The sequence below is a fragment of the Benincasa hispida genome, chromosome 12 (assembly GCF_027475165.1).
Source record: "Benincasa hispida cultivar pf3 chromosome 12, pf3_genome.v1.1, whole genome shotgun sequence".
Lineage (NCBI taxonomy): Eukaryota > Viridiplantae > Streptophyta > Magnoliopsida > Cucurbitales > Cucurbitaceae > Benincasa > Benincasa hispida.
Window position 1 is genome coordinate 69883348 of NC_143489.1, and position 72089 is coordinate 69955436.

General features: G+C 33.7%; 3 protein-coding genes and 1 long non-coding RNA gene across 6 annotated transcripts; 2 read left to right on the top strand and 2 right to left on the bottom strand.

Moving 5' to 3' along the window:
- The first annotated feature begins 16741 nt into the window (after positions 1-16741).
- On the top strand, positions 16742-22998 carry LOC120067302 (cullin-1). Its single transcript, XM_039018844.2, has 20 exons — positions 16742-17023; positions 17444-17632; positions 17737-17836; positions 18450-18635; positions 18761-18808; positions 18902-19105; positions 19205-19282; positions 19391-19480; positions 19636-19716; positions 19856-19918; positions 20238-20273; positions 20360-20446; positions 20533-20682; positions 20774-20829; positions 20982-21102; positions 21290-21451; positions 21556-21699; positions 21801-22019; positions 22148-22315; positions 22405-22998. Exons 2-20 carry the CDS (start codon positions 17493-17495, stop codon positions 22504-22506), a joined length of 2235 nt encoding a protein of 744 aa, XP_038874772.1. The 5' UTR covers positions 16742-17023; positions 17444-17492; the 3' UTR covers positions 22507-22998.
- Positions 22999-33520: 10522 nt separating this feature from the next.
- LOC120067800 (Tetratricopeptide repeat (TPR)-like superfamily protein) lies at positions 33521-35520 on the top strand. The gene has a single exon (XM_039019391.2). The coding sequence runs from the start codon at positions 33571-33573 to the stop codon at positions 35380-35382; it is 1812 nt and encodes a 603-aa protein (XP_038875319.1). The 5' UTR covers positions 33521-33570; the 3' UTR covers positions 35383-35520.
- A 1948-nt stretch (positions 35521-37468) lies between these two features.
- Positions 37469-45387, bottom strand: LOC120067193 (cysteine-tryptophan domain-containing zinc finger protein 3-like). 2 transcript variants are annotated; one of them, XM_039018681.2, is made up of 12 exons: positions 45028-45349; positions 44717-44880; positions 43543-43615; positions 43314-43441; positions 42817-43203; positions 41784-42724; positions 41075-41454; positions 39629-40974; positions 39380-39537; positions 38540-38700; positions 38249-38403; positions 37469-38117 (listed from the first exon to the last, which is right to left on the bottom strand). In XM_039018681.2, exons 2-12 carry the CDS (start codon positions 44873-44875, stop codon positions 37899-37901), a joined length of 4107 nt encoding a protein of 1368 aa, XP_038874609.1. In that variant the 5' UTR covers positions 44876-44880; positions 45028-45349; the 3' UTR covers positions 37469-37898. The 2 variants fall into 2 exon arrangements, with proteins under 2 accessions (XP_038874609.1, XP_038874610.1); XM_039018682.2 differs by having other exon boundaries at positions 41105-41454; positions 44717-45387.
- A 21147-nt stretch (positions 45388-66534) lies between these two features.
- On the bottom strand, positions 66535-68395 carry LOC120092469 (uncharacterized). Of its 2 annotated transcripts, none has more exons than XR_016525038.1 (5): positions 67935-68395; positions 67734-67844; positions 67596-67650; positions 67441-67499; positions 66535-67176 (listed from the first exon to the last, which is right to left on the bottom strand). It is a non-coding gene; the product is annotated as an uncharacterized LOC120092469 (long non-coding RNA). The 2 variants fall into 2 exon arrangements; XR_005486043.2 differs by having other exon boundaries at positions 67738-67844; positions 67935-68376.
- Positions 68396-72089: the final 3694 nt, after the last annotated feature.

Consider the following 72089-nt stretch of genomic DNA (forward strand, 5'->3'; position numbering starts at 1 on the left):
GTTGGTGTGAGAATAATTTGTATTAAACGAAATACAAGAAGAGAAATGGAAATAGAAATGAAAGGAGAGGAAGATGATTTCAAAGGCTTATTTTCGAAGGCAGTGAGGGGGCAGTGAGCTATGAAGGGGCAGTGAACAGATCAAGGGGAGAGGAATGAGCAAAATTAAGGGCAGTGAGTCTTCAAAAATTATTGAGGGAGTAATTGAGGAAAAATAAAGAGGATGGTGGTTTAAAAGGACCACTGGTTTAAGGTGGTTAAAAAGGCATTAAGGCTATAGCAGAGGGGTATGAATGCGTCAATGAATGCATGGAATCGAAGCAGGGGAATTGGATAACGTCAATGCATGCAGGGAATCGTGCAGGGGAATCGGAGCAGGGGCAGCTTGGTGATATATATGCACTTTTTCAGACTTATGGAAAGTAAATAAAGTGAAGAAGATTTCCATATGGCAGACCACGTCAGCTGACTGATTGGCCGTTTAATCCATGTGGCAGACTCAATCTTGCTCTCGCTCTCTCCTACTGTCTCGCTTTCAATCTCGCTCTTTCCTACAATCTCGCTTTCAATCTCGTTCTCTCCTACAATGTTGCTCTCTCTTACAATCTGCTTCACCCACTTATCTTCCTTGTCAAGGGTTGAAGTTTCGACTTATGTATGCCAAAACTTCAACCTTCGACAACCTAATATACAAAATTAGCGAGATTCCCTTCTAAAGCGAGATCCTCATCACAAAATTAGCGAGATTTCCCTTTCCTTGTCGAGGGTTGAAGTTTCAACTTATGTATGTCGAAACTTCAACCCTCGACGACCTTAATTCCATGTTCTTCTCTGTTTGTTGAGTTCTCAACGTTCGACCTCTACATTAGTCGAATCCTCAACCCTCGACTTCTAGCCTCGAAATCCCAAAACAACAATATTTCTCTATAAGTTTCAAAACAACAATATTTCTCTAATAAGTTTTGAAAACAACAATATTAATATTAAAGGTCCCACCAATGCCACGTATATTTTTTTTATATGTATGTGTTTAAATTTGTCCACATAAGTAGATACATTTTCTTCTCGATGAATTTAAACAACAAAATCATACGACGATTGACTTCAAATACAAAAATAAAATATTTTCAAAATTTAGGTGTATGATTGAAACCAAACCCATTATTTAATTATAATTTTTATTATTCACCCATAAATAAATTAATGAGTTTATATATATATATTCACGTGATAGTTTTTTCCTAATAACAGGATAATCCATGCGCAAGTAACCCTTAATTAAGTATTACTTTACACGGACAATTAGACCCGTAAGCTTTAATTAAGTATCGCTTTACACAGAAAATGAAGGTAAAATATTGTTTTATTTTATTTTATTTTTGGATATCGGTAAATTGTATTTTTAGTTTTGATATTCATATCCTAAATGAATGTGTTTTTTAATCACTCTATTATTAATATTATATTTCATACAGTTGCGAACAACTCCCATGGTGGGGTTTATGTCACATCAGTCTGATGTTTTAAATAATTAAATCACGACTAATTATTTATAACTTATTAGATATATTATTTTCAATTGTATTGATTATTTTATTATTATTACAATATTAAATATTGTTATCTATTTTTTTGGGTAGTAAATTCAATATTATTGTCTTAATTTAGATAGTCGAGTTAAATTTCACTCTAGCCTTGGCTGTCCAGGATTCCAGCTATCGTCATGACGACACGTGTTACTTGGTAATTATTTTATAAATATATAGTTTAAATGTCTTTTTTCCGTTTCTAAATTTCAAATATAGTTTTAAACTTTTAATTTTTTGTTATTCTAAACCTTTAAAATGTTTATTTTAATTATGAAACATACACACATGTAAACACATGTATGTCGATAGAGAGAGAACAGTATCGAAAGAATTTAGTGATTCACTTAACACTTCAAAGCGTTATAATTGTGCTCTTTTAGAAGGAAGTAAACGTGCCTAGTTAAGAATAAAATAATACTCTTTCGCTTTTTCTTCGACTTCTAAAAAAGAAAAAGATTACCTTCGAAAAACAACTTCAAAAAGAAAGAAACTCATAAAAAGGCATAGTAGAAAAGAAAGGTCTTAATGACAAAATTTGAAAATTAATCTTATATGAATTTGCACTCCTCCACGAATTGTACATTTTAACACAATAGGGGCCAAACCAACCTATTACTAAAAGTGTGTTTAATTTAACTTTTCAAGCGTTTGATTTTAAAAATAAATAATTTTAGAAGAAAACAATTAAAGTGTTTGACAACCGTTCAAAATAGCTTTTAAATATATATTTTAAACAATTTTTATCAAAAGAATAAATAAAAATGATTTTTTTGAAAAATATTTTTTTCTCTAGTCATTTTAAACCTATCTTAAATATTCAAATATAGATTCTAAAACTCTAGGACAAAAAAATGAACATGTTGACACGAGACATTGGTACTTTCTAGACATTATATGTTAACGATAAAAGTAAATAATAAATAATAAAATTTATTATAACTTATAAACTTAAAATTATTATTGTTATTTAAAATAACAAAGTACATTTCATAGTTTAAAGACAATAAATAACAAAATAGTACAAAACATTAATTTTGGGTATTTGTAGTATTGAGGGTGTGGCCTATGAGGGTCCATCTTGCACGTTACGTATCCCAATTTTCCAACAATCGCGCTCAATTATTCTAAACCTCGAGACAAAACTTCACTTTGTGCCTCCATTTTTTTTTTTTTTTTAGTGAATTGTAATATATATCAACGACTGAAAAGTTAGATGTTTGAATATTTTCAATTTATTTGTTAAATTTAGTATAAGATATATATCAACGACTAAGTGGTTAGACGTCCAGTTATTTTCAATACATGTGTTTGTATTTTGGTATAAGATTATATCAACGCCTAAGAGGTTAGATGTTCAATTGTTTTCCATACAAGTATTCCAAGCATGGTATAAGATATATATCACTTGCTCAGTGTTAGATGTCTAATTATTTTTAATTAACATGTTGAACTCTAATATAAGATGTATATCAACAATCGAGAATTAGATGTTTAATTATTGTCAATCGATGTATTGAATTCTAGTATAAGACATATATCAACTACTAAATGGTTGAAATACAAATAGTTCCAATCCACATATTGTTAAAACTCTAGGTTAAAAGTGTTGTGAAATTGAGGAGCACGACGGACACGCATATAGAGAAAATATAATATAATAATATTAAATATATAAAATAAAATAACTACAATTATAAAATTGGATATTATGAAAATTAATGAAATTTTGAAGTGGAATTCTCATCAATGTATATGTAATTTTAAGATCCACCAAATGTCACTATTTATAAGCAAAGTAGAAGTAGGATGTGGACTTACAAGAACACAAGCATGAATAATTATAAGGCATATAGACAATATGAATGGTGACACATGGTTTTTGGGACACCAAGCAATAGACATCTATTTATTATTATAATATTCATAATACTCCCCCTTAAATGCCCATATATATATATATAATATACCTTGTTAAAATTTTACTAGAAAAACCCAATGGGAAAAAATCATAGTGAAGGAAAAAAAAGTACATATTTCATAAAATATATACTCCTAAAAGAATATAATATATTTACTTCCCCTCATGAAAACATCACTTAAGATCTATGAGTTGTCGCATTCCAATGTTGTGTACTATTTTTTCAAAAGTTGCGGTTGGTAATGCCTTTGTAAATAAGTCTGCCAGGTTATCCTTCGAACAAATTTGTTGTACAGTGATGTCGTCATTTTCTTCAAAATCATGAGTGTAGAAAATCTTCGATGAAATATGCTTTGTTCTACCTTCTTTAATATATCCTTATTTGATTTGGGTCATGCAAGCTGTGTTGCCCTCGTATAATATTGTTGGAAGATTTTTATTAGAAGACAAGTCATACATTTAATGAATGTGCCGAGTCATTGACCTTAGCCATACACATTATCGCCTTGTGAATTGCAAAAATTTCAACATGATTTGAGGAAGTGGCCGTTATGGCATGTTTCACTGATCGCCATGATATAGTAGTTCCTCCACATGTGAACAGATAACCTGTTTGAGATCTAACTTTGTGTGGATCCGATAAATATCCAGAATATGCATAACCAACTATATCAAAATTTGATTTATTTGAATAAAACGAACTCATATTGATTGTTCCTTGGAGATAAGAAGTATATGCTTAATGTCGTTCCAAGGTCTTTTTGTTGGAAAATAACTATATCTTGCTAATCAATTTACTGAAAATGTAATATCTGACATTGTATTATTAGCAAGATACATAAGTGTATCAATTGCATTGAGTGGTACTTCAGGACCAAGAAGTTCTTTATTATCTTCTCAAGGTCGAAATATTTCTTTCTTTATATCCAATGAACGAACTTTCGTTGGAATATTTAATGGATGTGAAGTCCATATAAAATCTTTTCAAAATTTGTCCTGTATAAGTTGACTGATGAATAAATATTCCATCTGCTATATGCTTAATTTGCAAACCAAGGCGAAATTTTATTTTTCTGATATCTTTCGTCTCAAATTATTCATTAAGATATTTTATTGCCTTTGAAAGCTCTTCAAAAGTTCCAATTATATAAGTTATCAACATATACAATTATAATAACAAATTCTGATTGTGATTTCTTTATAAAAACACACGAGCATATTAAATTATTTTGATATCCTTCTTTCAATAAATATTCATTCAGGCAATTGTACCACATCCGTCCCGATTGTTTCAATCCATATGGTGATCTCTGTAACTTTATTGAATACCATTATTGAGAATTTGATGTATATGTTTCAGGTACCTTAAATCTTTATTGGATTCTCATATAAATATCATTATTAAGAGATTCATATAAACATGTTGTGAATACATCCATAAGATGCATACCCAGACTTTTATATACAATCAAGTTAATTAAATATCTTGATGTAATTGCGTCCATCACCGGAGAATACAATCCTCAAATTAATACCAAGTATTTGTGAAACATTGTGCAACTAGTCTTGCTTCATATCGTGTGACCTCATTATTTCCATTTTTTCCTTACAAATACTCATTTATATCCTACAGGTTTAACACCTTCTAGTGTTCGAACTACTGGTCCACAAATCGGACATTTTGAAAGTGAGTTTAATTTTGCCTCGATTGCTTCTTTCTGCTGAAGCCAATCTTTTCTATGTCGACATTTTTCAATAGATTTTAGTTCAAGATTCCCATTTTCAGATATAATATCAAAAGCAACATTATACGCCAAAATGATGTCAATAATTACATTAGTTTGATTCCATCTTTTTCCTAACATGACAATTTGTTAGAATCTCATTACTATGTTTAGATATTTCACCTTCCTCACTAGCCATGTCGAGGATTTCTTTATAACTATTTACATCATCAACCAAGTCATTTTCACTATTAATTATTATTTTTTTATCTTTGGAACCCACTGACACACAAAAATTGTACTATGCAAGCAAGGTTCAAGTCCATGTCCTAAACTTGTTGTCATAGATTTTATACAATGATATGCGATACTACTTCTAGATATGCGTTATTAATTAATGTTCTTGTAATATGTTGTGCGTTGTCACAAGTTTCCTTGTGTTGAAACCAAGTATAATTTCACTGCAAATTTATCGGTGTGATCCGATGTCGAACACAGGGATTGTTTTAGGTTATTGTGTTATATTTGTGATATATGCGACCAGGGGTTTTTCAATTTATAAAAAGGTTGTCTGTATTTAAAAATGCGATAAAGTAAAGGTAAGCGATACAAATGCGATAATAAAGTAAATTGCAGTACAAGTAAATTGCGATAGAATAAAACTAAGCTATGATGATACAAGATATAGGTTTCATGATACAAGATACTGAGGATGAGACCGACTGCGAAGATTATACAAAGATCGTGTTATGCGATGGCAAGTCTTATGTGTGAAATAGAAAGAGAAAAGATAATTAGCACAAACATCACAAGTTACTTGATTGCGTTAAAGGCACAAGTACGGTTCCGTTTTTTCCTTGGCGTACACCTCTAGGTGATCGGCCGCGTTTTCCGCATCTCTGTGGTGAAACAAGAATAAACGTAATGAACGCAAGGTTGCTTCCATCTCTGGAAGTACTTATTGTTTTAGTTAACACATTGTTCTAACCTTCTCTAGACAAATCAGAATGACATCTTCACTTATGCTCTCACAGGTTAAGATGTCGTCTAGCATGCTTTATCTAAACATCTCTATTTCTTTAGCACAGATTAAGTTACTTATTTAATTCATATTAATCACCAAAGGATTAAGAAAACATTATGGAGAAAATGATTTATAGAGGAACGGAAATAGATAGAGAAGTGTAAATGGAAATGATCGAGACATTCAATAATACTATTTAGCATCTGATATATGGTTGTGAATGAAGAGATTAAGAAGATGAAATACAATTGATGAATAAGAGTTAGAAACGAATACAAATAAGCGCCAATATCTTGGCACAGATCTGGAATAGAGAATCGCTTGTCGGCGTTGATGGAGTGAATAGAAGGATGAGCTTCCCTCTTAGGTTTGCTCAACCGGTAGAAGGGATCTAAGTACATAGCTTCTCAGCAGGGATTTGACAGAATTTCACTGAGACTCACCTCTCGGCCTTGTCTCTTCTCTTCCCGGATTTCCTCCGATCAGCACTCAGATCAGCTCTCTCTCAATAGCCTCGTATCAATTTTCCCCCGTATCAAGTATATCTTTCAGTGAATTCTTTAAGGGTATTTATAGGCTGAAGGCTTTGACTCTCTGACTTGTGGTCCCCAATTTATTGTTATAGAACGTCTAAAAATGGTAGAATAAATATTCCTTCTGTTATGCAATCAGTCCGTCAAATATGCACAACGGTTAGTTGTACACGTGTCAAGATCCTCCGTGATTGCGCTGCTTATTTGCATCTTCGATCGTGTGACCGCATGCGGTATTGTTTTTATTATCGCACGCAGTTGAAGTTCAACTCTGGATCGACTGTCGCATTACACCGTTATTGCGTTGATCGTCTCTTCAGTATTGATTTGACGGGCGCAAAGCGACGGAGATGCGTTGTTCAGTTTCTCAGCGGTGACTTGGTTTCCTGCAAAACAGACTTGAAATATCCTTTTCTACCATCTTAATGGTCTTAGTGGGTGTATTTGGGATGATTTATAATTATTGTATTATTTAGCTAATTTTCATACAATCGACGCATATTTTCTCTCTTTTGGCCGCAATATCTAAATAAGGCATCATAAATAACTTGTATTTCTACAAGTTATCACCCACTGGTCTACCATGCTTTTAGCGTGTTCCAAACTCATTAGTAACAACTCGTTATGTTGGGATATCAATTTTTTATGGAACATTTGCAGTTGATATATGTCACTTAGTTACTTTCTTTGCATCTATAAATGCATATGGTAATTAATTTGATATATTTTGCAAATGAACTATTTTCTAAACTTCAAGTTCACATTGATCTTTACGGGGATCTAAATGAGACAATAATGATACATTCCATGAAATTTCTTTTTCCAATTTCTTAATTCCTCCCCCTAATGTTGGAAAATTTGTCTCATCAAAATGACAATCGACAAATCATACAGTAAATACATCGTCCATCAGAGGTTCAAGATATTTAATTATTGACGGGGAATCATATCCAACCTACATTCCTTACCTCATTTGAGGACCCATCTTAGTGCATTGTGGTGGAGTAATTGGAACATATACTGCACACCTAAAAATTCTTATATGGGAAATATTTGGCTCATGACCATAAGCTAATTGTAATGGCCAGTACTTATGATATGCTACTGGCCTAATACGTACAAGTGATATTGCATGCAAAATAGCATGTCCCCATACGGATGAAGGAAGCTTAGCTCTCATAAGTAATGGTATTGCAATTAATTGCAAACATTTTATAAATGATTATGCTAAATCATTTTGTGTATGAACATGAGCTATGTTCAACACTTATCCTAACCGACATACAATAATTAACAAAAGTTTGAGATGTAAATTCACCGGCATTGTCAAGACAAATAATTGTATAATCAGAAATTTGTGTTTTTAACTTAATTATTTAAGCAATAAATCTTGCGGATGCAAGATTTGACTTGATAATAAGCACATGTGTGACCATCTACTGGATGTATCTATTAATACCATAAAATATCTAAATGGTCCACATATATCAACATGAATTCGTTTTTAAAAATGTAGGTGATTCAGTCTCCACTATAGTTGATGATGGTAATTCATTAAACTAAAGAACCTTTTGGTTCTTTAATGGGTGTCCATTTGAATTCTCAATAATTATCTTCATCATTATAGATCATGGATGACCCAATCGGTCATACCAAATTGTAAATATGTCTGGATTTACGAACTTCAGGTTCATTGTTGCATATGTTTCAATTACTCGTATATGATTATAATATAATCTAGAAGATAAAGCAAACAACTCTTCAAATATATGTTTTTCATTTGAAACAGTGGATATGATATATAGATATTCCATGTTATTCTTACTATCAGTTTCAATATGATAACCATTGCAATGTATATCTTTAAAACTTATAAGATTTTTCTTTATTGACTAGAGAACAATGCATTGTCAATTGTAAATTTTGTTCCTCTAGAAAAAATAATATATGCTTTTCCAAAATTTTCGATGAAGTTTGCATAACCTGGTATTATATTTACTCTTGCTTTCAGCATTTTTAATTTGGAAATGTATTTTTTATTTGTAAGTATTGTGTGCGTAGTTGCATTGTCTGTCAAATATAGATTTTATTTGCTCACTTTTTAAACACTCATCATATGAAAATGATCCATATTTATTTATTAAAAGAAAAATATTACAATAAGAGAAACAACACTTAAAAAAATATGAAGATAGATTTTATTTATTTATATATATATATATAAACAACAACAACAATAACATTAAGTCTAGATATTCTTAAAATCAAAAGAAACACTTGATGTTCCATCAACTACGCCAATCTTCTCTTCAGGTGATTTAAAGAAGTTTGTCACATCCAAATTTGTCATATGAGATGGGTCAAATATATCATTATCCTGGTATGCAAAATTTGCTTCTACATTTTTCCCTTTTTTTCTTCAGGGAGGCTTGATAGAGGTCAACTAAGTGCTTTGACGTACAACAGGTACGTGACCAATGCTCAATCATTTCGCATCAGAAACATTTATTTTTAACACTCTTTGAACTTTTATCTTGTGGAGTTTTTCCTTTGTGATCATCATTTTGTGTGATTTTTATGAAATTTAAATGATTAGAACGACCACCACGAAAATAATAATTATTTCTTCCTCTACTACGGTCATGACCTTGACCACGGCCTCAACCATTATTATTAACATTTACAACATTCACTTTAGGGCATGGTGTTGTTTCAGTTGGTCGATATTCATAGTTCTTCATTAATAACTCGTTATTTTGTTCGGCCAGGAGAAGACATGAAATTAATTCAAAATATTGTTTAAAACCTTTCTCTCGATATTGCTGCTGCAAGAGCATATTCGAGACATGAAATGTAGAAAATGTCTTATCTAACATATCCGCATCAATAATTTTCTTTTTGTATAACAACAATTTCGAACTGATTTTAAATAATGCAGAGTTGTAAACACTTACTAATTTGAAATCTTGTAGCCTTAAGTGCATCTACTCATAACAAGTTTTAGGATAATAACTATTTTTTTATGATCATACCTCTCTTTCAAATTTTTCCACAAGATACGAGGATTTTTTATTGTAAGATACTGAATTTTCAATCCCTTGTAGAGATGACGACGAAGGAAAATCATAACTTTTGTTTTATTCTGGCTGGATGTCATATTTTCGTCTTTAATAGTCTCCCCAAGATTCATAGCATCTAGGTGGATTTCTGCATCAAGTACCCATGACAAATAATTATTGTCATTAATATCAAGGTCGAAAAATTCTAATCTTATGAGGTTTATCATGGCATCATTATCATAAAATATTGTACTTATGTTATAAATTTAATAGATATTGAATATGACAAATAATATTGAATTTATTAATTACAACGAAGAGGGAAAACCAACGTACCTTTAGGACCTACCTTTAGCGGAGAAAACGACAGGAGCTCGTACTGATAACGTGTTGTGAAATTGAGGGGCACGACATGAACACGGTTATAAAGAAAATATAATATAATAATATTAAATACATAAATGAAATATAAAATAAAATAACTAAAAACATAAGATAACTAAAATTATAAAATTGGATAATATGAAAATAAATGGAATTTTGAAGAGAAATTCTCACTGATGTATATGTAGTTAGTTTTAAGATCCACCAAATGTCACTATAAAGGCAAAGTGGCAATTGGGATGGACACCAACATGGACACCAAACATGAATAATTACAAGGCACATGGACAACATGAAAGGTGACACGTGATTTTTGGGACACTAAGCAACGAGCATCTATTTATTATTATAATATTCATAATAAAAAGATAAATTTGGTAATTAAATTAACTTTTGGGGAAAAAAAATATAAATTTAGTTTTTAAGGGATATTTGGTATGCATATTTAGAATCTTAAGCCTAAGGCATACATAGGAGATTTATGTAGTTTGAGTTTGAAAACTGTGTTTGGAGTGCAAGCTTATGAAGCCTGAGAATGAAGAGCAAATTTTTAACTCTTGAGTTTGTGAAATATTTTTTTTTGTACTGAATCAATGGTTAAATTTTAGATTGTTTTAAATTTGTTATCTTGATTATTTGTATATAATTATATTTAAAATACTCTAAAAAAAATTAGAAGAATATTTTTTTAAAAATAAAATAGAGATTTAACTAAAATTATAACTTTATTTAATTTATTGTTTTAATAATTTGATATTTTGATTTTATTATATTTTGAAATAAAATTTCATAAACTTTTGTCACTTTATCTAATTAGAAAAAATTTGGATTTTTTACCATGAAATGCTAACTTCAAATTAAATAAACTAGTAATTTAATCTTAAATTCAACGAAAAAATGATTGTATTTTTTTTAGTATGTATCAAATTACATTTGAAAAATAAGAAAATCATAGAGTTTGAATTTTAATTTTTATTTGGCTGCTAAATTATTTCCAACATTATAATCTTGTAAGTTTAAAAAATGATTCTAAGCCTTCGAGCTAATTAAATTGACCAACGGAAAAAATGAAAATGTATTAAATTAAATTTGGGTTTTCTACACATATAATCTAAATAAATATACCTAATTACACAATTGTAGTCTAATGTGCTATTATTTTACACCAAAATCGAACTCAATTTATTTTTTTAGCTCTCGTTAATATTCATTTTTTTATAAATATATAATAGTAATAATAACAATAATAATAATAATACCAAAAGAAGCATACAAGGGAAGTTTATTTGGTATATATAACATTATATATTTAAATGTTCTATATTTAACCAGCGTATACTTGATAAGTACATGAACAATACAACTTATATGATATATCGTCTTAGAACAATATATTCGATATATATTTACAATTTCTAATATATTTGTAAATACACAAAAAAAAAAAAAAAAAAAAAAAACTATGATATATACTATATATATTTACATTTTCATTGTGTTACCGATATATTTGACTTATACTTGAGATTGCAATAGGTATGTGATCAATTTTAAGTTATGAACAAATAGAAGAAAATAAACAAAATCTCATAAAATGAAGTAAATATTAATTTTAAACCAACAAGGAAAGAGAGAGAGTTAAAAAATATAATATAGTAGTAATAATAATTTAAAAATAAAACTCCAAAAGAACCAAAAAAAATTAGAAGAAATAAAAAGTGTATTTTAAAATATATTTTTGTAATCAAACAAATGGCGTGTTTGGAATGACTTAGAGAAAAGAGTTTTTTGAAAAATCATTTGTTTAAAATACTTTTGACAAGATATTCTTAAAATAAAAACATACACGTGTTTGGCAACTCTTTCTAAAAAGTAGTTTTATTTACAAGTTATTTGGTTTGTTATATACAATAAGTGCTTTTATTAATGTTTTCCAAGGTTAGCTGATGAAGATCGAGGTTGGTTGGTGGTGATTGCTAAAATTGGTGGCCAGAAGTTCGCCGGAAGTGGCGACTGAAGATTGGATGGCGACGGTCGTCGGAGGAGACGGTCGGAGTTGGACGGAGGCAATCATCAGAAGTGTTGTCCGAAAGTTGTAGACAAACTTTATAGATTAAATTAAAAAAAAAATAATAATAAAAGAGAGAGATGACCCGTTGGGCTTAGCCATAGGAAATAGTATAGGAAACCAAGCTTCCTAGACCTTTGTTCCAAACGAGGGTTGGATTTAGGATTAGGGTTGGTGAAATTTCCCTCGGAGCGGGGAATCCCCGATTTGACTGGAGATGGGGCGAGGATGGGGAGGGTATCCCCATCCCATCCTCGATCCTAACCCTACCCTGATTAGATTTTTAATATATATATATATATATCAGGTATTTTAACTTTTTACATTTAGCCTAGTTTTTCATTTAACCCAATCTAAGTCTAACTAAAGTGTCTAACTTGAATCAAAGAGAATTCTATGATTTTTTTTTAAAGGCCTCAATGGAAAAAAAAGGGAAAATGAGGAATGGGTTCCCATGGGGACCTATTTCCCGAAGGAAAATCCCCACCCCTTCGAGGGCAAGGATGGGGATGGGGAGCCCCCTCTCTGTCCGGCCCCAGCCCTATTGTCAAACCTATTTAAGATGCATAACCCATCCCAAATCCAACCCTTGAAATAAACGTCCTTAAACTTTAGGGTGTGATGAATTAGCCTCTAAAATTTCAAGTTTGTAATAAATTTAGTCATTGAACTTCAGTATGTAATGGTTTATTCATTGAACTTTAGTATGTAATGGTTTATTTCTTCTACTTTAAAATCTGTAACAATTTAATTTCTTTTGTAAGAAGTATTGTGAAGATTTCACAGAATTGCTTATACTATAAGCAAATCGTTTGACTGATTAGTAATTAGATTCTTAAATTAACACTTGACTTCATAAACATGAATATTTTGCTCCAACTCTTCCAAATTATCAAATGATTTAGAGCTCGTTTGATATTGTGCTTTACGTTTTCTAACATTGATAGTAGTATTTGAATGTAACATGTTCGTAATCTAATCAATTATAGTTGAATTTTAGATCTAAAGTTAGATGGTAATTATATTAATTTTTTATATATATATATATAGATTATAAATATTGTATCAAACACATTTTTAACTATTTGTTTAGATAGGGAGACAATTGCTATTTATGTGAGCAATATTCATAAATAGATTGAAAACATGGAATTCAATCTTATTTTTATTGAATAAGTTGTTTTCAAATCCATGTTTTTAGATCATTATGACACTTTTGGTAACGAACTTGTTTTTAGTTTTTTATATCTTTTAAATTTATACTGGTTTTCTCCCACATTTTCAATTATATTTTTAAGTGAATATAAAAATATACAAATTTATGGGTGGAAAAGTCTAATTTTCATAAGCAAAAAAAAAACAGAAACAAAATTATTATCAAACGAGACATACACAAGAGGATCAACGAGATAGAGACATTGTTAAATACTTAATTCCTTTGCTAACAAGCTGAAGTCCATCTCAATTTACGAGTCTTTGGTCAATAATTTTGTAACTAGTGGATATAGCGATTGTGTCGAGGATGCAACTCAGGTGTAGTAGGTCTTTTTCTACCTTAAAAAACAAGGTCGTGACTTCCTTGAAGGTGACATTGGAAGGTCCACCACCTCCTTTAGGGGTTGTTTGGGGTGTAGAGTGGAGATAAGATGTTTGAAGTTCATATGTTTGTGGAGTTCATATATCTGTGGACTTCATATGTCTGTGTTTGGAGTGCAGAGTTTATATATATAAGTATCTGATGCAGTTTTTTGAAACTTTTTTCTTCAACAATATATTTTTATAATTACTATTTTTGTTTTGAAAATTTTTTATTCAACAATTCTTCTCATATTTGTTTGAATAAAATATGAATTGCAATTTTTTCTTTTAATTTTCAATATTTTTTGGCAATGAGCAACAATTAACCAATTACATTTCTTGTAGAAATATGTTTATATAAAATGAGACCAAAGCGAAATCACAATTTTTTATTATAGCTAATTTTTTTTCCATGAATTTCATTATCATCATCTTCTTTTTCTTCTTCTTCCTATTATTGCTCTATATATTTTATTGTACCATGATTTTTTTAATTAAATCTCTCACATCATCGTAACAACCAATGGAATGTCGCCACATTTTTTCAACAATTTCACTTTCATTTCTTCTAAATTTGGAGGATCATTAGAGAACAAATCTTTATTTTTCACTAATTTTTGCTGGAAAATGTTCCAAGTTTTTTCCCTTCATTTTATGGTTTTTTTTAATATATGTTACGTATTTTTTAACTACATACATACTTTTCGTCTAAATATTATTAACACTCATTTTATATGTGAATTAAATTAAATAAAAAAAAATATTTTTTTACAAATTTTTACGTATAAATATTGCACTTAATGTCAACATTTTTTGAAAAAATATATAATCAACAACCCTACAACATACTTTAATAGTCACCAGTCTTATAGTAGTTAGAAGTGGTTGTTGAAGTTGATTATCGAAGATGATTTTTGCTGGAGTTTGTAGTTGGAGGTGGTTGTCGGAGCCTAAATTTGGTTACATGAAGGTGTATTGGAGTTGGTTGTCGAGGTTTGTCATCGAATGTGGTTTTCGAATCCCGGAGTTAGTCGAGCAAAAGTGGTCGTCAAAATTGATCATCGAAGATGATTTTCGTTGGAGATTGTAGTCGGAGGTGATTGTCGGAGCCCAACATTAGTCGCATGAAGGTGGAATTAGAGTTGGTTGTCGGAGTTTGAGTTGGTCGTCGAAGTTGCTCGCTCAAAGGTGATCATCGAAAGTGATTTTCATTGGAGTTTGTAGCCGGAATTGGTCATCGAAGTTTGTTGTTGGAGCAAATTGGTCGTCAGAGTTGGCAACGCAAATGTGATCGTCGAAGTTGGGTCACCGAGGTGGTTGTCAGAGGTCAAAATTGGTTGTCAGAGTTGGTCGCACGAAGATTGTTAGAGCTTGAAGTTGGTCGCCAGAACTATCATTAGAGGTGGTTTGTTGGAGTCTAAATTTCGTTGCCGAAATTGTAATCGGAGGTAGTTGTCGAAGCCCGGAGTTGGTCGTCAGAGTTATCATCGGAGGTGGTTGTCGGAGTCCAAAGTTAGTTCTTGCTTCTCGGAGTGTGACAATGGCTGATCGGTAGAGCCATTAAAAGCCGGGAGAGTTAGAGTACCAACTCAACTCCACAAACATTTAAAGTGGCCAAACAATGAGTTGGTATATTATACCAACTCAACCTATATTGGTGACCCAAACACCCCCTTAGTAGCTCGGAAATAGGTACGACTTGTTATTTCATTGCATTGATAAAAATCTAACTAGAAAAAGATCTCTCTACTAATTTGAGAGGAGAATTTCGTTGGTTTGACTAACAAACTACGTGAGAAAATATATTTTTTAACAATAAAATTATCTAAACATAGTTTGGCAATATTCTATTAGTGTAGTCAGCTCACAAGTGAAAAAAGATCATAAAAAAAGCCTAACATTTACATTTAAAGTTGTGAATGTCATTAACTTACTAATTAAGTACAAACATTAAATATTTTGACCTTTATTTAAAATCAACACCATTTCTCTCTCTTTTTTCTTTCAAATAGAAAAATCAACACCATTTTAGAAGCCATAAAATCTGTAAATCTGAATACAGAAAACTAATTATGAAGTTTAGATTCATAATGATTTTTTTTATAATTAAAATTAGTATAATAATGATTCGTCAATTTGAACTAAAAAAACCGTCGATTGAACCTATCTTAGAAATTATTACATCATTTTCTCCCTTAAATTAGACTAGTTCCGATTCTTCGAATCTTCAAAACCATATTTAGAATATAACTATTTTTTTAAGGCAAGAATTTAGAATAAACTGGAAAGTTTATTTTCCAAAATAAAATAATTATAGTTTTGTACTCTTACAATGCATTCCCAAAACTTGATCATAATTACATTCTAGCACTACTAAAAGTTATCATACAAGAACTTTGTTTTTTTCTTGGATTGAAATTTCATTGAGAATCATCCTAAAAGAATTTCTTCGTGAGGAATAAGAAATGCATTTTACGTTTCTCTCTCATTATTATTTAAAGATTATACACAATAATGAATAAACTATTTAATTGAAAAACTGATTTTTTTTTTGGAAAATTGAGAACTTTCTTAGAAACATAATTTAGTCGATCTTTTTAAAGAAGTTAAACGGAAAATATTTTATTGAAGAAACCCGCAAAGTTTCTACGGAGATTCTTTGCTCCGATACCTTCAAAATTAAATGGAAAATGACTGCATAGTAGATAGATGGTGATGGTCTACCATTAGAGTTACGTCTATAGCTCATAAAACGGCAACAAGAAGAATTTTTGAAGACTAAAGGGGTCAAAGACTAAAAACACGGAGTTGAAGCCCTTTCTTGCAAGGAAAGCAATTTAAAAATCCACGCGAAAATCCGAAGAATTAAAATTGGTAAAAAAAAAAAAAAAAAAAAAAAAAGAAAGAAAAAAAGAAAAAGAGAAAAAGAAATCCTTAAACACGGAAGAGGTCATTCATTCACTACCCATCCAACGGGGCATCGAGTCTTTTTCACCCTCTCCCGACCGCTATCGCATTTCTCATACTTTTCGCCGTTGAGATTTTTCCGGCGGAGCTCTGTCGCCTTCTCTCTTCCTCCGCCATCATCATCTCTAGGGGGTTTCATTCTCGATTAGGAAATTAGGGTTTCGTCGACGACCGTTTCAGGTCGTTCTCTTTTTCTTGCTCCGATGATGGCTTTTTATGGTGTTTTATGTGTGATTCTGGATCTACGTTTAGATCATTAGGATTGTTTTATTTTTTCGTTGTTTATTTCCCCCCTTGAATTTTGGTTCTTGTTGTTTATTTTACGTGTTTTGATTTTTCGTTGACGAAGGTGTATGATAAAGAACGAATGACGATGATACCTTGGATTTTATAGGAGCTTGTTTATTCTCGCCTTCTCTATGATTTCTGGAGCTTCTTTTTTCAAGCTTATATTTTAATGGAGACGTTGCATTACTTTTGATTATTCTTTCATACATGGATGGAGGGGGTGAATTATCGATTTAGGGTTTTCTTTCTGTAGAACTGTGCTTTATCTATAGCACAAATGCCAACATCGAAGTCTGGTTTTATGATCTGCAGGTCTCTTTGAGTATTAGATTAGGTCTTCGATTGAGAGATTTGTGTCGCCATGACAATGGGGGAGCGGAAGACTATTGACTTGGAGCAAGGATGGGAGTTTATGCAGAAGGGAATCACAAAGTTGAAGAACATTCTAGAGGGCTTGCCTGAACCTCAGTTCAGCTCTGAGGACTACATGATGCTTTACACGTACTATTTCTTATGTTCGAAGTTTTTTTTGTTCAATTTTATGCATATTATTGGCCAGTAATCTTATGATGTTCGGTTTGTTTTCTTCTGAATTTGATTTGCAGTACCATATATAACATGTGCACCCAAAAGCCACCGCATGATTACTCCCAACAGCTGTATGATAAATACCGCGAATCTTTTGAAGAGTACATCACTTCTATGGTGAGAAACAAGTTCATCTGAAACATCCTTTTCGATCTTATACATATCACTTATCAACAATTCAAGATTATTGCATCATTTGAATTAAAATAAGTGGTAAGTACCGAAAAGGAGTAGAGATCACTTCAAAGACGAGGGAGCCTACTAAATTCTGCTCGATAGGAAATTGTTATGGTTAAAATCGAAATCACACACAAACAGTTTGCACATTGCACTGCATAAATTCAACCATCATATTTTCTTGGTATTCGAAGTTGTGACCATGTGATTATTTTACAATAATTTTGGTTTATGAAGACTTCTGAGTTAAACTTACTTATTCATCAGGCGATCAATGCATATCCATACTGCATTTTTTTATCAGTTTTCCTTTACCCTTGTTAAAACCTTGTCACATGGTGCAATTTTGAAATGCTTACATGCATGCCTCCTTTTTGAAAACCACATGTGTGGGACCGTGGGCACATATTCACATTTCTAAATACTTTTTTCTTACTTTAATGTATCATTTGTATTGCTGGATTTTTCCATTCAGGGAATTAACTGATGATGACACTCAAATTTAATAATTTAAACCATAACGTGCTGTTTTTGTTAATTGTGGTGAACTTAGGTCTTACCATCCTTGAGGGAGAAGCATGACGAGTTCATGTTGAGAGAACTGGTCAAAAGGTGGACAAACCATAAAGTCATGGTGAGGTGGCTTTCTCGCTTCTTCCACTATCTTGATCGATACTTCATCGCACGAAGATCACTTCCACCTCTCAACGAAGTTGGCCTCACATGCTTCCGTGAATTGGTATGTTACAACTTTGAATTTGTGGCTTCATTTTAAAGTCCAAGCTGGAACCTCTTGTTCCACTTCAATTTACTAATACATTCATTTGAAATTTTAGTCTAAATCTTAATCCTTACTCATCTCAGGTGTACAAAGAGCTAAACAGTAAAGTGAGGGATGCCGTAATTTCATTGGTATGTTTTCCTTCGTTCTCCCTCTCACTTTCTTTCAACTTAAGAATGTTTTGGGCTTTAAACATGCTTAATAATTATGGTCTTCGAAATCAGATCGATCAAGAACGTGAAGGAGAACAGATTGACAGAGCTCTACTGAAGAATGTATTAGATATATTTGTGGAAATTGGGATGGGGCAAATGGATTACTATGAAAATGACTTTGAAGCTGCCATGCTTAAAGATACTGCTGCTTATTACTCTAGGAAGGCTTCCAATTGGATCCTAGAAGATTCTTGTCCCGATTATATGCTAAAAGTATTTTTTTTTTGTGTTTTGTTCTATAAAAAAAATCAGTCAAACTACAATTTTCTAATGCATAGAAATGGGTTCTTACTGATATGATTGATTTTCTAGGCAGAGGAGTGCTTGAAACGAGAAAAGGATAGAGTTTCTCACTATTTGCACTCTAGTAGCGAGCCAAAGTTATTGGAGGTTTGTGGTTAACTTTTTTGATATCCTTCCACCTTCTATATATATTTCTATAGATCTCTCTCTCTCTCTCTCTCCCCCCCTCGTTTATTCTAGTTTTCATTCTTGTAGAAAGTTCAACATGAACTGTTATCTGTGTATGCTACTCAACTGCTGGAAAAAGAGCATTCAGGATGCCATGCATTGCTTAGAGATGACAAGGTACTAACTATGAACTATGTTTTGTAATTTTTTCTCCATATTTGAAATAATTTATTTAATCGTAGTTCTTCCTCGATGTCATTTGTTTTCTTTTTGTCTTCCTTTTCCCCTTTCTTGACTTTTTTGGGCTTGTGGTGATGGTGTATTTTTTTTAGGTGGAAGATTTGTCAAGGATGTTTCGTCTCTTCTCCAAAATACCCAAGGGATTGGACCCAGTTTCCAACATATTTAAGCAGGTTCATAGTCTGCGTTTATACTTTTCTCTATACTTTTTGTTTTTCGCTTGATAGGGTATTATGTGTTAGAATAATCCCATGTTCAATTTTCAAATTACTTTCTATTTAAAGAGATCTTTTTCCTGTATTATTTATGCAGCATGTCACTGCTGAAGGAACAGCATTGGTCAAACAGGCAGAAGATGCTGCAAGTAACAAGAAGGTTTCTATCTTAATTAGTTTCAATTTTTTGTTGACGGACCAATTTCTTTTATTTCTTTACTCGTTTATTGGATAATATGCAACCATTCAGTTATAAACTCAGTCCAATAAAAGACATTACTTTTATGCTAGAGCTTGTAACTTGGTTTTAAAGCCGTACATTAAAGATGCAGTTGTTTGTACATTTTTTTATAACAATATGCAGAAAGGGAGTTATTCTTATTCTTATTCTTGTTATTTTATTTTTACACATCATAATGTTTTTAGACAAGGCTTTTCACTGATGACTCTTTGTTTTGTCTCTGTCCTTACTCTGTTAGGCCGAGAAAAAGGACATAGTTGGTCTGCAGGAACAGGTGTGTCTTTTGGCTTTCAAACTTCTAGATTATACTTTTTCTTAGTCTTGTTGTGAATGATAGCTGAGAGAGATGTTCGAATTCAGGTTTTCGTAAGAAAGGTGATTGAGCTTCACGACAAGTACTTGGCTTATGTGAATGATTGTTTCCAAAACCACACACTTTTTCACAAGGTATGTGACTTCACCTTCAGCAACACTCGGTGAAATTCATAATATCACCATACTTCTATGCATATTTGAAGTGTGTTTTTGTGTAGGCTCTCAAGGAAGCTTTTGAAGTCTTTTGCAATAAGGGTGTTGCTGGAAGTTCTAGTGCAGAATTACTTGCTACCTTTTGTGATAACATCCTTAAGAAAGGTGGGAGCGAGAAGTTGAGTGATGAAGCAATTGAGGAGACACTTGAGAAGGTAATTTTTCTATTTATTATTCTTTTGAAGTTCATTTAGTATTGAGCTTCATTTAGTATTGAACTTCGTAATTCATATGATTTTAACACAGGTCGTGAAGTTGCTGGCATATATCTGTGACAAAGATCTGTTTGCTGAATTCTATAGGTGAGTATCGATAATTTTTAGACGTTGCTGCTCTTATAGAATGCATGTTTTTTTTAATGACCTTGATAAGAGTGTTCCAGTGTCGTTTGTTTGTTTTTTAATTTTATTTAAGTATTATCTTGAAACAACTTATTTTATACCACTGGTTGCAGAAAAAAACTTGCTCGAAGGCTTCTCTTTGACAAGAGTGCCAACGATGACCACGAGAGAAGTATATTGACCAAGTTGAAGCAACAATGTGGTGGCCAGTTCACTTCTAAGATGGAGGGAATGGTAAGCGTAAATTTACTATGATTTTCTTTTTTTTATGGGAGAAAACTTTTAATTTATCTCAGTTTATGCAATAAGCTTTCTTCAAAAACAATAATCTATTATCCATTTAAATAATTATTTGCATCTCTTAACCAAAAAAAAAATGGAAGGAAGAATGAGCTGCTAATGATGTTAATCATATGTTTAGGTCACTGATTTGACTTTGGCAAGGGAGAACCAAACTAGTTTCGAGGAGTATCTGAGCAATAATCCACAAGCTAGTCCTGGAATTGACTTGACCGTTACTGTTTTGACTACTGGTTTTTGGCCAAGCTACAAGTCTTTTGACCTCAACCTGCCGGCAGAGATGGTAGACAATGGTTTTTGTTCCTTATGATGCCATAATTTTGGCTGTGCCTTCAAACTTGTAGGACATTGATATAATTATCATATCACATGTTCTTTCTGATTCAGGTAAAGTGTGTTGAAGTTTTCAGAGAGTTTTATCAAACAAAAACCAAGCATAGAAAACTTACATGGATCTACTCGTTGGGTACCTGTAACATCAGTGGAAAATTTGAACCGAAAACGATGGAGCTGATTGTAACAACTTATCAGGTAATATGCTTTTAAAGTTGTTTTGACCTCTCCCTATAAAGTATTGTTGTTGATACAATAGGTTTTCTTTTTGTGGTACTGATTCTGTTTATTAAATTTAGGCTTCTGCCCTGCTGCTATTCAATTCCTCAGATAGACTAAGTTACTCCGAAATCATGACACAATTAAATTTGAGTGACGATGATGTTGTTAGACTTCTCCACTCATTGTCATGTGCCAAGTATAAAATTCTTAACAAGGAGCCAAATACGAAAACCATCTCTCCAAATGATCATTTTGAGTTCAATGCAAAATTCACCGACAAAATGAGGAGAATAAAGGTATATGGTTTGACACGTCATATTGTCATGGTCCTCTCCAACAATTTGCATTGCTCCTTTTTTTCTTTCTTTCTTTTTTTTTTTTTTTTTTTTTTTTTACAATGTATGTGGTGTCGTTTGTCGTGTAGATCCCTCTTCCACCTGTGGATGAGAAAAAGAAAGTCATTGAAGATGTTGATAAAGATCGAAGGTATGCTATCGATGCCTCAATCGTGCGTATCATGAAGAGTCGGAAAGTTCTGGGTCACCAGCAGTTAGTGATGGAGTGTGTTGAGCAATTGGGTCGTATGTTCAAGGTTAGTAGCGCAGCACATCTATTGTAACTTCATGCGATGGTTCTTTTCTCTCAGCTTCTCATAGTTACCGAAACACAATCATTGTGCAGCCTGATTTCAAGGCGATAAAGAAGAGAATCGAAGATCTGATCACCCGGGACTATTTAGAGAGAGACAAAGACAACCCTCACTTGTTTAGGTACTTGGCTTGATCTTGCCTTAACCATGGGCAAGAGTGGTGAGCTGGTGCTATTCGAGATAGCATGAAAGGCTCGTGGCATAAGCGGGGCTTGAGCACGAGTAGGTGCTGCCTGCTGTAGCCTCTGTAGTCTGTGTGCCGCTTTTTCATGAAATCGTAAAACCAGGAGCTGATGAAAAGAAGGTTGTACATTTTGCCATCCAAACGAGGTTAGTGAAACCCCTGTTATAAGTTTGTGTGCGCTTTTGGGCGGAGAAGGGGGGGTAAAATTTGAGTTATTTTTATATAAGATGGTCCGATTTATATAATGAGTGGATCATTCTAAGTCAGTGTATTACGAGGACGTCCTGGACTTTGGTTGATTTTTAGTTGAAATTGTACATCTGTTGCTTTTTGATTGTTAATTTTGAATACTAAGCATCAGGTGAAGTGAAAAAAAAAATCTCTGGAAAACCTCCTTATTGTTCTGCTTGTTTAAAAAACTTACAAAGATTGTTCTTTCCCATATTTTTCTTCCTCTCTCTCTCACATTCTCGACCTCGTCTTAAATGTCTAGGTCCTTGAAGTTCGGTAGAAATATGTTATTTTTCACCCTGTTGAGTTTACCTTTAGTATTTTTCTTTTGAATGAATAAATGCTTTTATGTGGCCGAATAGATTATTGAGCTTATCCTCACCCTAGGAGTACGAATTTGTGGAACACAACCTTCGGCTCATTACACAATTGTAGACTAACATCCTATAAACAAGGACGAATTTTTTGGGTAAAAGCAGAAATTATTAGAATCAATTTTACAAAAATCTCTTTTTATTATTCAAGTTAATGTTTGAGTTCACACTTTTAAATGACTTTCTTTATATTGTTTTCAAAATTGATTTTGAATTATTTAGTACACATATTTTGGAGTAATTTTCAAAACAATACGTAATTTTAATAATCACTTCCAACGATGCTTGGCATTTTGTCCTCGCTTGTTTCAATGCTTTCTATTATTTAAACGCCTTCTAAAAGCGAATTTCATAATCTACACTTTTAGTGGAGGTGCTACAGCTCTGACTTAGGTATTCACAGAACTTTGAAATAAGGTTTCGAGAATATGATCTAAATAAGGAAATCTGTATAGAGATTTTATTTACTTTTATATAAATTTGATAAAATCTCTTCATTGCCTAGTAAGTTCTTTTCAACGGGGATAAAATAAGTTTAATTTTTACAAATAAAAAACAAAATGGTTACAAACGGGTAAATGTTAGCAAAGCCTACGTGTCGAATTCACTACAGTGAGTTATGTAAAAGAAGCATAACACAAGAATTGTAGAAAGTCCTTTTGTTAATACAATTCTGTTTAGTAGAATATTGGGTTTGCCTATTATTATGTGCCACGTGTATTATCTATTATTTACTTGTGCCCTAATTCTCAAGGGTCATCTTGTATAAATGAAAAATAGGTCATATGAATTACATAAAAAGGAATTGAGCGGTTCACGCAAACTTCGTTAAAAAAAAAAAATCACCAATTCTTTCAAGTCGACTAATAGAGAATTAACGGAGTAAGGATATAATTCTTTTTTCAAAGGGTAGGGATTTGCATAGTATGGAATTTATATTCAATAAGTATCTATCTGTTTTTATTTTCGTTGAAGCGGAATTTTTTCAAATAAATTTGTGTGCATGTGTTTTTTTAATGTAAATTTTAGATGAAAGATAATAGAAATATTTGATAAAAATGGAAAGATGTATATATATATATATTAAGGAAGTTGGTAAAAATAAAATGATATAATCGTCTTTAAAAGGTTGTACATATACATAGGTATAAAACACTTGCAACATATGTGGCTAAAGATCTTTAGAACATGAATTTTATTGGTGAAATTTCAATAACAAACAAATATAAATTTTATCAAGTTTAAATAATGAATATTTGATATAAAAATTAAAAATAATAAAATAATTAATAGTCAAAACTATATATATATATATATTATATTTGGAACATTTAGAAGATAAATTATGATGAATCAATATATTTTATGATGAATCAATAGAAGATAAATTATGATGAATCAATATATTTTTTATGGGAGTAGAAACTGTAAATTTTTTATATGAAAGTAAAAAGTAATGTAATAACAATATAAATCATTAACTATCTCAAAAATAATATATTTGATGAATATTGATTTTGCTAGCATGTCTGTGTAATTCAAGGTTAGAGATATATATGATACTTACATCTTTGTTTTAGATCTTTTGATCTATCAAATTTGATCTTGTTGCTTTGTTATAGTTTTCATGGGTAGTTCTCCTAACATAGTGACTATACATGTTAAATTCAAGCACATGAAAAACTGGCAAAAATTTTGGTTCAAACAAACAAATACGATATCTAAGATTCTGATAAAGTTGAAACTATAAAAATCTAATCAAAATTCTTATCGAAACTAATAAAATAATAATGTAAAAATTTAAGTACTAACAAAAACTACATGCTCAACATTTAAATTTAAAGTAACATAAATATGTAATATAATTGAAAAGGAATACACTTTATATAATTTCCTACAAATTGAAAATTAAAAAGTGCTGCCGCTCTTTGATTGAATTCAGCTGCTACATTTTTTAATCCAAAATAATCGTCATTGTTAATAACACTTCCTCCTGAACCTTATCATTTACTTTCACATCCGTTCTTCTTCCTTTTTCCTCATTTAAACCCACTGTCATTCTTATCTACCGACCCCATTCTTGTTTTGTTTTGCTTCTTATAATTTATTTCACTCGTTTTTTAAAAAGAAATCTTTTTAAAAATAAAGAAAATGAAACTATATTTTCTATGTAATTGGAGTTTAGATTTGAGAATAACCTAAATATTGTCGGTAATAAATCTAATAATCAATATTGTATTAAAATTAAACTTCAAGATTCGATGCACATCTAATTTTTTTTCCTCAAATATAATGGTTAATGGATAATAATAAATCAAAATTTAAATATAAATATAATAATCTTACCTTTTCATCGAAGAAAATAAGTTTATGGATTAGCTAGGCTTCACTTTGGCATGATCTAATATTTTCTTTTAAGAATAATGAAAACTCAAATCATCATTCTACAATTCTTTCTATCATGACATTCTTAAAATGGAGATGAGGCTAAAAAAACAAAAGCTTATATTTATTCTGAAAAAAAAAATATTTAGTTATTATTTGAAAGGTTGTGTCCTATGTATAAGGAATGTGTCTATTTGAATTTTAGTCTTTATGTGAAGGGATACATCGAGAAGATTCCATGGTAAATGAAAAGATGTGATTATTATTTATTTAAAAAATATTTAGTTGTTACTTGAAGTTAAAATTTATTTTCTTATTCACAATATTGATACATTTTTTTTTTTCAATTATTATATTTGTTTGAAAATATAAAATTGGAAAAGAGAAATTAAAAATATAAAAAAAAAAACTCTAAAGGGGATATAAATAAAATTGTTTTTAATTATAAAGAGATGTGAATATAATTTATATTTGTTACTTTTTTACTCTCTCCTCCACTATGACGCCTTTTCCGCTAATTTGTTGAAACAAAAATCCAAAAATAAAAATGACAAAGGTACACATACTTAATGGGAACGGTATAATGGGACCTTTAATATTAATATTGTTGTTTTCAAAACATATTAGAGAAATATTGTTGTTTTGAAACTTATTAGAGAAATATTGTTGTTTTGGGATTTCGAGGTTAGAAGTCGAGGGTTGAGGATTCAACTAATGTAGAGGTCGAATGTTGAGAACTCGACAAACAGAGAAAAACATAGAAACAATATGTAAATTAGGGTTGTCGAGGGTTGAAGTTTCGACATACATAAGTCGAAACTTCAACCCTCAACAAGGAAAGGGAAATCTCGCTAATTTTGTGATGAGGATCTCGCCCTTGAAGGGAATCTCGAAGGGAATCTCGCTAATTTTGTATATTAGGTTGTCGAAGGTTGAAGTTCTAGCATACATAAGTCGAAACTTCAACCCTTGACAAGGAAGATAAGTGGGTGAAGCAGATTGTAAGAGAGAACGAGATTGAAAGCGAGATTGTAGGAGAGAGCGAGATGGAAAGCTAGATTGTAGGAGAGAGCGAGATTGAAAGCGAGATTGTAGGAGAGAGCGAGATTGAAAGCGAAACTGTAGGAGAGAGCGAGATTGAGTCTGCCACATGGATTAAACGACCAACCAGTCAGCTGACGTGGTCTGCCACATGGAAATCGTCTTCACTTTATTTACTTTCCATAAGTCTGAAAAAGTGCATATATATCACCAAGCTGCCCCTTGCTCTGCACGATTCCCTGCATGCATTGACGTTATCCGATTCCATGCATTCATTGACGCATTCATGCCCCTCTGCCATAGCCTTAATGCCTTTTCAACCACCTTAAACCCGTGGGTCGAGTGTTCAACACTCGACCTACATCCTTTTAAACCACCATCCTCTTCATTTTTCCTCAATCACTCCCTCGATAATTTTTGAAGACTCACTGCCCTTGATTTTGCTCACTCCTCTCCCCTTGATTTGCTCACTGCCCCTTCATAGCTCACTGCCCCCTCACTGCCTTCGAAAATAAGCCTTCGAAATCATCTTCCTCTCCTCCCATTTCCATTTCCATTTCTCTTCTTGTATTTCGTTTAATACAAATTATTCTCACACAACTATACTGGTTCGTTACTCTACTAAATTTTTATTTTTTAAGAATAATTATAAATTTTATTTTTGTTCTTATATTATTATTTTTTTATAGATTCTAGTTTTTTTTTTAATTTTTTGTAATTGTTGTCAGATAACAAATAACAGGAAAAAAGGGCGAACGTTGTCACTTTGAAGGAAAAAAGAGAACTACCGTCGAATCTGTGAGTTGAACTTATGATATTTGAAAAGTTTAGTTTATTCTTATGATATTTGATTTATTTAGTATTAACTTTGATGTTTATAGTGTTAAAATGTTTAGTTTATTGTTATGTTTAAGAAGTTGATATTTATAGTTTAATACAAAATTATTATGATAGTTAACAAGTTTAGTATAGTTTCAAAAGTTTAATATAGTTTGAAAATTTTAGTTTATTCATATGATATTTGATTTCTTTAGTATTAACTTTGATGTTTATAGTGTTAAAATGTTTAGTTTATTGTTATGTTTAAGAAGTTGATATTTATAGTTTAATACAAAATTATTGTGATAGTTAACAAGTTTAGTATAGTTTCAAAAGTTTAATATAGTTTGAAAATTTTAGTTTATTCATATGAAAATTATTGTTGTTATGTTTATTGTGATAAGTTGATATTTTCTAGTATTAACTTTGAAAATATAGTTTAAAATAGTTTGAAAAAGCTTAATTTAATTTAATTTTTTATTTTGTATTAAATTTGAAAAAATAGTTTTAAAAAGTTTACCTCATTTTAATTTGAAAAGTTTAATTTGTTGTTATTTTTAAAAATAATTATAAAAAGTTTAATTTATTGCTATGTTTAAAAATAGTTATAAAAAGTTCAATTTATTGTTATGTTTAAAAAGTTGATGTTCATAAAACTTAAAAAGTTTATGTTTATAAACTAAAAAATTTAATATTTTCTAATATACTTCTTATAAAAAGTATAATACAAAAAATTGATGTTTGTCTTTTTTTTTTTTATTTAGAAAATGGCAGTAAAATGCTTGGGATTTTTGTTGTTTACAAATGGTAATATGATTGATGGTATATGACCAACCACCAAGGGGGAGTTTTACCATAAATGTGAACAGTGGAATTGTATTTAAACAATTCATTCAAATGATTGGGATGTTACTTAGTGTAGATATGGGAGCAAATCAGATAGAAATAATATATAAACATCCCAATCTAGAACCATTAGGATCAATAAGATATATGTCATTCCCTATTTCGAATGCACAAGCTATGAACTTGATGTTCTTAATGGCAAGACTAGTGCCAAATGTAGTGCATTTGTATGTAAATGTAAATATGATAGGGGTGGATCCTGATACATCATTTAACCAGTTTGAAGATCTAACTCATTGTATCGATCCTGATCTGGAGTCAGTTGCATCGCCATGTGATAATGAAGATATGGCGGCTAACAACCTGTACAGAGACTTCAGAAAAGAAACGGATGACGAATTTTAAGAGTTGGATTTCAATGATCGTGAACATGAGATACTTTCAGATACATTCAATGATTTAGATATAAATGTATTGGATAGCATTCGGGAACATGACCCAATTGTAGCTCCTGTGGACGTTGACAATATGCAATTGTATAAAGGAATGATTTGTCAAGACAAGGAAATGCTACAACACGTGGTTAATGTTTTGCTATAAAGTGTCACGCACCATACGAGGTTGTTGAATCTATACCAATGATTTGGACAATTCGGTGTAAGAAGTAGGAGGAAGGTTGCAAATGGAGACTTCATGCAATAAAGAAAAAATCGCATGGCTTGTTCGATATCACTATGAGCAGCATACATGTTTTTATTCAGAACTAAGTCAAAGTCACGTGCAATTGGATTCATCAATGATTGCACTGGAGTTCTGTGACACCGTAAGAGAAAAACCATCTATAGTGTGGCACAACTGCAGTCCGACATTAAATCAAAATTTAGATATTATTTTTATATATATATATATATATTATTAATAATTTATTTCAAACATATTTTATAATACTAAGTGGAGTAAAAATCCAGGTATGCACACGACAAAATAAATAAATGGGTTGCACGATCTAGTAAACATGAAGTACAATCATACGATCGGTATGAAGGTGTGTTTCATGTGAAGACCGGACGTCATAGTCTCAATACCAAAGGAGGAAACATTCAAATATTGAGGCTAAACAGGTCCGGGCAGTACTGTTCATGTAACAAGTGGCAAGCATTCGACATTCCATGCTCGCATTTTATGGCTGTTTACTCACATTTTAACATGAACTACGAATATTTTATTGAGGACTACTACAAATTGTCAACGTATGCTGAATGTTACTCTCCTCAATTTCAACCTATACCGCATGAAGATTATCACGCACCCTAATATACCCGTCTTACATCTTGATCCATCGTTGTTAAGAAAACCTGATAGACCGAAAAGTTCACGTTATCACAAAGAGATGGATTGGACAGAACCAGCCACTCCACAATTATGTGGATTTTGTAACCAGTTAGGACATAATTGAAGGAAGTATCATTCGTTACTAAGACAGGTTCCAGATAGTTAAGGATTGAAAAATAAATAATTTTGTTGTTATATATTCATTTTAGTGTATATTCAATTTTTTAATTATAATTTATTGTATATTTATTTTTTTTTATTATAATTTATTGTATATTCATTTTTTTTTTTATAATAATCTATTGTATATTCATTTTTTTTTTATTGTAATAATAAAGTTTTACATTATTCTTTACCCTCACACTTTTCTCTACTATTCAATTATAGTCAATTTTAGTATATATATATATATATATATATATATATATATATATATATATATATATATATATTTTCAGATCATGGCTTTAAACCCAGGACCTATTGATCCTGATGTTTTGTACTACCAGTCCATTCATCGATCATATGTTGTATGGCGAGATCGTACTACTGGAGAAATATCTTGCAGACGTCGAGAGGCAATTCTCCAGCACACTATCCCGCTCCATCCTCGAATACTACCGCAACTACACACATCTGGATTCTATGGGGTTGTCAGATTAGGATTTATTCAGTTGGACTGACATCTGATTATGTTAGTCCGATGATGATGATGCCAGCATTTGGTTCAGGACATTTGATTCAGAGGCTGGTCCTTCGTCTTCATACGTGCATGGACATGGTCGGGGTCGTGGAGAGCATAATGAATATTTATATTATGAAGCGTTTGCAGAGGTATCAGAGCAACATCAAGAAGAACCCGAGCAACCTCAAGTTCAAAGTCGATGACGACAACCAGTTCGAAATCGACGACGTCCGCCTTGTGGGACACATTGATTTTTGTAATTATTTTTATATAAATGAGATATTTAATTTACATTTTTTTATTTTTATGATTTATTATTTTTTAATTTATTCTTTTTAGAGTTTAAATAAAATAATAAATATTTTTAGAATTTTTTTTTATAAAATGAAAAATTAAAAAAAAAAGATTAGAAAGAAGAAGGTGGAATGTATAATAATTAAAAAGGAAAAAAAGGGGAAATTTGTACGATATTCTTGCTCTCTATCAAAATCCCACTCTCGCTCACGCTCAAAATCTCGCTCTCTCAAACTCTCTCTGTATCTCATAATCCGCTCTCGAATTTGATTGGGAAGTTCAGTGGCAAAAAGAAGGAGATTCATTAGCTCGTTATTTAGTCAGACTTGCTGAGAAGACAGAATCCGTTTGAAAACAACAATATTTTCCTTAAAAAAACAGGAAGGCCAAGGGTTCAAAATTCGACCTATCTAAGTCGAATTTTCAATCCTCGACTTATTTAAAACAACAATATTTTTATAAATAGTTTGAAAACAACAATATTTTCCTAAATAGTTTCTAAAAGTACAATATCCTTTTTATTTTCCCCTGTATAATGGTCAATTAATAAAAAAAAAAATGAAGGGTAAAATGGGGAGAGAGATTCTCATCATGTAGCCCCTTTTATTATAATAGATAATATATAGGTTAAATTATAAAGAATGACTATGAACTTTACATTTTGTGTAAAAAATGTCTATGAAGTTTCAAAAGTTTCAAAAATACCCTTAAACTTCCCAAACGAGTTAAAAAAATACCCTCGTTATTAGTTTTGGATGAAAATCGTTAAAGTTTTGTTTCAAAAATACCTATGAACTTTCAAAACGTTTCAAAAATACCCTTAATAAAAATTAAAAAATACTTCCACCATTAGTATTTGAACAAAATCGTTAATTCCTCATGATAAAAATGACTTTAACAATTAAAAAAAAAATTAAAAAATGCTCCTATGGATCAATTTGTTTGAAGTTTTCTTAAGTTCAAAAAGAACCAATTTTAAAATAAATTATATAGATATCCTCATCTTTTTAATATAGGTACTCTCACATTTCTCTTAATTTTTCAATTCTTAGCTTACATCAATTTTTTCAACAACCAAACTTTTAAGTTAAAATATAAAATACCACAAAATTCCATAAAATTCCTAAATCAAAATTTCCTTTGAAATGTACCAAAACGACAAATAGTCAAATAAAAAATGTGCCTAAATCTATTTGTTCTTATGAATTTAATATTTATTTTAAACCTTAGATAAATTATCGAGCAAAAGAAGGCATCAGAACGTTTCAGATGCAATTTAGGCTTAAATGGAGCAATTAACAAGCAATGAGAGGCAAAACGATGAAATCGAACAAGAGGAGGCATGGCATTGCACAAGCGCTACGACACTTGTGTCACACATTTGCAAAGACAATCTACTAGGCAAATGTTACGTGTCCTGTGGCGCTGCAACAATCTCCATTTGATACGTGCGCATGAAGAGACACTCCTTCCAATTTGCTCTCCTAGGCGCTTCGTGATGAGGCCTTTAGCGTCGCAACGTTTTGATATGCTTTGATTGTTGAGAAAATTGGTGTAAGCTAAGAATTGGAAAATTAAGAGCAATATGGGAGTGTATATTAAATAGTCAAATACTTTTTTTATTTGACTATTTATCGTTTTGGTATGTTTCAGGAAGAAATTTTAATTTTGGAATTTTGTGAAATTGTATGAAGTTTTGTGGTACTTTATGTTTTAACTTAAAATTTTGGTTTTTATTTTGGTTGTTGAGAAAATTAGTGTAAGTTAAGAATTGAAAAATTAAGAGAAATATGAGTGTACCTATATGAAAAAACAAGGATATCTATATAGCTTATTTGAAAGTTGGTTCTTTTTTAACTTAAGAAACTTGAAACAAATTGATCAGTGAGAACATTTTTATTTTATTTTTAATTTTTAAAGTCATTTTTGTCACGAAAAATTAACAGTTTTGGTTCAACTACTAACGGTGGAGGTATTTTTGAACTCTTATTAAGTTAAGGGTATTTTTGAAACGTTTTGAAAGTTCGGGGATATTTTTTAAACAAAACTTTAACTGTTTCCATCTAAAACTAACGACAACAATATTTTTGTACTCTTTTTGAAAATTTAAGGATATTTTTGAAACTTTTGAAATTTCATGGACATTTTTTACATAAAGTATAAAGTTTAAGGGTATTTTTTATAATTTAACCTTATATATATACATGGATAGAATTGTATGCAAATATAACTGCAACATAATGTTTGTACTTCGAAAATTCAAGCTTTATGTATTCTTTCTCTTGCGAGATTCAAGCTTTATACTCCACATTAGTTATACTTATACGGATACATCAAAGAAAAAAATGTATAATGGTACTGTCAGCAATGATTTAATAAATTTCACTCGTGATTAAATTTTTTAATCATTTCAAGTGATGAACAGAGTCTGAAACGACGGCGTTTTATGCATATAACCAAACCTACGAATGGTTCCTCTTCGTCTTATGGCTTAAGTTAAAAGAGAAATTTGTATAAATGACTCATTTTTTGTGTCCAAAATGTCAAATGATTCATTTTTAAAAAGTAATGTCTCTCTACTGACATCATCGCCATACCAAATTACGTAAATTGCTCTTATCTCTTCGTCTTCTTACCTTTTTATATCAACCAAAACTAAAAACTCTTCATTCAAATTTCCCAAGGCTAATGGCTTCGTATTGCTCATAAACTAAAAACTCTTTAGAATCCATCATTTTGACTTGCAAACGATTCCACTACCGCCGACAAATCAAATCTGATCAGTAAATCTTTCAATTTGTGCCTAAAAATTGATCGGTAATGGGACTTTGTAGATCGTTCTAGGTTTAGAAATACTGTGAACCTATGGCGATGATGTCAGCAAATGGTCAATTGACATTATTTTTTAAAATTAGATCAGACATTTTAGACAAAAAAAAATGGGTCATCCGTACAAATTTCTCGGAGTTAAAACCATACAAAAGAGAGCCAAAAAAAATTTCTTCTGATGTTGAAACGAAACCTCCATTTTGCCCTCACCAGGCCCTGTCTTTCCCGCAAAAACGAGCGGCCATCTTTTCAAACCATAGAAAATCTGAGTCGCTATCTTCGAGAATGCAACGATTTGATGTCTTCGATCTCAACTCACTCCATAGCTCTAAAGCTTGGATTCCTAAACTATACTGTCCCCGTCAACCATCTCATCAATTGCTATGTCAGATTCCGAAATGTTGCAACCGCACACCAACTGTTCGACGAAATGCCCAACCCAAATGTTGTGTCATGGACCTCACTCATGGCTGGTTACGTCAACAACGGTAGGCCGACCACCGCTCTTTTGTTGTTCAGGGCAATGTCGAGAAGTCCGATTGTTCCCAACGACTTCACTTTCACCACAGCGATTAAGGCCTGTTCGATCCTTTCGAATTTAAGACATGGCGAAAAGTTACATGCCCATGTTGAGATTTTTGGTTATGGAGGTAATGTTGTGGTTTGTTCTTCTCTTATTGATATGTATGGGAAGTGTAATGATGTCGTTAGAGCTAGGAGTGTCTTTAATTCCATGTCTTGTAAGAATATTGTTTCTTGGACTTCAATGATTGCTGCTTATGCTCAGAATGCTTATGGCGACGATGCGTTAAAAGTATTTAGGGAATTCAGTAGTTGGAGTTCTGAACATCCAAATCCTCACATGTTAGCTAGTGTGATTAGTGCTTGTGCAAGCTTGGGTAGGCTGATTTCGGGAAAAGTTATGCACGGTGCAGCGGTTCGTCTTGGCTCTGATTCGAGCAACGTAGTTGCAAGTGTGTTGGTTGATATGTATGCTAAATGTGGGAATCTTGAGTATTCTGATAAGGTCTTTAACAGAATTTCAAACCCTTCTGTTATTCCTTATACTTCAATGATTGTGAGCACAGCAAAATATGGATTTGGGAGAAAGTCTCTTCAACTCTTTGAAGAAATGGTGAGAAAAGGATTGAAACCTAATCATATCACTTTTGTTGGAGTTTTGCATGCTTGTAGCCATTCAGGACTCCCTAATGAGGGATTGGATTATTTGACATCCATGTATGAGAAATATGGGATAATGCCTGAGATTAAGCATTATACGTGTGTTGTCGACATGTTAGCTCGAGCTGGGCAGCTAGATAAAGCCTACGAATTAGCAAAATCGATGGAGGTAGTGTCCGATGACAAGGCACTGTTGTGGGGAGCATTGCTTTCAGCTAGTAGGTGTCATGGCAGGGTAGATATTGCAGCTGAAGCTTGTAAGCAACTGGTGAATTCCAATGAACAAGTCGCCGGTGCATACGTCACTTTGTCGAATGCCTATGCGTTAGCTGGAGATATGGAGAAGGCTCAAAGACTCCGAGTTGAGATGAAACATACCGGAGTTCAGAAAGAACCAGGCTGCAGTTGGATCGAGATAAAAGATTCGAGTTATGTATTCTATGCCGGGGAAATAACGTCGTCCCCACGAGGTGATGAAGTGTTGTGTTTACTGCGAGAGTTGGACCGGAAAATGAATGATCGAGGTTATGTAAGAGGAAGCAGAGGGTTGGCGTTTGTTGATATAGAAGAGGAGGCAGAAGAAGAAAAGGTTTGGTTGCACAGTGAAAGATTGGCATTGGGATTTGGTTTGATTAGCATTCCAAAAGGACTCATTATAAGAATAATGAAGAACTTGAGAATGTGCAGTGATTGTCATGAGGCTTTCAAGCTTATAAGTGAGATTGTGGAGAGAGAGTTTGTAGTTAGAGACATCAACAGATTTCATCATTTCAAAAATGGTTGTTGTACTTGTAATGGTTTCTGGTAATTTCTTAGTAACATAGTGAATCATTGAAATCCCAAATCCAAATTTGTTGACAAAATCTTTCTGTTTTTTAACAACAAAAACTTGTAAATCACTGTAATTACTTGATGAATGAAGTTTAGTCTCTCACCTTCGAATCTATTTAGTCTCTAGACCTTAGAAAATATTCGTTGTCCCTGAATATTCAGGTTTATTTTGACCTTGAATTTTTAAAAAGTCTAATATGTTTCTTAACTTGATCATTGAAATTTTAGTTTTGTGTTTGATAGATCTTTAACCAATTTGATTTTTTTTATTTAATTCATGAACCTATTAGACAATATTAAAGGATTGTTTATGGCGCTGAGTTGTAATAGAGTGTCAAGAGTTCTTATGTCTGTATTTGGGATGCATAGTTGAGTTCATGTCTCTTATGATTACTATTTTTGTTTTGAAATTTTTTTATTCAATACTTCTAACTATCTTTGCTGGAATAAAATATGGATTGCAATTTTTTAACTTTAATTTTTATTTTTTTTTAAATAATGAATAACAATTGACCCACTACATTTCATGCAAAAAAAAAAAAAGTTAAATAAAATGAGAAACCAAAGAGAAATTAAAACTTTTGGTTCCTAATTTTTCTCCATGAATTTCATCATCATCTTCTTTTTGTTTTTCTCCTGTTGCTCTGTATTTTTACTCCATCATAATTTTTTTAATTGAATCTCTCTCATCATCTTATCAACCAATGGAATGCCATCACATTTATTCAACAATTTCACTTTCAATTTCTCCAAATTTGGAGGATTATTAGAGAATAAAATCTTCATTTTCACTAATTCTTGCTAGAAATTGTTCCAAGAAAAAATCTCTATTTTCTGATTTTTTTTTTTTTTTTTTGTTATATGTTTCATACTTTTCAACTGCGTATATACGTTTCTAAATATTCTTAACACTCATTTGATATATGAATTCAATTAAATAAAAATATATTTTACAAATTTCTTCATATAAATATTGCACTTATTGTAGACAAAGTACTATTAATTACATGTCAGCAACCCTACACATAGTTTAATAGTCATCAGTCTTGTAATAGTAAAAAATCGAAGTTGATTATCAAAGATAAATTTTATTAGAGTTTGAAGTCGAAGATGATTGTCAAAGCCTGAAGTTGGTTGCATGAAGGTAGTATTGGAGTTGGTTGTCGAAGTTTGTCACCAAAGGTGGTTGTCGAAACCTGGAGTTGGTCGACTAAGTTGCTCAGTCGAAGGTGGTCATCAAAGTTGATTATTGAAAGTGATTTTCATCGGAGTTTGTAGTCTGAGGTGGTTGTCGGAGTCAATCATCAAAGTTTGTTGTCAGAGGTGGTTGCCAGCCTGAAATTGGTCATCGAAGTTGGTTGTGCAAAGGTGGTCGTTGAAGTTGGTTGTGCAAAGGTGGTTGTCAGAATTAGGTCACCGGAGTTGTCATCACAAATGATGGTCAGAGCCTAGAATTAGTTGTCGAAGTTGGCTGCGCTAAGGTGGTCGATGGAGTTGATCATCAGAATTGTCATGGAACGTGATTGTCAAAACTCGAAATTGATCGCCAAAATTGTCACTCGAAGATAGTTACCGGAGCGGTTTCCGAAGTGTGACAACGATAATGAGTTAGTAAAATATAGAACCCACCAACATTTAAAGCTTGTGGGCCAAACATTGAGGTATATTATACAAACTCAACTCAATTCATGTTGATGAGCTAAACACATCTAAAAATTTAAAGGTTTATTAGATATAAAATTATATTTAATACTTCATACATCAATATGTTTAAAATTCTCAAGTAATAAGTTTAAGAAATCAAAAGTTAAATAACTTTTAGGACATTTTTAAAGTTTAAACTATTTTAAATCTAATCATTTTTTTTTCTTTTCTTGAAATAGCTCTAGACAATTAAAATTTCGAACCTTTTGTGGCGTAAAATAAAAGGCATCGTTGAGTTGTTTTCTCAAAATCACAAGTTTATCAACAATGAATTCAATCTGTACTCATGACATAAAGTTAATTGGTCTAAAAACAATCTCCCAAACAAAACTCAACTTCCAAATAGACAGAGAAGGGGCTTCAGAATAGCTAGTATATATAAATGTAATTACTGGATAAATACTTCATTATGGTTGCCAAATGAATAGAAAGTTATTATTTGAACACTTGAAAATGTGGTTGGCCTAAAACTAAAAGGCTGCAACCTTTTTTTTTTTCACTAGAGCTCCACTTTTAGGAGCTAAGATATCAAGCCTTTACATGACCCTCGGGAGGGGGGGAAGGAAAATTCTCAGCTCAAGAATAATTAAAAATTACATTTTGAATTTCCTAATTGATCTCGCTTTGTACAGAAGTATTGGTAAGTAAGGAACTGTGTAACAACATCCTAAATATTTCCTAACCAATATCCATCAGGTTGAAGTCAGTTTCAGTGCCTTAGCTTTTCTCAACTGATCACCTTAAGGAAGAAGAATAATCCAAGAAAAATAAACTATTTACATGTTTGACCTAATTTCTACCACTGCAAAAACCCGAGTGAGTTATCGTCTGCGTAGCAACTCGAACCAACTGTACGAGTTCCTCGACATCTTGGAAGCTGAAATCAATCACTTTTTTAACTGATGCAACATAGTCCACATGCTTTCCTTCACTAGCACATGAACTAGCTGCCACAAATGCGTTTCGAGAATTTTTTGAGGCCTCCATGGCTGAATTCATATCATGCGCCTGCAACGTTGAAACAATCCAGATGTGGTGTTCAAGATTTATATTTGTAAAAAGGAATAGCCATTGAGAACAGCAGTATATAAATTTCTGGTGAATATTGTATTTGGGTTCTTATAGAAATAGGAACTTACGAAATTGAGGACCCGAGCAAAACTCGAGCAGGTTCCAGCATTCCAGATCTGACTTCGAACACCGTGGGAACTACCTTTCTCGAAAGTAGCCTTATCCATAGCTCCGTAATTGCTTAAGTTGTCGACATCTGATGCAGAAGAAGATGGAGACTCGCCTAAAAGAAGGATTCATTGAAAGAGCGTCACATTGTTAATTAATTGGACTGATGCGAGAGAAGAGACTGATGAGTTGCAATCAATCAATGAATCCATTTATTTCTCCTATAAATATCATAATCTTTTTCTTATTACCTTGCACAATTGTACGAAACACCGAGTGCATCTCGAGGCGATCTCCATTGATGCTTGGATGTTTATGGTAAACTATCCTCAAGTAAGCTACTTCCATACATTTAAAAGCCAAAGATGCTGCAGCCATTTCTTGGCGACGTTCATATTCATGGGCACATGACCTGTGAAATGATTGGAGATTACAAGTTAAAATAAGGTTTTAGTCATCAACATGAAACACTACTGAACATTAAAACAAAAGATAACAAAGAAACTCATTGCAAAGATTTCAATTTTGAACTCGGGAATGAAAAACACTAGCCTAGATACTCTAAATATATGTTCAAATAAAAAAAGTAGGGAACTTTCATAAGAGGGAGTCTTAGAGGTTTTGATGAAGTATTGACATGGTTTATTTTAAGCTGCCACAGTCAAAGGTTCTGAAGTAGGTGGGCGTTTGAAGGTCAAGGGTTCAATCCATGGTGGTCACCTACCTAGGAATTAATTTCCTACGAGTTTCCTTGACACCCAAATGTTGTAGGGTCAAACAAGTTGTCCCATGAGATTAGTCGAGGTGCCCGTAAGCTGACCCAAACACTCAAAAGTTATCTCCTGGCTCAAAAGTTGGCATGCTCAGATTGACTTATCAGTTAGCATCATTTAAAATGGTTGCAAGAACAAAGACACCATAAAATAAACATGAGATAGCCAATTAGTAAGGCAAAGTTAAAAATGAAAGGCCTCATAATTAAAGACCAACGGTTGGTTCATACATAAAAGAAACGAGAGCTATCAATTACTTGCATTAAAAGGCTTTAAATAGACCTAAAAAAAAGTGACAAAATGATCATTTTTACTTACTCGCACAATTCAGCTGTAATGTTATAGAATCGTATCGGAGAAATATCGCCAGGCTTGCCACTCGTATTATTAAGAGTCTCTAGAAAGTATGCTCCATGTAGATACTTCAGAGCAGATTGGAAGTAAAGCTCGTTACTTTCAAAAATGAATCCAGAGTTCTACAGAATACAAACAAAAACAACGTAAGAATTGGAAACGAGTCCCCATCTTAGCAACAATGTTGAAAGAGAGTTGCAGCAAAGAGGGAACCTTCAAGTGATCTGCTTCGTCTCTGAGTTTCTTGGCTTCTTTCAATGTATCACAAACAGTCTGATTCGAGGATTTCATTCTGTTGAGATTTGAAGCATTAACATCTCTAGATCCCTGTAGATCAGGTGTTTTCTTCGACTCTACCACATCATTACTGGGGGCATTGGCAATAAGCTGATGAGGATCTCCCACTCTAATAGGAACTCGTAAAGGATCACCACCAGGACGGGATGGTTCTTCTTTGCGTTCGCCTCCAGAAGAGCATATTGATTTTCCATCCCTCTTTTCTACTGTTCTCAGACCACCTTCATTTCCTGCTTCAAAATCCTGATTTCGCTTTGACTGAAGTCTGACTGCTCTATTTGATTGAAATAAAGCATCTGATCCCTGGTCTTCAGCATCATGACCCTTGAGATTTTGAGGGGTTTCCAATCCTTCAGCACCAACATGAATCTTCTCTTTCTTACGTTTCTTTTGGCTGGGCTCCATGTTATCATCTATACAATTATTGCACAACTTAGGCTGCTTAACAGTATTCGCATCGGCAGTAACAAAATGGTGTTGAACTGCAGGTGAAGCTTTGATTTTTTTGCTGTTGGTGTTGAGGGCATGAGAGTCAGAATGAATATTAGAGGTAATCTCCTCTTTTTCTCCTCCAAATTGATCGAGTCCAGATGACCGCATGGGAGATGATGAAACTGATTCAGCAGGAGATACTTTCACTCCAAATTTGGCTTTAGTTAAATGAGCTTGAGAAACATTTGAAGAGCTAGAGTTAGCTGCCCCTGAAACTTGTCGAGCAACTAAATTTCTCTTCGGTAACTCCTTACCAACTGATGTTTGTATGGCAATAACCTTCTTATTTTGAATTTTCGGTTTCTTATCCTTGCTGATTTTTTCCGTACCATCAGTGAAATCACTCGATACATCAAGCTTCTTTTTCTTCTTCAACCTTTCACAATTTTCTTCCTTCAAAAGCACAGATTCATGGAGTCCACTGTTAGGAGAATTTTGATAATCTTGCCAATCATTCAGTTTCCTTTTCTTTGTGCAGGCACTTTTACCACTTAGTTGATTAACAGAGGACCTAACAACGGAGGAGATCTCAGCTGTTCCTCCCAGTTTCTTCAACGAAATTTGCATTCTATTTTCCGTGTTCAATTTGTTGTGTTTCTTTAAGCCAATGTCACCCTGCTTCAGCATACCTTCTCCACCTTCCATATTTGTCAAACCAGAGTTTGAACTGCAACCCAATTTTCCAAGGTCCACATTGAAGTTTTGATGATTATCAACAGAGCGCATGTCTTCAGGTCTCTTGTTCTTCCTTTTCAATTGGTCGCAATTAACTGCAGCAGAAGAAGGATCAGAAGATCCAATTAACCTTTTTTCAAAAAATGATCAATCTACTAGGCAAGATTGAAGATTAATTTCTCATGGACAACTCACCTCTTTCAGTGAATTTTTCTTTCAGTTTACCTTTGTTCTTTCCCTCTGCCAACTTGCTCAGGTCAATAGAAGATTGATCCATAGAATTTTTCATTTTACTTGGAGGATTACTCAAACCATTAAGACTTCTATTTTTCCTCGACTCCAACTGCTGGTCGTTCAGAGAACTCTTGCCATGAGTCTGGCCATCTCTGCTAACTGGATTTTGTATTTCTTTCAAAGTTTCTTTCTTTTTTCCTTGATTTGAAGTATCAGCTGACATTAGTCCATTGGCATGGTTCTGCAAAGCACTTCCACTCTCAGGCAATGGTAGCTGGTACAAAGCATAAAGCTTTTCTGTTGTCTCCTGCTCACTGATGTCACACCGGTTCATCCCAGGCCTACAGAATTGCAACAGTAAATTAACTGGCAGGAAAATACGTGCAAAAACTCTCAAATATAAGACATAATAAGGGGGTGTTTGACCCAAGTTGGGTTGGGTTGGGTGAAGAAAAAAAACCCATCCACCGTTTGGTTCACCAATTATTAAAGAGGTTTTATTACCTCGTTATTCGCATTAACTCACATTTCTCACCTCGTTATTTATATCAACTCTCCCAATTACTCTCCTCCTATAATAATTACCAACTCAACTCAACTTAACTTTGCACGCCAAACACCCCTAAAAGATAATCAAAATCAAATCAAATTTTTAAAGCAGCAAACTTACAGCCAATCTAGCATGCTACACGACCATTTATCAGGAAGTTGTTCTGGTTTTGTCCCAAATGGCAGAAGGCGCCATTGCTGGCAAATGTCACAGCATACCCATTCATCCATAGGAGCCATCCCTGCTGGTTCAACCACCCTCGAGGATATGGACATTTTGATTCCACTGTTATCTAGGCCTTTAGCCTTCCGCAAATCGCCAGAGGCCCTCTCAATTGCATCCTTACTGATACGGTTTTCATCTAACCCTGAGCTGTTAAAAGAATCCGCATTGTTTGCTCCTACTTTCTCATTGCTGTGAAGCTTTAACCTGTTCCTTCTATTTTCAGATTCAGGAGTGTCAGAATCAGTGTCCTTTCTACCTCTTGATGCTTCACTTCTAATCTTGAAGCCTTCCTCAAATGAACCAGCTATTTTCCCACTAGCAGTCTGTACCACTTTCAATTTCTTCTCGACAACAATTTCAGGCTTTTCTTTCTTGATTGATGTTTTATCTTTAACTGTTTCGTGTAGTGTAGCTTTACGAGAAAGCTTCTTCTTTTGTGGATCTAAGTTAGCACTGGACTTCAAACCAACGGAACCAGGTTTGCATTGCAACTCATTAGACAGGAAATCCTTGCTTTCAGAAGCCTCGGTGTCTAATTTTCGATTTACAAGTGTTAGAGTAGTCTTCTCCTCCCCACGAGAAGCATAAACTTCATTCTTATGATTGACCTGCCTTTCTCTATGCAGCACCTCCTTTTTCTTCTTCTTAACCAATGTACTGTCATTTTGCTTTGAAGTTGTCTCATTGGCTAGCTTGGCCAAACCATCTTTTTTCTTCTCAAGAGAAAGCACAGGTTTGGGTAATGGTAAAGGTTTTTCCTTTCTTGGCAACCCAAGTAGGCTATCATGAAGAGGTGATATCAATGCTCCATGAGGCACTGGGAAAGAAGTCATTGCCTGTTCAAAGGAGAAGATAGAGAGAGAGAGAGTGGGGTAAGCACATAGATGCAGTTTGAACTGAAAATTTAGAAAATCAGAAGAACCGTCACCTGAATTATCTTAGATGGAGACTCATCAGATGCGCTTTGAGATATGGGCAGCATCCCTTCACTTAAGTCGGAGCTGTTGTCTGACGATGACAATGGAGAGTCATCAAGTCCTAGGCCACTGTATATTGCTGCATTTTTCAATCCAGTACTGTCAGAACCAACTTTGATTCGGAATTTAAGCAATCCGCTATTCATTGGACTGCTTGATCTGCCTGAAGCTTCACCTTTAGAAGGGCAACTATTAGTAACTTTAGTAGCCGGCAAGCATGAATCTACTCTCCCAGAGATACTGCCAGAAGTTCCCCTCGTATTATGAGAGGAAATAGTATTGCAGACAAAAGTTTCTGGTCTCTTAGGTGGTGGAGCTTTTGGATTCTGAGAAGAACCCTACATATACAGTCATATGGTGATTAGTTATATAATTTATATATAAGGTGTTGCTCCATAGTACTTTCTCACACACAATGGCTAAAATAATTGGAAAAGTTTTCACATACCTCCAAGGGCACATTAACCGGAGTTGGTGCTGCATTGCAGTTTCTTTGTTGATTTATGTTGTGCGGCAAAATCGAAGAAGGGCGTTCATATGCAGACAAAAATGAGCCATAACCACCATACTTTGCCCCTAATAACAATTAGAAACCCATATATGACTATTTCAAAAACACAAGGTTCATGTCAACCTGACAGTTTGTGGCTTATAAATATGAAAACTTGGCAACTCACCTAACTTTTCAGCTGAAACTCCACCTTCAAAGTCTTTTTGGAAGTGACCAAGAAAACGCTCGATCTTCTCATCCTAAACATATAATAATAGGAAGTCTAGTTAATTCAAATGAGCACAAAATTATAAATATTTACAAGTAGAAAATAAACAAAAACAAAATAACTTCTTTTTCTGGGTAACTATGGCATCTCAGCTGACCATAGAAAGAAAAGTGCCAAAGTTCATCCATGAATGTATCCCACGGAAATTATTTAGGGATTATTTAGTGTCAAAGTTAATAATTCAACTTTATCAAACCACATAATTTTACCGAGCCTCCACCTGTTCTTTTTTCCCAATACATTGTTAAACGGTATCCATAAGTTCAATTTACTTTGTTCCACTTGTTTTCCCCCACCGATCGAACTCCAATATAACAGCAATGTTTTAAACAACTATTGAGGCTAGGCCTTGAGGCTCGTCTTGTGGCAACATATTAACTTTCAGCCTCAAGACTTACGCCTCCTTCAAACCACAAGAAGCTTATGCCTCTCATAGACGAGGCAATGTAATAGCAATGTTGTAAACGACTATTGAGGCTTACGTCCAGAGGCTTGTCTTGAGGCAACATTCTAACAGTTAGCCTCAAGACTTACACCTCCTTCGCCCTTGTGGAAACACACTGAAGTCTCTGTGCTTCATGTAATGATTAGAATAATAACATTAATTTGCCTCACGCTTGAAAAATATAAAAAACTGAATTGTGACATTTCCTACTGAGACTCTAAAAGGATTATAAATGATAATAGTAGTGAGGCTAAATAAATCCTTTTAGAATTTCAGTTTAAGTGGCAATTGACGGGGTTGATTTCGATTTTTCTATTCTCTTTATGACTGCTATGTTTAACAATACTTGGAATACTAATTTATAATTTGTTAGATGATTTTAGTTATGGTTTATGCCCCATATTGCCTCAAGGCCTTCAGCCTTTTAAAACAGTAGTTACAAATCTCAGCCAAAAAGCAAAAGAGATTAAGCTTTTGGGAGAAAACCCATTCATTGATATGATGAAACGGACTACATAAACCTTCCAAGTAATCTAATAGTTCAGATTGATTTTTGTTCACTGGGTCATTCAAGAAACAAGTCACAATCCGGCAATAAATTCTAACACTTAAGAAAAAAGGTCTTACAATGTAAGAGAGAGTAATGTCAGGGTCAATATCACCGCCATTATCCTTGTGATAGCAAGAAGCCTCGTCTTCTTCCATGTCAATGCAATCCCCCATCATCATCGGCTCAACAGAGCCCACCATTAAATGTGAACCCAAAACCCTAGTTCCAATAATCATCTTCCCTAAAATCCAGTATCATTCTAATAAGAAGCGAAGAACAATAAAACAAAACAAGGCCCAGACACCAGATTTAGCGAAACACTTCTTTCTCGCACCGAAAACAGAACAGAAACCCTTATTCAGAGAAGAAGAAGAAGAAGAATCAATACCGGGTCCTCTTGAACAGGACGATCGGCGAAGACGATCGTACTGTTGATGTTAATCGAGTAATCTATCAAAACCCCAGAAGAGATTGAAGCCAAAAAAGGAAAATTAATGGTTTGATAGGGCTTTGAAGGAGCTCGTACTACAGAAATTCCTGACTTCTGACAAGAAAAATCGATGATCGTAGAAAGAAAGCGAACTGGGGTTTGGATTTTCCGGGGTTTTTTTTTTTTTTTTTCCTTTTTTACTAGATTTTCAAGTTCTTATATTATTCCGATTTCCGTCTGGTTTCTAACAAAGAAAAAAAAAATTCTCCGCCCGCCGTCTGATGAAAATATTATTTCCGCCAAAAAATTTCTCTTCCCTTTCTCCTCTCTCAGTGTGGGCTTAATTCTGCTCCGACTCGGTGACGACGAGTGGCCTATTAACACGTGGCATTATTTATTTTTGACGAAATTACCTTTTTATCCCTAGAGTTTAAATTTAGTTTTGATTTGGTTGTTTGTTTCACACTATTTTTTAGGTTACAATCTTATTTATGAGATATAAATTTGGTTCTTACATTTAAAGCTTTATATTTTTAATAAATTAATTATAATCGATTGAGCTTTATTATATTTTATAGCTATTGTGATTAAATTTTTAAATTAAATCTCAAATCTTTTATCTAAATCTAACTCATTCAAGAAAATTTGAGAATTATGGAAAATAGATTATTAGAATACATTTAAGTTTTTATACTTTGGGATTGGTTCAATCCTAGTGTTCGCACGGAGAAATTTATTTCGTAGAACTTGAAATTTGTATTTATATTCATTTTATGAAAATTGGGTAAAATCTCTAATACATAGTATTTTGATGCTTTCAAAATAAACTATAAACTTTAAGTTGTTGATAACCTTAAATGATCAACCTTTGGGCTTGTTGGTCTTCTTGGGTGATCGACCTTTGGGCTTGTTCTTGATCGGTCTTTGGGCTTGATGATCTTCTTGGATAATCAACCTTTAGGCTTGTTGATCTTCTTGGAAGATTAGTGTTTGCCGCATGAGGCTTCCGGAGAAACTTGTTTCGTGGAGTTGAACTTAAGTTGGTGTTGATGTTGAAGTTGATTTGATGCGATGTGGTTTGATCTCTAGTACTTGATCCTCTAATTCTCTCTCGGTTGGGTGAATGTGCTTGACTTGAAGAGAAAAGCACGGAATGTTCTTGAAGTAGAAGTCTTGGAAGAGTCTTTGGGTCTTCAAGGATCTTCAGTCTTTTAGGAGTGCAGCTTCAGGAGTCTTAAGAGTCTTTCTGCTTGTTGATGAATTCTCTCTAGGCTTTCTAAATGTAGAAAATGCTTGTATCTTCAAAAGACTTCCGTCTTCAGAATGTTTGTATCTTCGAAGGACTTCAGTAGAATGCTTGCATGACTTCAGTCTTCAAAATGCTTGTATCTTTGAAGGACTTTAGCCTTCAAGCATGGTCAGCTTTAGGAGTCAAGGAGCCTTCTGATTGTAGAGAATTCCCTATAAGGTCTCTGGAGTAAATTGTTGACCTTCACAAATGAAAGAACTTCTTTCTCAAGTGGGTTTCGTGGGCTTGGGCTTGATTGGTCTATGGGCCTGGCCCTTAGGCCCAATTAGTTGGTTTTAGGCCTGATTTTAAATGTGGGTCCAATTCATTTTTTTTTCTGTAGTTTGGACTTTAAACCCAAATAATAATATCAAATTGGGCCAATTTAATCTCATCTGATTCAATCGTCAACTTATAATTGAACCAAATTTAATGATTTAGAATTTTATAATTAATTTAGTAAACGACGTAGCAGCTTGTGATTGGTCCAAAATTTCTCATTTAACAAATGACTCTTTCAAGATTTATGCACATATATGGGTGGATGAATCTCGAAAAATATAAAGTTGGAATCAAAATCCAAATACTTTTGTTCTTAAATTTGATCTCGATTGATGTATCAGTCAAACTATAAATTTAGTACATAAGTTTAACTTGAATTTGGAATAAAATTTGGAATATACCCAAATTTTAATTTAAGATTTTATCCTTAATAATTTGGTGAGGATAAAAATCTGATGATTTGGATTTTAGGATCAAATTGGGAACATGTCCAAATTTTAATTTGAGATTTTATTTACAATTTAATCTCAAAACAATTTGATTTTGAATAAAATTTGGAATATGGTCAAATTTTAATTTGTGATTTTATCCACAATTTAAATTTGATTTTGAATAAAATTTGGAATAGGTCCAAATCTGAGTTAAAGGTAAATTTAAGGACAAAATCTAATAAAATCAAATTAGATGGGCAATTTGTTTAATTTAATTTGACATTAGGATAGAATCAAATTAGGAAATCTAATAAAAAATCTAATATTTTGAATCAAATCTTTATTTGATTTGGATTTCTTAATTTGTTATGGAACCTAAGAACAGACCCCAAATTCCTCCATTATCCTTATCCTCTCCTCTCCTTCTAATCTTTCCTTTCTCTCATTTGTCTCTTATTCTTTCAATTTTTTGTTCTTTCTTCCTTTTTTTTTTTAAAGAAAATTTAATTTTTTTTTCTTCTTTTTTTTTTTTTTTTTTTTACTTGCCCCTTTACCTTTTTCTTTTTTGTGTGTGTAGGTTTACTAACTCGTCCCCCTTATAACCGCTTCTTTTGTGGATGACATTGGTATGGTTTATCTACTGTATGCTTGTTCATGCTTCCAAATCGTCATAGGGGACACGCAAAGGGTTATGACCCCTCATTTGATCACCGACTATCTTGCAGTATCGTTCGTGCATCCTGGTCGTCATGGGAGGGGCCCTGCAAGGCTTACAACTCTCATACTTTTACCTTAGGGAGGATCCTGATAAGGTCTACCTTGTAGCACACATATCCTGATCGTCATGGGAGGGGCCCCGTAGGGCTTATAGCTCTCATATGCTTTCATCATAGGGAGGATCCTGATAAGGTCTACCTTGTAGCACCATTCACATATCCTGGTCGTCGTGGGAGAGGCCCTGCAAGACTTACAATTCTCCCATGCTTTCACCCTAAGGAGGATCCCGATAAGGTCTACCTTGTAGCACTGTTTGCATATCCTGATCGTCATAGGAGGGGCACTGCAAGGCTTACAACTCTCCCATGCTTTTACCTTAGGGAGGATCCCGATAAGGTCTACCTTGTAGCACCATTCGCATATCCTAATCGTCATGAGAGGGGCCCTACAAGGCTTACAACTCTCCCATGCTTTCACCCTAGGGAGGATCCCGATAAGGTCTACCTTATAGCACCGTTCGCATATTCTAATCGTCATAAGAGGGGCCCTGCAAGGCTTACAACTCTCCCATGCTTTCACCCTAAGGAGGATCCCGATAAGGTCTACCTTATAGCACCGTTCGCATATCCTGATCGTCATGGGAGGGGCCCTGCAAGGCTTACAACTTTTTCATGCTTTCACCCTAAAGAGGATTCCGATAAGGTGTACCTTGTAGCACCGTTCGCATATCCTGATCGTCATGGGAGGGGTCCTGCAAGGCTTATAACTCTCCCATGCTTTCACCCTAGGGGGGATCCCGATAAGGTCTACATTATTATGTTACTCCTTGATCAAAATTTGAAGATACGGGAAATATGCCATCGAGTATTGAAGATGAGGTGAATATGACATCAAACTTTGAAGATGAGAAGAATATGCCATCAAGCTTTTGAGCAGAGTCAGGTTAGCTAGAGTCGATCTCGCATATAAGACGAAGTCGGACGGACCAGAGTTGTCCTCGCATATGAAGTGGAGCCGGATGAACCAGAGTTGTCCTCGAATATGAGGTAGAGCTAGGCAAACCAAACTTGATCTTGCATATGAGGTGGAACCACACCCACATTTTTTTAGAGGAAGCGAAAATACACCAACATTTTGGAGAATGGGTGAAGTTGTACCAACATTTTGGAGAGGAAACGAAACCGCACCACGACTTTGGAGATGAAGCGAAGTCGCACCATTAGTTTGGAGATGAAGTGAAGCCACGCCATAATTTTGGAGATGAAGCGAGGTTGCGTCATGATTTTGTAGATCGAGTCATTGAAAATGAAGCCGAGCCATGCACACCGACTATGAACTTGAAGATCAAACGGAGCCATGCACACCGACCTTTGAGCTCGAAGAGGGAGTGGAGCCATGCACACCGACCTTGAACTTGAAGATAGAGTGGAGCCATACACACAGACCCTAAACTTAAAAATGGAAGTGAGGCCATGCACGCTAATCTTGAACTTGAATATGAAATATCATCGATGGAGCCTCTGAACTTGAAGATAGAGAAGTATCGACGAGACCTTCGCGCTTGAGTGTGACAAAGCATGGAAAAATCCTCTGAATTTGAGCTTGAAAAATCGATGAATCCTCCGCATTTGAGCTTGAAGAATTTGCGAATCCTCCACACTTGAGTTTGAAAAATTGGTGAATCCTCCGCATTTGAGCTTGAAGCATCGGCGAATCCTCTGCACTTGAGCTTGAAGCATCGACGAATCCTTCGCACTTGAGTTTGAAAAATTGGTGAATCCTCCGCATTTTAGCTTGAATCATTGGCGAATCCTCCGCACTTGAGTTTGACGAAGCATCGATGAATCTTCACATTAAGCTCAACTTCGGGACTTTGAGCATGAAGATGGCATTGCAAAGTCTTCAAACTTGAGCTTGAAGATGAAACATCAATGAAGTCTCTAAACTTGAAGATGGAGGAGCATCGATGAAGCCTCTGAACTTAAAGATAAAGGAGCCTCTAAGTTTGATTTTAAAAAGGAAGCGAAGCGCATTCTAAATGTGTGCCTTTTATTTACTGTGTTGGCTTCTTACGAGGGATGAACATCTTCAATCCATTGTGTTGCCCCCAATCGGGATGAACATCTTCAATCTGGAGTGTCATTCTTTAATGGGGATGATCAACATCAATATTGTAGTATCATACTTAGGCGGTTGTGGTACCCTTTTTTTATGGACTAAACTTAAATTTCTTTAAGTTTCCTTCGTACCTTTAAAGAAATGGGTCAAATCATGATGTAGTTCAATTTTTTTTTTTTTAACTGGATTGAACTTGAAGTTTCTTTCAAGCTGCCTACATACCCTTCTTAATGATAAGGATCAAGTCATAATGTAGTTCAAAAAGATTTTTTTTTTTTTTAGGCGCGACTGAACTTAAGTTTCTTTTGATGTGGATATACTTAGCCTTTTGAAGGCTGAAGTTCGAGTTGAAGTAGTCGTTGAACATTGATCTTTTTCTCCTTCCGTGGCCATACTCAATCTTTGAAAGACTGAAGATGAAGCACTTAAAGGTTTAATACGATCGAAGACAGAAGTTCTTCGCTTCATCTCTTCTGGGTCGTTGACTTCTTCAATAGTCATATGATTGTTGTCGACTTCCACTATGCCGATAGTGTGACATGCAATAACTTATGATACTTTCTTTAGATGATTATTGAGAAAGCTTCTTGGGAGAAATTCTGCCAAAGCTGCCGACCGTTGGAATTGAGGGAAGTCCTTGTCTTCTTTCTTAGCAGGCTTAGGCTTTTGTGTCATCCTTTTGCTTTTCTTTTTACAAGCCTTGTTCCTTTTTCTATAGCTTCGATAGGAACGCGACTCTTTTTGGGTGGAGTTTGGCTATCTTCTTTTTCGACGAGTCACGACTATCATCATTGTCATCTTCAACGAGCTCATCTTTCTTTTTGGAATTTGTTGTTTGAATCTCTTGCTGGAACAAAACAACTATTGGCTCGAAGGCTCCGAACTGGATCAAGATTTGTCTTTGAGTAGGGGACACAGACAGTGTTGGAACACTTGAAGTCGCTGCTACTGTAGCGTGATTTGTCTGAGCTACTTCATCCAAATCTAGCTCAATCTTCTTTTCACGAGCCAAATTCAGAATTCATTCCTTCAGCACGAAGCACTTTTCAACTGGGTAACTAATGACTTGATAATACTTGCAGTAGTTAGGATCATCTATTTTTCCTTATTGTTCCGGTCGCTTGCATTCCGGTAGCTGAATAAGTTGCTTCTCTAGTAGTTGCTCCAACATATTTGCCACATCAGAGTTAGAGAATGGATAAACCTTCTCTTATCTTTCTTTAAGAGTTGGACGACGTTTCTCGCCCTCATTGTGCCTTCTTTCAAATTTTGTTTATTTTCCTCTAGAGGGAAATTTCTGCAGGGTCACATGAATGACCATAGATTCTTTTGTGGCACTATCCACGATCTTTTCAATGCCATTGGCTTCATTTTTGTATTTTCTCCCTTCAGGGACTAGGAAATCTTTAGTTCCCCTGTTGGCAATGCTCGGCTCCATATCGTGAGCGCGTGTTGCCAGCTCCTCAAACGTACGAGGTTTTATCCCTTGTGGGATGTAGAGAAGCTCCCAATGCATGCCTTGAGTGCACATCTCCACGTAGATAATTCAATGAGCCTGTCTTTGCAATTCAGACTTAAAGCTCTCCATCGGTTGATGTAATCGATGACTGTCTCTCCCTTCCACTGTTTGGTGTTCGTCAGCTCCATCATGCTAAAGTGCGCCTTGTACTGTAGAAGCGGTTAAAGAAATCCCTTTCTAGCTGTTCCCAACTGTCAATCACTTTTGGCTCCAAATCAGTATACCAATCGAAAACATTTATTTTCAAGGTACGGACAAACTGTTTGACTAGTTGGTCTCCTCTGGTTCTTGCATTTTATCAAGTTTCAATGAAGTGTGCAACATGTTGTTTTAGATTGCTCTTTTCATCGAACTGTTGGAACTTTGGAGGTTGATACTCAGCTGGCATTCTCAGGTTGTCGATTTTCTTGGTGTATGGCTTGGAGTACATAAAGAAAGTTTGCAACGGTCCTCCGTACTGAGCTCTTATGGAGTTTGTGATCATATCCTGGAACTGTTAAAATGATAGGGAGGCAACAGAGGTGGATTGTGGTGGCTGACTTTCCTGCAAGACAGTCTTTCCTTTGTAATTGGCTTTTGTAGCTAGAGATTGACTTGATTTAGCAGTATCTTGAGCTTGTATTTGATATCTTAAAGCAACGATTTCATAATCTCGCTCCTCTACAGCCTTCATTAGAAGATTTATCTTTACCTCCATCTCTGTCATGGTCGACTCAGTCGTTACGTCAGTCATCATGACAGACACTACATCTAAATGTGATTCCTTCTCTGACAGATCAGTAGCAGAAGCATAGTTTTTAAACAAAGGATTTTCTCTTATGACGATCCCGCCTTTAGAAAATTCCATCAACTGGTCCCAGATTTCCTCCGTGATGACAGAGTTTATGTAAATGTTGCTTTCGATGGTAGCTTTGGATGCAACTTTCTTTGGTGCTATTTGTAGATTTGTTGACTCGGATGACGAGAGAGAGATGAGAGGTAGATATCCCACTAGGCGTGCCAATTTGTTTGCACGAGATTTCAAGAGAAATTTATTTTGTGGAATTTGAACTTTGTATTTGTATTAATTTTGTGAAAAGTTAGCAAAATCTCTAATACATAGTATCTTGATGTTTTCAAAATAAACTATAAACTTTAAGCTGGTTGATCTTCTTGAACGATCGGCCTTTGAGCTTGTTGATCTTTTTGAACGACCGGCCTTTGGGTTTGTTGATCTTCTTGGGTGATCGGCCTTTGGTCTTGTTGATCTTCTTGGATGATCGGCCTTTAGGCTTGTTGATATTCTTGGAGGATTAGTGTTCGCCGCATGAGGCTTCAAGAGAAACTTGTTTCGTGGAGTTGAACTTAAGTTGGTGTTGATGTTGAAGTTGATTTGATGTGATGTGGTTCGATCTCTAGTACTTGATCCTCTGATTCTCTCTCAATTGGGTGAATGTACTTGACTTAAAGAAGAAAAGCACCGAACGTTCTTGAAGTAGAAGTCTTGGAAGGGTCTTTGGGTCTTCAATGATCTTCTGTCTTCTAGAAGTGCAGCTTAAAGAGTCTTGAAAGTCTTCTGCTTGTTGATGAATTCTCTCTGGGCTTTTTTAATGTAGAAAATGCTTGTATCTTCAAAGAACTTTAGTCTTCAGAATGCTAATACTTGCATCTTCAAAGGACTTCAGTCTTCAGAATGCTAATACTTGCATCTTCAAAGGACTTCAGTCTTCAGAATGCTAATACTTGCATCTTCAAAGGACTTCAATATTTAGAATGCTTGTATCTTCGAAGGACTTTAGTCTTCAAGCGTGGTCAGCTTTAAGAGTCAAAGAGTCTTTTGATTGTAGAGAATTCCCTATAAGCTCTCTAAAGTATAGAATTGCTGACCTCCACAAATAATGAAAACTTCTTTCTCAAGTGGGTTTCGTGGGCTTGGGCTTGGTTGGTCCATGGGCCCAATTAGTTGGTTTTGGGTCTGATATGAAATGTTGGTCCAATTTTTTTTTTTTTTTTTTTTTTTTTTTTTTTTTTTTTTTCCCGTAGTTTGGACTTTAAACCCAAATACTAATATCAAATTGGGCAAATTTAATCTCATCTTATTCAACTGCGTGGCGTCACCAAAATTTGTCTTCAATTCAATTCGGGACATATGTCAACTTCTAATCGAACCCAAATTTAATGATTTAAAATTTCATCATTAATTTAGTAAACGACAACTTGTGATTGGTCCAAAATTCCTCATTCAATACCTAGTCTCTATACTTTTAATAAAATTTTAAATTTAGATCTTACTATTTTGTTGTAGATTATTTTATTTATTTATTTATTGTTATTAGCATTTTCACTATAAATATTGAAAATATATTCACATATCAGGTTTCTTTGCATGAAAATTATTATGATTATTTAATCAATTTCCATAATAATTAGTGATATTTTAACATAAGGGAAAATAAACCAATCTATTTATAAATTTAGCAAAATGTTGGACTGCGATAGACTTCTATGACTTAGTGATATCACTGAGTGATAGAAGTTTATCATAGTCGAGTGACATTTTGTTATACTTTTAAATATTTTAAATAATTTTAATATTTAAAACAATTATCCCTAAAAATTAACTCCATTTACTAGAAATACAATAACTAAAGTTTGAACATGGACTAAAATTAAACAAAATTCACAATACATGAACTGAAATGATATTTTAACCTAACATTTTATGCAAATAAATTTTAGTGTGAACTCAAAAAATCTATATATCAATTAGAAAAATCTTGTAAGCTATATTGTCTTTTAAGAAATTTTTTTTCCCCCAAACTAGAATGTATGACATCAAAACTTGAAGTCGAGACAAAGCGATAAAAAGGAGGGGAAAAAAAAGACAAACTAAAATGTAGAACATCAAAACTTGACGACATGAAACATCCAAACTTATTATTGCTAGCGATGTGAGACATAAGTACCAACGAATCCCCACAATTCTTATATCTTAATGAGAGGTATAAGAAATCCACAATGATCTATCTATAACTGAAAGGCTCCGTAGTGAAGCTTATAAGGAAGGAACTTATTAGAAACCATGGAGTTAAGGAAATATACGATGCATCACTAATAAAGATCTTGACTTAGTGACAAAGGATCCAACAAAAGTATTATCTCGAACCAAAGGAGGGAGAAATGCATTATGAGCTATCGAAGGGATTTATATAGAAACATATATACTATGAGCTACCAATGAATGAAACAAAAGCACCACACGACTTTAAGGTAAATAAGCAAGGAATTCACCCCTTAGTAAAATATTTCATAATTAGTTTAATAAAACACATGTCTATATGGATATTTAAAAACAAACTTATGCACCTCTTTATTAAAAATAAAATAAATAAAATCTCAATACATAAATTTTAATATCATTAACCAAATAATAATATGTTAGCTTCTTAAACCTTAATTGACACGATTTTCTTCTCCAAAAGTTGGAGATTGAAACTACATCTTTTAATTGTAGGCTTTTAAAAAAACTTGTTAGCAAAATTAATGTATATAAATTGGTTTTTACTAAAAACAAACTTTTTGTTTGGTTCAAAAAATTATTAAAAAAACACATGAACAAAATAAATATAGTAGAATTTAACTTTATAAGAATAAAAATATGATACTAATTAAAATTCCGACGAGGAACAAATTAGTCAAATAATAGAATAATTTGAGGCAAAGCATAGGTCCTATTTATAAGAACTAAAAAGACCGAATTTCAACCTTGTTTTAATCCAAATTCCAACCTCGAATAGAATTTATGTTTTAAAAGGAAATCTTTTAAGAGGTATTATATTATCTTAAACGTAGTTGTTTTATTGTTCAAATTACTATAATTATTAAATTATTTCCACGACTTATTAAATAATATATTTAAATCACTATAAACTCACTTCATAATCCCTCATTTAGATATATCATTACCCAAATATACGGGCAGTAGGTTTTAGGTGACTTTTTTGTTGTTGTTGTTTTTTTTTTTTATTATCAAATTATTCTACGAGAAAGTTGTCGATAGAGATGTGTTTGATCTAAGGAGTCGTGAAGTAGAAAGTTTGGAAGTAGGAGTTGTGAACTTCACTCCTTGTTTGACCAAGAAGTTGGTGGATCCTACTACTAAAAAACATCAATTTTATATCTCTCATCAACCTCTTACATTGTGGGTCGCAGAAGTTTGTAAACTCCTCAAACTTCATAACTCCTTACTCCTCAATATTTCACTTCTTACTCTTAAACACCCGAGATTTAGATTTGTTAATATATATAGAGAGAGAGGAAGAAAGAATTATCATGGAAGACTTGATTGGTTACTCATGAACCTTAGCTTGTTGGTAGATCGTGTTGTACTTTTGATCTTGGCTATGGGAAAAACTTTTGATTTTGATTTTGCCGAGGGAATGGTTATAAAGATATTGTAATTTCACATTTAAAATCATTAAATAAATTATTTTTTCCTTATTTTTTAATTTTTTAAATCTCATTTTTTCCTGTTTTTTAGTATCACATGTTAAAAACGAAAAAAAAAAGGCATTCATATTTTTCCTATTTCTTGCATTCATAGAAAAAAAAAATCCAGATTCTAAATCACAATATATCTCTAGTTCACATCCAAATAAAAAAAAATCTGAATATCTATTACATGTAAAAGAAAAAATAACAATAAAACAATTACACAAAATCTGATTTTCTCTTCTTTTTTAGCATCACATGTAAACTGGAAGAAAAAAAAAACTCATGTTAATTAGAATGCTATTAAATATCTCTAAAAAAAGTAGTTTCATTTTAACTAGAATGATATCATAAAATCATTTAGAAATTAGTTTTGATTTATTTGAGAAATTTGATTTAATATAAAATCAAATTTCATCTATAAATTCACTCCCTACCCACCAAGTTTTCATCTATTCTCTTTTATTCTCTTTTTGTTAATTTTGTCAATGTTAACTTTTTTTTTTTTTCCAGCTCTCAACTCCAACAACTATTTCATGATTTTGTAAGGTTTTTTTCCCCCTCCTTTTATATTAAATTTCTTTTATTTTTTCCTTTCCTTTTATTTTATTTTTTGAATAGGTAAATTTCTTTTATTTTATATGTTAAAACAATTGAACATTAAATATTTGTGTCTTTTTGCCACTGAAAACGTATATAGATTATCCACTCATACCTGCCTTTCTCTCTCATTGAACCCATCATTTTTTCAATCACATCAATATTTTTTATAATTTAATTAATTGTATACATTGAATTAGGAATATGTATATTCTGGTTAACCATTTATTCCTTCTTTTTTTTTTTTTTTTTTTTTTTTGTGAATTTTATTTAAATTTCAAATAACACAAGTTTATGTGTAGTATTTTTTTTAAAAAATAAAATAAAATAATGTGTCATACAAAAGCAAAAGAGTGAAGAAAATTGTTGGAGAGTTTAGTTATAACCATTAAATGTGGATTTAATAATGCATGTATACATAAATTCAATGTATTTTTTAAAGTTATATTTTAGGTTCAGTATGATTTAGGGGTAATTTAAATTTTGGTTTATATTTATATTTAGTTATATATTTTTTTCAACTGAGAAAGGCTTGTTATGAAATTTTATAAAAATAGAAAAAATAAATATTTTAGTTTAAATTAAAATTTGAAATTAAAATGATATTTCATCCTAATCAAAATTTAAAAGATATTTTCTCGTGTTATCATGAAATAAAAACATTAATAATATTTTGGTTTAAATTAAAATTTTAAATAAGAAATATATCATCCAATTCAAAATAAATAAAAATTATGGTATTATCATGAGATTTTAAATTATTGTAGAAATTAAGAGGATAATCGAATCATCCTACTAAAAAAGACTATGTATTTTTTTTAATCCGAGGAGCATTATCATGAAATTAAAAAATAAAATAAAAGATAGATTATCATAAAATTTTAAAAAAATAATAAAAAAAATATTTTAGTTTAAATTGAAACTTAAAATTGGGAGATACTCAAATCATTCAAATTAAAATAAGAAATATTTAAAGAAAAAAAAAACTAAAAGAGGGTTATCGTGAAAGTTTAGAAGATATTACTTTTAAGATTTAAATTAAAATTTGAAATTAACAGAAAATCAAATCCTTCCATAAAAATGAAAAAAAAAAATCTTTTATCATGAAATTTTAAAATACTTGATTTTATGAAAAAAAAAATTAATCGATAGATCCTCCCGAGGCAATAAACAGTTACATGTATTTATCTACTACTTCAACAAATTAGGTCTTATTTGATAACCATTTTGATCTTTGTATTGAACTATTTTTTATTTTCAGTTTTTGAAGAACAAAATTCATGTCTTTGGTTACCATTTTTTATTTTCTAATTTTTAGAAACAAACAAAAAAACATGTTTCATAATTGTTTGTTTTCTTAAAAAAAAAAATAAATAATAAAACATATCTTTCATATTCGTGTTTTTGTTTTCCATTTTAAAAATTAAATTTTTTTAATGATTTTTCTAAGAAAAGTTTTTAACGACTTTTTTAGTATATATATATATTCAAAATGAAATCCAGGTATTTTTAAAATAATGTTCTATCTAATAAACATAGTTAAAAACATATCCTTTCATTAATGTTGGGTAATTTTCGAGAAAATGCACCCTGTGAAGAGTGTGAATGTTGAGATTATTAATTTTAAAAAAATGAAAAAGAAAAAAAAAATCTTAAACTTAAGGGTATTTGAAGCACTGAGTTAATTATTACAGTAAATAATTATTATAGTTAGGTTATAATAGATTATGTTTTGAGTGTAAATTATTTTAGTTTGGATAATAATAGTATGTGTTTGAAGCGTAGGCTATTTTAGTACGAGAAGAAAATAGTAAACATTGTAGCAAAAAATAATGATGAATGTAAAATAGTAAAACGGTAGTAAATAATAATAAATACTATAGCAAATTAGGTTTTGAAATAATGTTGAATATGACTATTTAGGGATTACAAAATATTATTTATTGTAGCAATGAGTGGTTTTAACCGTTTAAGTGTAATTGAAGCCCAAAACAACCCCTTAGATGTAGTTGTTAAATTGAAAAATCAGAATTGATTTGGAAATAAAGTGTAAAACAAGAAAACCATTTAAAAAAAAAATGCACGAGAAAAAAAAAACCATTTAAAAAAGTTAACAATCTCAAAAACGTTTTTAAATTCGTAAAACCAGAAAACTCAAATAAATACCAAATACACTTGTTCACACAAGATTTTCGGAGAAACGTATTTAGTGGCTAGGAACTTGAGCTGGTGTTGATGGTGAAGTTGATTTGATGCGATATGGTTCGATCTCTAATACTTATCCTTTGATTCTCTCTCATGGATGGATGTCAGGCTGGTTGATGAATTCTCTCTGAGCTCTCTGAATGTAGAAAATGCTGCCCCACAAATGAAAGAGAACTTCTATATTTATAGAGTTCTTAGGCGGGCTTCGTGGGCTTGGTTGGTCTATTGGTCCTTGAGCCTAATTAGTTGGTTTTGGGCTTGATCTGAAATTTGGACCCAATTAAACTTGTTTTTTTTGTTTTTTTTTTTTTAAAAAAAAAAAGTTTGGACTTTAAACCCAAATAATAATATCAAATTGGGCCAATTTAATCTCATCTGATTCAACCGTGTGACGTCATCGAAACTTGTCTTCAACTCAATTCGAGACATGTGTCAACTTCTAATTGGACCCAAATTTTATGATTTAGAAATCCGTCATTAATTTAGCAAACGACGTGGTGACTTGTGATTGGTCCAAAATTTTATCCTTCAACAAATGCCCCCTTTCGAGGTTTATCGACGCTTGTATTGTTAATATATGATATTTACTTCACATCTTGACTTGTAATCCACTTGTATGTCACCACATACATGCTTGAGTTACATACAGATAACCAGTGATTATATGTTTATTAGTTTGTGGTAAAAGTAAATAAAACATGCAACTGAGCAAAAATACAAGAAGTGAAGTAAATATCATATATTAACAATACAAGCGTTCATACAAACTGTTTACAAACTAAGGACACTAGACTTTAGGGCATCAAACCCAATAATATGAACGGTCCAGGGGATTAAATTATTATTTATGTTTTTTTAAAATAATTTTGATGTAATTTAAGTATTTTCCTATTTTGTTTTTTTTTTTAAATAATAATTTCAATGTAATTTAAGAATTTTCTAATTTTATACTTTTTATGACATTTTAAGTAGGGTATTTTTGTAATTTTGCTATCAACCATGATGTGGCATTAGATTTTTTTTTTTTTTTTTTTTTGGGTGAGAGTATTAAAGTCTTGCCTTTAGGTTGTTTGATGAGTTTTACAATGAATTAAGTTTTAGTCTTTGTGCTTTCAAGTTTAGCTAGGAGTGTTCCTTGAATTTTGCAATTCACGTGTTGAGTTGCATGCCAAGAACATTCAAGTGAGATTGATCGTCCTATTTTGTAGAGTGTTTGAATTTTGGATAAAATAATTCATTATTTGTCTCAAGATATTTGATCTTAAGGTAATCCATGTCTTACCCAATCCTTAGGGTTGAAATCGAGTTGATTTAGGGGGTTTTAGTGATTGAGAATTAGGGGTTCTCATCCCAAAGAGTTTCTAATTCCAATTCTCTAGGGTTTTCATATTTGTATGGTAACGTACCTTCCGCTTGTCAACCAATTTTCATTTTTTATTACAGATTAGGAAATGGGCCCTACATGTCAGAACACATACGAAACAAAAGGTAAAAAACTACAAAGGTAATTTATTGGGGCTCACTTTTCATATTACTGTTTATTTATTACTTTTACCCTAGTTTAAACATGACCTTACTTTCATTTGGTCCTTAGGTTTCTAATGTACACTTTAACATCAATTTGTATAATTACTCATTTTATGTAGTCAATGTTCATATTTATTAAATAATTTAAAATAATTGTAATTACTTAGTTTTCACTGATTTTTATCACGGTTTAAAAAAAAAATCACTTCATAGTATTTTTTATATAAAAAATATAACTAACCGTTAGTTAACGACAAAGACTAGAGTAGACATTATTGAAAATTCAGATGTAACATTATAAAACACTGAAAAGTAAGAACCAAATGAAATTCTAAATGGAAAAAAAAAAAAAAAGAGTAAAATTGTAACATTCTAAAACCCAACAAACCAAACTGAAATCAAACTTAAAACTTATAGGTATAACTGTAACGTTTTGAAATTCATAAATCAACTAGACAAGGAGAAATCAGGCTTAAAACCTATTAATTAAAAACATGTCTCTCATAAATTTCAAAGTGTTATGGGTGGGGACCAGTAAAGGTTAAGATGATAAAATCAAACCAAGAAAGTTACCTAGCCCAAGAAACGGATCTGAGATTGGTGGAGGAGCAGGTGTAGGAGAGTTACAATAGACAAAAATAAATAAATAAATAAATTGGGCTAAAAAAAGCCCGCTTGGCTTGCCTAGACCTCGAAGGTTGAGGTCGAGACCAATGTGGGCGTTGACAGCAGAAGGCCCGCCTCGGCCCCAGAGGCCGAGGCCGAGGCCACAGAATCCCTCATAATGAGGTCGATTTGGATCATCCCTCTTCGTTGGAAGATCAAAATAGCCTGATCCCAGGCCCTGTGTGTCTGGTTTCAAAGTAGGAAAAGGAAATAGAGTTCATTCTCCAGTTGGGATAAAGAAGACCTTTAGGACTCAACTACAAATAGAGCATGGTAGCCCCATGAAAGGTAAGCTCATCTCCTCCTAAAAACTACTTGACCTAACATTTGTGCAAAGTACCGACTTAAGCTTTAGAGTGTCTGTGGCAAGCACTATACAGGTGTGTTACTTCTTTTTTTTTTTTTTTCCATTTTTTTTTAACACTGTATTGCAGGTAATTTCTTCTCCTAAATATAAATTCACCATTGAAGGTACGTGAAAGTCAGGTAAGTTTCCTTGGCCAAATTTTGCCATCAACAGTTCGCATCGTCTATTGGGAGAAGAGTGACATCTGCAAGAAGATCTTAAGAACACGCCATTTAAGCAAAGAAAGAGACGAGTCAATAAGAGAATAACAACCTTTTCTATAGCTCGCCTCGACCTCAGTCTCCCGAGAAAGAAGCGAAGGCAAGATCCGGAATTTTTGAAGAATGAGCGAGGGCTTTTGTAACGACCCGACCTCCTAGGACTTAAGCTAGGCCGTTACTAAACGCATGCATGCATTGAAGTTAAAACGACGTCCTTTTCATAGTAAAATAAATGCTAAATAAATAAGATAGCTAAAAGATTCTCATTAATCCTAAATAATAAATTCAAATGATAGGGTACCAAAAAGTCATAAACGAAAATAAATAAATCTGGAAACAAATCTCAATAGTAAGTTCTAAATACCAAAACTGAAAATGAATAAGAACATAAAGGAAATCTTAAAACATGAGCGAAAGCTTAAAACTGGTCCCCAGTGGCTCGTTCAAGGATTCTTCTTGTCATTCGCCAATGCGTCCTTGCCTTTACCTGAAACATGAACATGAAAAAGGGCGAGTATAAAATACTCAGTAAGTAACCCCACTACTGGGGTCAGGCTAGACATTTATGTCCTCTAGATGCCTACCTCTGGTAGAACATATAAACTTCTTTAATCCTCATGGGACACATACATGAATTACTGCATTTCATCTTACTATAGTTAAGTATACCCACTACCTTTAGTAAGTCCTGTAGGACCCACAACCTCTGATGAAGCCCGAAGGAGACACCACCTCTAGTGAATCCCAAAGGAAACACAACCTCTGGTGAATCCTGAAGGAAAGTACCACCTCTAGTGAATCCCGGAGGAAACACGATCTCTGGTGGATCCCCCAGGAAACCACCACCTCTAGTGAATCTCGAAGAACACACAACCTCTGGTGGATCCAAAAGGAAAACACCACCTCTAGTGAATCCCAAAGAACACACAACCTCTAGTGGGCATCTAACTAATTAGTGAGGACATTATCACGATCTCAACATCACAAGTATCATAATATGGTTCTAAAACATACATATACGTACAATTCAACATCCTCAGATCAAATAAATCTCATGGAATAAAATATCTTCTCATGCTAGCATTCAAGTGTCTATATGCGCATCTAATCTTTCAAATCCTCATATAAAAACATACATCGATTATACTACAGGTCAGTGTTGGGTATGAATAATTCTTTTAATTGTCATGTGTTGATGGTCATGCATTGATGAGAATAATGTGCATTATGCGTCAATAGTGTATGCAATGACCATGCGTTCTGTCACAAGTTTTCTTGCTCTCTCACTAAATATAACGAGATCACAAGTTTCTTGGGATGATCTGAGATCGAACATGGGGACTTGCAACTAAGTGATGCTTGTGAAGTAATGTGTTTGAGGTGGTGAATAAAATCATAAAAAGAAAAAAAAATTGATTGCTATGCGCTACTTCTACTTCTAGCTAAATAGGCTGAGCAATTGAAGTTTGACTATGAGAATTGGTAGAGATGCGACAACTGTTAACGCATAATGAGATTCATGGAGGAGTAGAGCTGAAGGAAAATTCACCAAATCATTAAGTTTGGTCGCAAGATTAATCCCAGCTCGCCACACTAATGCATCGCACACCTTTCGGTGATCAACCACATGCTTGTATCTCTATAACGCATGGTTGCGTTGAACACAAGATTATTCATATCTCAAGGAACACTACTTACTTTGCTTAGTGAATTATATTACTTACCCTCTTGGGCAGTTAGTTATAGCTACTCAACTTACAGGCAAGCATTGCGATAGCCTTACACTAAGCAAAGAGCATTTACTCACTATACTTGCACAACGCACACCTCTCGGGGGTTTGCTACATGCTTCATATCTCCATGCCACATGATTGAGTATGTGATAACTATTGCAATCTACACTTAATTCATTGCGATGGAAGTAAAATATGATAAAGATGAAGAATATGATGAAAATGGCGTTGAAGAAACTGAAGAGATGCATTGATTGCAAAATGTATTAATGTCTTAAGCCAAAATGTAATACAATACAAAGGTAAGATGAAAGGTGGAGGGCTCGACAATCTCTTGCTTCCATCAGATGTGTGTCAAGGTTGCCGGTGGTGCCATGGATGAGCAGTGGAGTAATCTCTCTCGAGCTCTATCTCCGGTGAAGCTCCGACCGTTTTTTCGAAAAGGATTGAAAGTGAAGAAATCTCAGAGAATTTCTTGCTGATGCTCTTATCTGTGACCACAGAAATCTTCCCAAGGCAGGAATCCCAGATGCTTTGAATTTGGGCTCCAAAGCTCTATTTATAGAGCTCAAATGTCAATAGTATTGGTAATCCCGCTTTGTTAGCCACCATCACTCATGTCGTAGGTGAGAATGTCAATGCTGAATCATGGTTAACAATCAGGAAGTACGTTAGAATATCTGTTGTACGACTTCAAAAATCCCGAGGCATGAGTTCATATTCGTTCCTCATGAAGGATCGATGCATTCTACCTATTGTTTTCGATCATACTTCTATCATGGTTATCACTCTATAGTTGCAGTATTTCATGCGACAAACGTGTCTTTATGAAGGTCAACACATGCTCTCGATTATTGCGACAACTACAAAAATAGACATTTTGACGCAAAACAATACATGATATAGGGTTAGCGGGGATTTTCAGTGTTGATTGACACAAGCTCATTTTTCTACATGAATCCTTAGCACTATTAATGCATATTTTGTTTATTAACCCTCATAATTCTAAGTAAAAGACAACAATAACTTGTATTTCTACAAGCTATCACTCCCTCAAATTTAGAATCATGTTTGTCCTCAAGCATGTCTTATACTAAGAAAACTCAAAACTTGCCCTCTGACTCCTCATTTGCGTTGATCAGCTTCTTAGAATATAATTCACTTGCACTTCTAACCTGGGTAGTAGCACTCTCCTCAAACTTAGCCACTTCTTCTCAAAAATATTTTCCAAGTTTAATTCTAGCAAGCCTTTACTCAAAACTTTTTACTCACCCCAGACACCTTTCTTATAGCTTTTTACAATGTAATCGTTCAAAATGATTCAAGTCTTTGTGATTAATTATTAGATTGAGGCGTTGAACCTTGTTATGCTCTTCATTTTGGCTTACCCCCACGAGTGTCACGTGGGCATCCAACTTCGATTGTGCATCATATTTAACTCAACTCTTATCTTAGCTAAATTTAGCTTATGCTAAACAGAAGAGGTTTTACTATGTATTGATTCTGATCACCTACTTTCATTTTGGCTTACTTGCATGGGTGTCATGCGAAGTATCCAACTATGGGTAGGTACCTTTTACAACTTAACTCTTATCAGCTTGGGTTTTCCCTTTGCGTTAATAGTGGAGTTTTTATTATGGGTTTTTTGAAGGATTATCACAATGTTTATTGATTGCATTTACTCGGACCGCTCCCACCCCCAAAATTAGAGAGTGGCAGGGTCCTTGCCAAAAAGCTAAAGACAAAATTGTTCAGAGATGCGTTAAAAGAGGTTTGAGTAGAGATTTGCACATAATAAAACTTAAGACTGTCAAGCTTTGAAGAAGCTATTTAGTAAGGTGAGCCATGCGATGTTTAGTTAGTGAATTTATTGAATTTACACAAATATCATCATGGATGCTAATTTATCAACGCAAAATAAGGCAAGCAAGCAAAAGGGAATTTCAAAAGAATAACGCATGAAAGATAACAAGAAAAGAAAAATGCGAGCACAGTGTCGATTGCATCAATAACTTAGAGTTCATGTAGAGGAAATAGTTATGCGTTGAATAAGGGAGATAATTCTTCTTTTGAAACAACACACCGAGAGGAAATTACTATCGCACCAAGAAGAAGTGATCGCAATACCACGTCCAAAACAACAATAATAAAATAAATCAACTAACTAAGAAAGCAAAGTAAAGATAGAGTAAAAGACGTCCCTAGAGGAATTGGAGTAAAGTCACCACAAGGACTCTTCCATGAAGGGGATCGAAATCGCCTGCTTAGGTCAATGAACTCGTTGTTCCAACCATCAGAGCTTCTAGCATTCATTGGTCGCATGATGGCTACCACGGTCCTAAGACTACTTCTAGCTCATGCGACAAATAACCTTTCGATCTCAGGGTCAATATTGAATTCGGGTGTAGCACCTTTACTCAAATATTGTTTGCAACTTAGTCTTACAAGCTGCTATGCGCCTAAGATCAAAAGGGTGCCTGCGAAAACACAAAACTTAAACAAACCATTAGATGCTAAGTCCCCAGCAACGATGCCAAAAACTTGTTGGGTGTGAACTATTCTTTTAATTGTCATGTGTTGATGGTCATGCATTGATGAGAAGAATGTGAATTGTGCGTCAATAATGTATGCGATGACCATGCATCCTGTCACAAGTTTTCTTGCTTTCTCGCCAAGTATAACGAGATCACAAGTTTCTTGGGATAATCCAAGGTCAAACGTGGGGACTTGCCACTAAGTGATGCTTATGAAGTAATGTGTTTGAGGCGGTGAATAAAAATATAAAAAGAAAAAAGTTGATTGTTATGCGCTACTCCTACTTCTAGCTAAATAGGCTGAGCAATTGAAGTTTGACTATGAGAATTGGTAGAGATGTGGCAACTGTTAACGCGTAATGAGATGCATGGAGGAGTAGAGTTGAGGGGAAATTCACCAAATCATTAAGTTTGGTCGCAAGAGTAATCCCAGCTCGCCACACTAATGCATCGCACACCTTTCGATGGTCAACCACATGCTTGTATCTCTATAACGTATGGTTGCGTTAAGCATAAGATTATTCCTATCTCAAGGAACACCACTTACTTTGCTTAGTGAATTATACTACTTACCCTCACGGGCAGTTGGTTGTAGCTACTTAACTCATAGACAAGCATTGCGATAGCCTCGCACTAAGCAAAGAGGATTGACTCACTATACTCACGCAACGCACACCTCTCGGTGGTTTGTTACATGCTTCATATCTCCATGTCGCATGATTGAGCATGCGATAACTCTTGCAATCTACACTTAACTCACTGCGATGGAAGTAAAAGATGATAAAGAAAGAAAATGATGAAAATGGCGTTGAAGGAACTAAAGAGATGCATTGATTACAAAATGTATTAATGTCTTAAGCTAAAATGTAATATAATACAGAGGTAAGGTGAGAGGTGGAGGGCTCGATGTTGGCAATCTATTGCTTCCATCAGATGTGTGTTAAGGCTGTCAGTGGTACCATGGATGGGCAGTGGAGTAATCTCTTTCGAGCTCTATTCCGATGAAGCTCCGATCGTCAATCGGAAAGGGTTGTAGAAGTGAAAAACTCTCAGAGAATTTCTTGTTGATGCTCTCGTCTGTGACTGCAGGAATCTGCCCAATGAAGGATTCCCGGATGCTTTTAATTTGGGCTCAAAAGCTCTATTTATAGAGCTCAAACGCCGATAACATTGGTAATCCTGCTCTGATTAGCCACCATCACTGGTGTGGTAGGTAAGAATGTCAGCGTTGCATCATAGTCAATGATCAGGAAGCACGTCAGAATATTTGTTGTACGATTTCAGAAATCTCGAGGCATGCGTTCATATTCGTTCCTCATGAAGGATCAACGCATTCTACCTACTCTTTGCAATCATACTTCTATCATGGTTATCACTTTGTAGTTGCGGAATTTCGTGCGACGAACATGTCTTCATAAAGGTCAACGTATGCTCTTGATTCCTGTGACAACTACAAAATAGATATTTTGACGCAAAATAACGCATTATATAAGGTTAGCAAGGATTTTCAGTGTTGATTGACGCAAACTCATTTTTCCACATGAATCCTTAGCATTATTGACGCATATTTTGCTTATCAACCTTCATAATTCTAAGCAAAAAGCAGCAATAGCTTGTATTTTCCAAGCTATCAGTCAGTCATGCTATCATTCTGTCATAATATCATACATCTAGTGCATGGCCCATGGGCAGTTCCAGTAGTAAGATTATTTACCTCTAATTCAGCCCAAAATTAGTTCAAGCGAAGAAACTCCTGGCTAGCTCCCCACAAACCTTAAATTAGATCATAGAACACGAATCAAAATCACTCTTAACTTTTAAGCCCAAGTCCAACCAACCAATCATTCCAAACTTACCAAAACGACTTACCCAAAAATTAAGCTAAATCCAAATCCGCTTTATTAATTCACCAATAGACTCCAACCTATGCATAAGTCACAATTAAAAATCATATAACCAAATTCCAGCAATAACAATCAACCAAAAAGGGTTTCAAAACCTTCGTACTCACTAAAATCCTTCGAAACAACTTCAAATCTGCTGGAAAACGACTTATGACACACCAAAAAAACCTTCAACCCCGTCGGACAGTATCTCAAAACCTTCAAATCTCCAAATCTAGAATCCAGCCATAATGAGTAAATTAAAAATCCAAACCAAAATCAAGCGGTTAACCAAAAGAGTTAACCAATATGCCAAACAACTTACCCACCCACAGAACCAGCAACAATCGATGGCGGTAGAGGCGGGGCGACCAGCTAGGGAGATCGACGCACAGAGTTCTGCGGCTGGGCGACTCGGCTTCGCGAGTGGGAGGCGGATCTGGTGTGGTGTGGCTGGCGAACGAGGCGGCGCCCTCGGCTGGGTGGCACAATAGCGAACGAAGGATGGCGGCTCGGGCTGGTGCTCGCGAACGGAAACGCGAGGAGGCGCGGGGCTTCAACGGACGATTGTCTTTCAATCTGGGCAGCGCTGACTGAGGCACAAGGAGGTCGACGCGACTAGATTTGCAATGGAACCAAGCGGATTAAGCGACAGCGTAAATGAGGGCGGCTATTGAACGGTGAGCGACTGAGGCGGCGCGAAGAAAAAGCAAGGGGGAGGGGGTGAAGAGAGAAGAAAAAAATAAAAAAAAAACCCATAAATCTTTATTTTATTTTATTCTATTTATCTTATTTTGTATTGTCAAATCCTTTTCCTCCCATGAGTCTCAAAACCCATAAATCTCAAAACTAATCCTTTCCCTTCAAATTTTGAAATTAATTCTCCACATTAATTCCAAATTAAGATTTGGGTGACATAAAAGTCCAACTTTTTCACAATTTCTCTCTGGTTAGCGAGTTAAATTGAAACATTCCTTTATCAGTAATTAAATCTTAGTAATCCAATTAAATTTTCAAAAATGTTATTGAATACAAAGTACTGAAATTATACTACGAACAAAAATTCGGGATGTTACATATTTAAATCAAAACCTAACTCAAATCAAGGGACTTTTAAAAGCGCAAAGAAACCTCTCAGGCACTGCACGCTTGGGTCAACCTCATTCCCTTAAGGAAGAGGCAGAGCCAAAATCCAATAAATTGCAGAGTGTGAGAAAAATGGACTGTGACTCGGCTCGGATTCCAGGAAATTTGATGAGGTAAGACCTACTCAAGGAAGATTCAAGGGGTTCAACCAAGGAGACCTACGCTTTTGGTAAAGAGGCCAATTCTCAAAAGGAAATATGAGGCAATCTAATATTCAAAGTCAACCACGTAAAAGACAACGTCAAAAAAAGAATCAATTGAAGAAACAAAAAAATAAGAAAGAGACAGCAAAATCCACATGGTTCACTTTGCATTAGGCATCGAGACCAAGGAAAACTTAGGGCATACCGAGGCTAAGGTGAAAAATCTAGGTCATGCTGAGGCTAAGGTGAAAAATCTAGGTAGGGCGAGGCCGAGATGAAAAGCTTAGGCCAAGCCGAGGCTGAAGTGAGAAATCAAGGTCAGGGCGAGGTTGAGTTGAAAAACTTAGGCTAGGCTGAGGCCGAAGTGAAAAATTCAGGTTAGGCCAAGACCAAGGTAAAAAGCTTAGGCCAAGGCGAGGTCGAAGTGAAGAATTCAAGCCAGGCCAAGGCCGAGGTGAAAACCTTAGTATAGGCTAAGGCTAAGAAGGAAAAGTTAGGTTTGATGATGTGCAGTGGTTACAGGCAAGCGAACACGATCAAGTTATAATATACTAAAACGGGTTAAGAGGCTGAGTATTGTCCTCATAGATCAAACAAACAGTTTTCACCTAACTATTTAGAACTGTATCAATTTTAGCTAAAAAATTAGAAAGTCAAATTGAGTGATGTTCTATGTAAATAGCAGTAAAACAAGACAGCCAAATGTAATTTCAAAATTAGGAGTTTTTTAAGGTATCGGTTTTCATTACATATTTTATTGAACAATACTTAGATCAACCATGGAATTAAGCAATACCGTTTATCTAAGTCTAGAAACTAAATTCCAAATTATTGTCTTTCAAAAATAATTCTTTCTCATATGATTCTAAATGATAACTAAAGTTGTGATATCAAATTAAAACACATGACATGAAACATTATCATCAACAACTTTTACTACTCTCCTAACTACGTATGTGATGGGTTAGTAGCAATTTAATGTTACAAGTCTGATTAAACATACAATCTACGAATTGAACATTCATTCTAACATTTATTGACAACCAATCAATATGAATTAAAAATAATAACATTAAAAGATAAAGAGTTATGCAATTCCATCAAATTCCTAAGTATTAGTTCATATCCATATGTAAATCCAACAACACCCTAAAACAAAGAGTCTAGTCACTCACGGTTCTAAAGAATATATTCGCATACAAAATTAATAGCATTCAAGTAGAAAAAAATAAATAATCAAGAAAAACCTGTTCGGAATGCTTCTCCATTGGTAGAAATTGTCACTCTTCTCTCTGTTAGCACGTCGGGTCCCACAATCGGTCTTCACTCTCTATTATTGGGCAAAAACTCTCTCTTTTTTGTCTCAAAAGTAGGTTTGAATGTCTTCCAATTAGGTCAGAATTCCTCCTCTCAGTATTTAGAATTGTCAAATTAATTAGAGGATAAAAAATTTGGCACCAAATCCTTGCCAAAATTATCAGATTTCTCAAAAAAGGAAAGCCAGTGTCGCGATGGCTTCACACGGTGTTGCAGCGCTGGTCTGATTCTATCGACTGAGCGTTGCAATGCTGCATTTTTTAATGCAATTACTGCCTTCTGGTGTTAATCAACGCTTCACGTCATAGCGTTACATCATTACGAACAAAGTTGCAACGCTCCCCTGTCTTTTGATACATAGCATTTTCCCTCTCTTTTCTTCACTCCCTTTGGTCCATTGCTCGATTTTGATTCATTTAAGCCTAATTTAGTCCTTTTTGGCTTATTTTAAGTATAATTTACTTCTCGATCATAAATCTAGGAAATCACTAGCAAACACATCAAATCTGATAAAAACATTAAAAACAATCATAAATCTAAAGCAAATAACGCACATTTTGTGTGCGTTTCACCACCTCAAACTCAAGATTTTGCTAGTCTCGAGCAGAGAAGAAACAAGAAAATAGTAGAGTTCTAAATAAGTGTACTAGTGATTCGTGCCTCAAAGAATAGTCAATTGAGAACTCAAGCAGAAACATTCAAGCAAGTCTGTCATTATGATCGTCCATGGCCAAATCTAATAATCTCTCATGTGTTGTGTTGTTAGGTTTTATGTTCCAAAACTCGCAATTTGTAAAAGATAAACATATTCTATGGTCAATAAACTTATTATTGATTCTATAAATTGCATACGTAAAAGTATAAATCTAATAAACTAAGATCCATGGCTATTATATGAATACTTGAACTTTATGTAGAAACATAGAGATGGATCAAGTTCGAGTAAACAACCAAAATAGTCTATAGTATATGATTAAGGTTGGGTACCTTATTTTGGTAACGCTAATGGATGCGACCTACTCTGTAGCTGTTACAAGTTGTTGCAAAGATACTAAAAACGAAGTGATCTAGATTCGTTCATGTATTGATATGAAGAGTGGGGGTATCCTATGCAATGAGTTTGTATAAGATCGGACCAAGAAATAAGTCACTCTTACTTTATAACGTTATTTACTATATAAGACTGACTATTTCACTTAGATAACCTAGGTAACTCGATCTTAATCCTGAGCTAACTATGAATTCCTATTTATTCTGGATTATCCTTAGATTTGCATAGGTGAGGGTTGGCTCAACAACACTGGTTCAATAAGCCTCCCATTTCAGGGGTAAGACCGGGTAGATAGCTGAAGACATAGGGTGCAAGACGGAATTCACGCCTACCCGATTTACAGATAGGAGAAAGGTCATTCTCTTAAGTACCGAATCCAGGACTTGAACAAGGGGCCCTACCCTCTCACTGGGCTAAGAGGAATCTGGTTTAGTGACTGGATCACAGACCAATTGTTCATTAAAGAATCGGTAGGAACTTAAGGAACGAGACATAATCTCGGGGGTAAAACAAACATTGACCCAGCCATTATTATGAACAACCTGTGAAGGGTCGACTTACTAATTATAGTTAAATCATATGAACATAATATATCTATAGCGAAGGGAGTACAACTATGGGCTTTAGTGAAGTGATCCATTAGTTAACGAATGAGGTTAATTCAATGTAAAGAGTTTAGCCAATTAATCTCGGATCGTTGGAGCCCATGATCTGTAGGTCCGCGAGGTCCCCCTACTAGCTCGTAAATGGATTAACTTTAGAGTAGTGTGATAGTTAATTTGAAACTTTCAAATTAGAATTAAGAGAATTATTAATTATATGA

Coding starts and splice junctions, on each gene's coding strand:
- LOC120067302 (XM_039018844.2), top strand. CDS start 17,493: ATGACAATGGGGGAGCGGAAGACTATTGACTTGGAGCAAGGATGGGAG. Junction 17,837..18,449: donor AAGAGTACATCACTTCTATG/GTGAGAAACAAG, acceptor TGGTGAACTTAG/GTCTTACCATCCTTGAGGGA. Junction 21,103..21,289: donor CTTCTAAGATGGAGGGAATG/GTAAGCGTAAAT, acceptor TCATATGTTTAG/GTCACTGATTTGACTTTGGC.
- LOC120067800 (XM_039019391.2), top strand. CDS start 33,571: ATGTTGAAACGAAACCTCCATTTTGCCCTCACCAGGCCCTGTCTTTCC.
- LOC120067193 (XM_039018681.2), bottom strand. CDS start 44,875: ATGATTATTGGAACTAGGGTTTTGGGTTCACATTTAATGGTGGGCTCT. Junction 42,725..42,816: donor CTCCATCTAAGATAATTCAG/GTGACGGTTCTT, acceptor TCCTTTGAACAG/GCAATGACTTCTTTCCCAGT. Junction 40,975..41,074: donor AGAAAAATTCACTGAAAGAG/GTGAGTTGTCCA, acceptor CTTCTGCTGCAG/TTAATTGCGACCAATTGAAA.